Consider the following 68,569-nt stretch of genomic DNA (forward strand, 5'->3'; position numbering starts at 1 on the left):
TATGGTCCCCCAAGCCAGGAGCGACTTCTGAGCACATAGCCAGGAGTAACCCCTGAGCGTCAAATGGGTGTGGCCCCAAAAAAAATTAAAAAAAAAAAGAAATCGCCCCTGGTTTGGGGGGACCATATGGGACGCTGCTTGCAAGGCAAGCCTCTAGCACCACCTCGCTTGCAAGGCAGACACCTTACCTCTAGCACCACCTCGCTGGCCCCACCCTCAGGTATTTTTGCAGCAGTCCTGGTTTGTGGATCTTTGGAGTTGCACTGGGATTGGTTTCTTTTGCTGCCCTGATTCTAGGATCTAATAGTTTGTACTAGAACTATGCCTCTGGCTTTCTAAGGCCTCTGCCTACAGGCAGCTGACCGGACTTCTCAACCTCTATTTTTTTTAAAATAATTTTTATTTTGACCAAAAGTGAATAACAAATCTTTCACAGTAATATTTGAGGTACATAGTGACAATTGATCAGGGCTATTCCCACCACCAGGGTTTCCTCCTTCCACCCCTTTTCCCAGCATGTGCCCCATATCTCCTTTCTTTGCCCCCCTCCTCAAGTGCTAGTGCAACAGTTTCCCTCTGTGTATAGCTTGTTGTAGATGGGGTATCGATTCTGTTGTTGTTGACTTTGGGTTTGGTGTTTAAATCTGATCATTTTTTATTTCCACTCAATGTTCGTATGGCTGTTTGGTCCAGGTACCATTCATTTTTATTTTCCCCCTCAATTCATGAGGCAGAACAAGATGATTCAAGTTGTGTGTTTCTGCTCTGATAAGACAAAAAGAAAAAAAAAGAAAGATATAACCTAAAAAGCCAACAAACAACAGTCAAAAAAAAAAAAATAAAGACAGTAACTACCAAAAAAAAAAAAAAAAAAAGCAGCCTCTCTATTCTTATGAGACTGTCCCTCAGGAGAAATCTCCTTTTCTACCATTCTGTTTCTCTGGGGAATCAAAGTAGTGCAAAGGTGTAAGTGGTTTGATTCACTCTACTTTTGTATTCAATCGGAACTTTTCTTTTTTTTTTTTTTTTCTTTTGGGGTCACAACTATCTAAGCTCAGAGATCATTCCTGGTGTGGGGTTGAAGGGATCACATGGGGTGCCAGGGATCAAATTCATGTTGGCAATGTGCAAAGCAAGTAACTTTGCTACTGTACTATCTTTCTGACTCAAATCTTACCATCTCAATTATCTTTCTTGGGTATGACTTCCCAGACTAAGTTGGAAGAGGCCATATGCTTCAGCAACATTCTTTAACCTTCATTCTTTTTTTTTTTTATTTTTGGGTCACACCTGGCAGCGCTCAGGGGTTCTTCCTGGCTCTATGCTCAGAAATCACTCCTGGCAGGCCTGGGGGACCATATGGGATGCTGGGATTAGAACCACCATCCTTCTGCATGCAAGGCAAACACCATACCTCCATGCTATCTCTCTGGCCCCTTTAACCTTCACTCTTAGAGCCCTGACTGAACCCAGTGGAAGTGTAACCATCTCAAGGCCGCCATGACATGAGGAAGCCCAAGTCCCCTGGATGACCCAGGCACAGTAGAACAGGGACTGACCATCTCAGTCTGCCCTGTCCAAGTTCCTGACCATCGGGTCCCAGACACTATGAAGGCACTTTCCTGGTTCCAATTCTGCCAGGATCATGACTTAGTTCCTTCTGGGGAGAGCTAGAAGCTTCTTGCCAATTCTTGGGGTCCTGCCTCTCTGAACTCATTCAATGGTTAATAGCAATAAGACTTAGCCCAGATAACTCTCCATCTCCTCCATCATTCTGGCAGAAATAAGACCCCTCAGTCAGAACTTCCCCCACAACTATCCCTCCTCCCAGGCCACTGTCACCTCTCAGTCCAGAGCCTCCCTACCTCACCTCTCCCCAGGAAAGTACACTGGTCACTTCAGGAATGTTTCACTCTCCTCCCCTGTGTGTGTGACATGTTCAATTTCTCCTGTACACACAAGGTACAATTGGGTCAATGACCTTTTTTCTCATGCGAAGGGGAGAATGTGGTATGGCTGAACAGTTTTAAACAGATCACAGATCATATATTTTTCCAGCAGGATCCTTCAATGAGCAGCCCTGAATAAATGGGTTTTTTCCAGGGCCTCACCCAAGAAAGGCATGTGTTTTACTAGCGAACCATGTCCTCCAGCCCACAAATAACTATTTGATTTGATCACCACCATGCTATTTTCAAAGACTTGAAGCTGAGCTGGTGAGGCAAATGCCTAACAACAACCGATGAACTCGGTAAGAGCTGGCATTGCTGTACTGTTTGCTCTAGTTTGTTTTCAGGTTTTTGAGCCACACCCAGCAGTGCTTAGGGGTTACTCCTGGCCCTGCACTCAGGAATCACTCCTGGTGTGGGTGGGGGACCCATATAGGATGCTGAGGATTGAACCCAGGTCAGTCACTTGTAAGGCAAACGTTCAACCTCGTGTACTTGCTCTAGTTCAGGGGTCTCAAACTCGCAGCCCTCCGTACAACATTTTGTGGCCCTGCCCTAGAGAAATTTTTTTTGATTTGTTTTGTTTTAGTTGTTTGCCTCACCCCTCCCCCATGTTCAAGGCTTACTACAGACTATGCACTCAAGGATCACCCCGACTTTGCCTCCTACAACCCCCAGATAAATTGTGTTTGAGACCCCTGCATCTAGTTTAATAAATGGCATCTTTTTGTTTGTTTTGATTTTTTTGTTATTTGTTTGTTTTTGGGCCAGGCTCAGTGGTGTTCAGGGGATTACTCCTGGCTCTGTGCTCAGAAATTGCTCCTGGCAGGCTTTGGGGATCAGATGGATTGCCAGGAATTGAACCCAGGTTCGTCCAGGGTTGGCTGCCTACAAGGCAGCTGTGCTATCTTTCTGGCCCATTTGTTTGTTTTGAGACCACACAGTGCTGAGAGCTTACTCCTGAATCTGTTGTTCAGGGGTCACTCGTGGCAGGACTCCAGCATCTTATGTGGTGCCAGGGATTGAACCCAGACAGCCCCATGCAAGTGTCTTACCCACTATGCTCTAACTGTGTTGGACTTTTTTTTTGGTCCACACCTGGTAATGCTTTTTTTTGGTCTTGTTTTTTTTTTTTTTTTGGTCACACCCAGCAGCATTCAGGGGTACTCTTGGCCCTAGTACATTCAGAAATCACTCCTAGTAGGCTTGGGGAACCATATGGTATGCTGTGATTCGAAATACTGTCCTTCTGCATTCAAGGCAAATACCCTACCTCCATGCTCTCTCTCTGGCCCCCAGATGCGCAGGTTTTTTTGTTTTTGTTTTGTTTTGTTTTTGTTTTTTTGGGGGGCCAGACCCAGTAATGCTCAGTGGTTACTCCTGGCTATGCACTCAGAAATTGCTCCTTAAAGGTTAGGGGGACCATATAGGATGCCGGGATTTGAACCACCGTCCTTCTGCATGAAAGGCAAACGTCTTACCTCCATGCTATCTCTCCAGCCCCGACATTTTTTTATTTTAAAAAAAAGTCTCTAGGGGTTAGGCGTCTGCCTTACAAGTGCTAGCCTAGACTGAACCGCGGTTTGATCCCTCTATATGGTCCCCCCAAGCCAAGAGTGATTTCTGAGCGCATAGCCAGGAGTAACCCCTGAGTGTCAATGGGTGTGGCCCAAAAACAACAACAACAACAACAAAAGTCTCTAGGGCCGAAGAGATAGCATAGTGTTAGGGTGTTTGCCTTGCATGCGGCTGACCTGGGATGGACCCGGGTTTGATTCATGGCATCCCATATGATCCACTGAGCCAGCCAGGAGCAATTTCTGAGTGCAGAGCCAGGAGTAACCCCTGAGCGCCACCGAGTGTGGCCCCCAAACGAAAACCAAACAAACATAAAACAAAAGTCTCCCCCGTCCTTGCCTGCTTCCTTCTTTTTCTTTTTCTTTCTTTCTTTCTTCTTTCTTTCTTTCTTTCTTTCTTTCTTTCTTTCTTTCTTTCTTTCTTTCTTTCTTTCTTTCTTTCTTTCTTTCTTTCTTTCTCTTCTTTCTTTCTTTCTTTCTTTCTTTCTTCTTTCTCTCTTTCTTCTCTTTCTTTCTTTCTTTCTTTCTTTCTTTCTTTCTTTCTTTCTTTCTTTCTTTCTTTCTTTCTTTCTTTCTTTCTTTCTTTTCTTTCTTTCTTTCTTTCTTTCTTTCTTTCTTTCTTTCTTTCTTTCTTTCTTTCTTTCTTTCTTTCTTTCTTTCTTTCTTTCTTTCTTTCTTTCTTTCTTTCTTTCTTTCTTTCTTTCTTTCTTTCTTTCTTTCTTTCTTTCTTTCTTTCCTTCCTTCCTTCCTCCCTCCCTCCCTCCCTCCCTCCCTCCCTTCCTCTCTCTCTTCTTTCTTTCTTTCTTTCTTTCTTTCTTTCTTTCTTTCTTTCTTTCTTTCTTTCTTTCTTTCTTTCTTTCTTTCTTTCTTTCTTTCTTTCTTTCTTTCTTTCTTTCTTTCTATCTCTCTCTCTCTCTCTCTCTCTCTCTTTCTTTCTTTCTTTCTTTCTTTCTTTCTTTCTTTCTTTCTTTCTTTCTCCCTCTCTCTCTGTTTTGTTTGTGTGTGTGTGTGTGTGTGTGTGTGTGTGTGTGTGTTTTGGGTCACACCCAGCAGCACTTGGATTAATCCTTGCTCACCCTCCACTCAGGAATCACTCCTGGCAGTGCTCAGAGGACCAGATAGGTGCTGAGATCAAATCCGTGTCAACTTCTTGCAAGGCAAGTAAGTGCATTACCCACTGTACTATTGCTCCTGCCTCGTGCTTTCCCTCTTTCAGTCAGCAAACAGCCTCAGCCTGCTAATGGAGTGCCAAGCTAATGGGATGACCCAACCCATATGGAGTTTTTATATTTATCTCCATTCTGCTGCCATCTTGATCTGCCTTCATTCAATTACTGTATTTTCTGGCACATAAGACGACCGGGTGTAGAAGACGACCCCCTAATTTTACAGTTAACACATAGGGTTAGGCCTATATTTGCTGTATTGGACAGAACGTTCCTGTGGTGCAACTGTATGTACCACAGTGAGCCAATCACAACGAGCAAAGGTTCAAAGGTTATACTGTAATAGACTTCCTCTCTGACTCTGGTCAATCTGAGCAGACTTTTTATAGTGTAGATTCGGGTAAAGAACACTGTATAATTTGCATGCATAAAAAGCCTGTTTGGTTGGCTGAGATAGAGAGGTGGTCCGAGCAGCCTTGCAGTGACTGGTGCAGGATAGAGTTGGAAAATTTGTTTTGTGGTAATATCCAGACGATTTTTGTTTAGCGGCATATCTAAACGTTTTTTGGGATATACTTGGCGTATAGACGATCCCTGATTTTCTTTTCTTTTCTTTTTTTTTTTTTTTGTTTTTGGGTCACACCCAGCAGCACTCAGGGGTTACTCCTGGCTCCACGCTCAGAAATAGCTCCTGGCAGGTTCGGGGGACCATATGGGATGCCGGGATTTGAACCAATGACCTGAATGAAAGGCAAACGGCTTACCTCCATGTTATCTCTCTGGTTCCACGACCCCCAATTTTCTGTTGACTTTTTTTTGTTTCAAAAGTCATCTTATATGCCGGAAAATACGGTAGTTTATTCTGTGAATGGGGCACAACAGGGTAGTTCAGCAAGGCTCACTACAATAGAGAATATAGTGGTAGGGTACTTGCCTTGCATGCAGTTAGGCCAGATTCAGTCCCCAGCATCCCATTATGGTCCCCCAAGCCCCACCAGGAGTGACCTCTGAGCACAGCCAGTAGTCAGCCCTTGGCACTGTTGGCTATGGCTCAAAACCAAACCAAACCAAAAAAAGACTTTGTAGAGAAACAAGGTTCACATGTGCTCTGGCCTCACATCTGTTATCATGTAATCCTCAAACAACCCACTTAACTGATGATGAAACTGAGCCCTGTTTGGGAAATAAGATACCAGACGTCTCAAAACTAGTAAATATGCAGCCGAGTTTTAAAGCTTGAAGTCTCCAGGGTGACTCCATAGTTTTTATGCTATGATTAAATGATCATGCTATTCTGTTGAAGATAAAGTTATTTGATTAAAAATAATAATACACTGAGGGGAGGGAAGTGGAGACACTGGTGGGGGGAAGTGGAGACACTGGTGTGAGGAAGTGGACACTGGTGAAGGAATTGTGCTGGAACATTGCATCTATGAACCTTAATCATGAATGACTTTGCAATTTGTAATCATAATGACTTAATTAAAATAATAATATCTAAATACATATTCTATCTGCTTCCAGAAGGCCAAAGGCTTTCTAACAGAAGCTGTAATTTACTTTTTTTTTTTTGGTTTTTGGGCCACACCCGGTGGTGCTCAGGGGTTACTCCTGGCTGTCTGCTCAGAAATAGCTCCTGGCAGGCACGGGGGACCATATGGGACACCGGGATTCCAACCAACCACCTTAGGTCCTGGATCGGCTGCTTGCAAGGCAAACGCCACTGTGCTATCTCTCCGGGCCCAGAAGCTGTAATTTACAAAGCCATTTGTAAATTAAATTTACAAAGATGTGGGGCTGGAGAGATAGCATGGAGGTAAGGTATTTGCCTTGCATGCAGAAGGACAGTGGCTCGAATCCCGGCATCCCATATGGTCTCCCGAGCCTGCCAGGAGTAACCCCTGAGTGCTGCCAGGTGTGACCCCAAAACAAAAACAAGGGGCCGGGCGGTGGCGCTAAAGGTAAGGTGCCTGCCTTGCCTGCGCTGGCCTTGGACGGACCGAGGTTCGATCCCCCGGTGTCCCATATGGTCCCCCAAGCCAGGAGCAACTTCTGAGCACATAGCCAGGAGTAACCCCTGAGCGTTACCGGGTGTGGCCCAAAAACCAAAAAAAAAAACAAAAACAAAAACAAAAGCAAACAAAAAAAACCAAAATAAAACCAAAAACCCACAAAAATTTACAAAGATGTAAATTCAATAGAGTGTCTGGCCTACTCTGAAAGGGATGGGGGCTATCTCTCTGAGTTGGGAACCCTTCTCTCAGTGTGGAAATCCAGTGGGTTCCATGGCAATCTGTTGGGGATCCATGGAACCTCGATTGGGGTTGCTTGACACCCTATTTGGATTTAACTATACCTTATTTGGGGTTCTGTGGCATTCCAGTGGGAGTTCCATGCACCCCTGTCTCTGGTCTTGGGAACCCTTTTCTCTTGAGTTTTCAAACCCTTCTCTCTGACTTTGAGAACTCTTTTCTATAACTTTGGGAACTCTCTGACTGTGGAATTCTTTCTCTGAGTTTTAGAACACTTCTATCTAAATAAACTGGAGGGTAGGGAAATTGGAAACATTGGTGGAGAGAAGTGAACACTGGTGAAGGGATTGTTCTGGAACATTGTACATCTTAAACTCACTCATCAGGGCTGGAGCAGTGGCGAAGCAGTAGGGCATTTGCCTTTCACGTGGCTGACCCAGGATGGACCATGGTTCGACCCCCTGGCATCCCATATGTTCCCCCAAGCCAGAAGCAATTTCTGAGTGCATAGCCAGGAGGAACTCCTGAGTGTCACAGGATGTGGCCACCCCCCAAAAAAAAACTCCTCACTCATCAATGACTTTGTAATTATGGTGATTTAATTAAAATAATAATAATAATAATAATAATAAAAGTAAATATTCCATCTGCTTCCCAGAAGGTCAAAATGGTGGTACATGAAGGCTTTCTAGCAGAAGTTGGGAAGTACCTGTAAGAAATAAATTCAGGGGCCAGAGAGATAGCACAGCACTAGGATGTTTGCCTTGCATGTGTCGACCTGGGAGGGACTGGGTTCAATTCCTCACATTCTATAGAGGCCTGCCAGAGGCGATTTCTGATATGCAGAGCCAGGGGTAACCCATGAGCACTGCCGGGTGTGGCCCAAAAATCAATCAATCAATAAAAAAAGTTTTTTTTTAAATAAATAAATTGAATGGAGTATGTGAACCACTCTGAGGAAGGGCCCTCCACTAGGGACTGGGTAGGACTCTACAAATGGAACCAGGGTAAGGCTCCCCCTATTACCCTGAGGGCCAGCCTGCCTGTGAGGCTAGAGGGCAAGAACAGCTGGTCACCAGTGGACACTGGCCTGGGACGGATCCTGGCTTGCCTGGCTCCCCTGAGCAGTGATTTGAGTCTCTCCCCACCTTTGGCCTGAACTCTCTGACTTGGGGGTAGCCTGAAAGTTCCCCACCACACAGTGAACCTGTCAGATAAATGAGGGCAGCTAGGGCAGTGTTCAGTGGGCAGCTGCACTGTCTTGGTGTGTGTATAAAAGAGAAGCCACTGACTCACACCACCATCCCCCTGCCCTTGTCTCTACGGGTGCAACCTCATCCTGGACTTTAAGGGCTATAATGAAAAAAAATTAAAAAAACAATGATAGGAATAGGGACCAGGAGAGAGAACAGTGTCTGGGGCACATGCATTGCAGCAATAGGACCAGGTTCAATCCCCAACACCTCTTGATGCCCCAACATCACTGTATATAGCCCCTGAGGCCCCTGAGCACCACTGAGTGTTACCTTGGAGGCTCTTGGGGTATCCAGGGAGTTCCCTGCACCACAGGGCCTGTGCAGCACCACTTCCCCAGATGTTTGAATGAACCACCTGCCCAATTGGTAAAGACTCAACAGTGGGGGGCTGGAGTGATAGTAGGACATTTGCTTTGCACACTGCCGACCCAAATTCTATCTCTGGCATCCCATATTTTCCCAGAGCCTGCCAGGAGTAATTCTGAGTCCAGAGCCAGTAGTAATCCCTGAGAACCACTGGGTGTGGCCCCCCAAACAAACAAAAAACAATCAATAATAGGTCACCCCCCAGATCTCATGAGCATAACTTGGGAGTTCCCTACCCCCAAAATAAAACAAACCCAGTGGGCAGTGGGGTGTTGTTTTCATTATTTGATAGGAAGCTGCCAAATATACACACTGGAAGTGCAGGGTGGCAGGGAGATGAGCATAGGCGGGGTGCTCTTTGCTAGAAATGTGCTCCACCAGCTTTCTTGTGACTCTCCCCCTTGGCCAGGGGCCGCTGGCAGGGGAGAGCAGTGGGGCTATATTGGGAAGGGGATGAGATCACCCCAAGGCTGCCAGTAACTTTTTCCATCAGGGTGGCTCATAATCCTTGGCAGCAGCCTGCAGGGGGAGAGGGGGCAGACCATGCTCCTCCTTTGGGATGGGAGAAAGTGCCAGAAGCTGAAGAGTGTACAGGTGCAAGGCTTGAGCAGACATAAAACAGTAAAGTGGGTTGGGGGGGGCATCCATAAGACCCATCTTAGAACCAACAAAAACTCTGTTCCCAGAAGATCTGAGTATTCTGTCACGTGCCAGGGTCCTGGGTGGCAGAAGGTGAATTGGGGGTATACCCTCACATCACAGAGGATGACCACCCTTGGCTAGCTGAGCTGGGTCCTGTGATGTCTGAAAACAGGGCTCAGGGGTTACTTCTGGCACTGTGCTCAGAAATCGCTCATGGCAGGCTCGGGGGATCATATGGGATGCCGGGAATCAAACCACTGAATCGAATCGAATTGAATCAAATCAAATCAGCCGCATACAAGGCAAACGCCCTATGGCTTTGTTTTCTCTCTGGCCCTGGAAACCCTCTTTGCCAGTCTATCCCTCCTGCTGTTTCTGGTTAAACCAGGGAGCTCTGCTGCCAGGGCAGCTGTGAGGGAAAGTGCCTGGGCTGGGGGTGGGGGGGAACAGTATGTCCTACCTGGGCTGGATATGGGTAGCAGGTCCCACTCCTGTAAGCAGATGTGTGAGTGAGTCTGTCCACCTCTGGCCTCAGGGCCTCTTGGACTCCCTCCAACCTGTGCCACAATACCCCCCAAGCTCTCTCTAAGCCTCTGCCTCAGCCTGGCTCCCTTCCCTCTCTCCAACTGCCTTTGTCAGTCCCCACTCCTACATAGGTGGGGGCCTTCTCCCCTCAAGTCAGCGTCCACTGTGCTTACTTGCCCAAAAGCACATGATGTGCCCATGATCTGGGAATGGCTCGAGGAATTCTGGGACACATAGGGTTGACTAGGGGGCCCTAGACAAGATGGAGGGTCAGAGAAATGTGCTCTGTGCTCAGCTCTGCAATGATCCAGGGCTTTGAGCAGGGATCTTAGTGCCCAAGCCTCTTCATACCCCACAGAAAACCACAAGTAAAAACTGGGATGGGGTTGACACAGGGCAGGGGGTCCCTGACCTGAGCTTTGTTCGGACTAGGAGCTGCAAAGAGCCAGAATGAGCTGGAGTGAGCTCTCCTGGCATGGGGCTTGTGGGCCTGGGCAGAGGGGCCAGGAATGGAAATTCTCCAGCTGGGCCATTGTTCCTGGAAAATTCCCAGCAGCCCTTTCAGAAATGCACATTTGTGCCACACTCTGACTGCCTTAGGTGTGGGGCAGGGGCAGTGACAGCTCAAGGATTAGACACTTCAGGTGAGGCCTGAGGCTTCTCTGAGCCCCCAATAGGGAAGTAGAGTTCACACACCTATTGAGAAGTTCAGGGTTCTCTTAAACCTCATGCCAAGCACTCTAATTTTTGAGAAGGAAGCAGGCTCAAAGAAGCTGCATGACTTGCCCCAGGACCCAGCTGAGCCAGGATCTGAAGCAGTTTCCACCCTGATCCCCAAAAATTAAGGTGAAGGTGCTGTACCCCTCTTGACAGTGTGGGGCTGGCCCTGGGCCTTTCAATATCACTAGTGATTCTGGGCACAGATTACTAGCCAGCACCTGGGATCTATTTTTGTTCTTTGGGAAGTCTCACCTCAGACTGCAACTACTCTGGCAGTGATGGTGGAACATGTGGCCCCTGACCCCAGCTGACCCTTCTGCCCTGCTGGGAAGTGACCCAGGTAACCCAGACAGGGCAGAGGCCACCCTCCCTTTTCCCTGACCAGCCACTTCCCAGAAGCTGGCGCTCATTACCGAGGCCTCTGGCTGCCCTCCCCTTCCCCTGTTCACATAGGCTGGCGAGGAAATGGAGAGCATCTTCCTTTGCTGGCATAATCCATCACCAGAGTATAAGTGCCTGAACAACTACAAGATTTCTTTCTGGGGCCGGAGAGATAGCATGGAGGTAAGACGTTTGCCTTGCATACAGAAGGTCGGTGGTTTGAATCCCGGCATTCCATATGGTCCCCCGAGCCTGCCAGGAGCGATTTCTGAGCGTAGAACCAGGAGTAACCCCTGAGCGTGGCTGGGTGTGACCCCCCAAAAACAACAAACAAACAAACAAACAACAACAACATCAAAAAGATTTCTTTCTCAGGGCAGAAGGAGAGTATACAGGTAATATGCAGAGTCTTTGCCAGGCTGACCCAGGTTTAAGCCTTGGTACCCCAGCAGGTCCCCCAAGAACTACCGGGAGTAATTCCTAAGCAGCACAGTCAGGATTAAGCCCTGAGCACCATCAGGTGTGGCCCCAAACTTCCTCTCTCCTCCCCATCCAAAAAAAAGGTGCTTGCCTTGATTGTGTGCACAATCACAATTCTGTCCTCAGGAATACATTCAGTCCCTTGAGTGCCGCCGGGGTCACTCCAAGAGCATCCAGTCAAGATTTTAGTCAGCTGTGGTTCAGGCCTCCATGCCCTCTAAAAGGAACTAATAATTAGTTGTATTTTGGGGGTCACACATGGTAGTGCTCAGGAGTTACTCCTGGCTCTGTGCTCAGAGAGATCATTCCTGGTGGGCTTGGAAAACCATTTGGGATGCCAGGGATTGACCTTCGGTGAACTGTATGTAAAGCAAGTGTCCTACTCACTGTACTATCACTCTGGCCCCTAAACACACAAATTTTAAAAATCCCTTCTTCTGGGGCCAAAGCGATAGCATAGCGGTAGGGCATTTGCTATGTACGAGGCCAATCCAGGATGGATCCCGGTTTGATTCCCGGCACCCCATATGGTCCCCGAGCCTGCCAGGAGCGACTTCTGAGTGCAGAGCCAGGAGTAACCCCTGAGCACTGCCATGTGTGACCCCCCCCAAAAATCCCTTCTTCCTTCCAGCTAAGGAAACAAATTCATTCCCATTTCTTTAGTTACCAGTCAAGGGGTTCTGGGAACCAAATACTGGGCCATGTGGAGATGGAGCATCAAAAACATGATTTTCAGAGTCAGGGGTCCTGACATGCCCAGGGCAGTTGTGCTGCTGGCCTGTGGGTATGCCACAGACTCTCTGTAAGGCAAAATATAATCTCAGAGGTCCTGGGCCCTAGGGCCCTCTGTAGGGGTGATCCCAGGAAAGGAGCCCAGAGAGGCAGCAAGCCAGCCAACTGGTTCCATTGTGCTGAGATTGGTTGTATATGTACCTGCAGGGATGTTTTAAATTTGGAGCACACACAGCAGTGCTCAGGACTTACTCCTGGTTCTGTGCTCAGGGTTCACTTTTGGCAGGGCTCAGAGGGTCATAAGAGATGCTAGGGACTAAAACCTGGGTTAGCTGCGTGCAAGGTAAGTGCCTTGTTTGCTCCAGTCCCTGTGACCTGAATTTAGTAACCGAAGATAAATGTATAGGAAAAAAGACTGGCTAAAAATGTTGCCATAACAACAAAAACAAGAATGACTTCGTAGTAACAGTGACTGTAGAAACTGTCCCCCAACTTTTCTCTGGAAGTGCCTTTGATTGAACCCAGATTCTTACTCATGCAGGCATGAGATCTGCCCCTGAGCTACACTCCCAACTCTATTTCCATTTTTCTGTTTGTTTTATAATGCTGAGGATCCAACCCAGCTCCTCACCCATACAAGGCATGCATTGACTATTGAGTCACATCCTGGGTCTTATTTCCATTTGGTAATGTGGGGGGAGTGTGTGTGTGTGTGTGTGTGTGTGTGTGTGTGTGTGTGTGATGCAGTCCCAAGGCCATGTAAGAGCTTTAGGAAATTGCTTAAAAGATGGGTGGGTGGGGGCCGGGAAGGTGGCGCTAGAGGTAAGGTGTCTGCCTTGCAAGCGCTAGCGTAGGACGGACCGAGGTTCGATCCCCCGGCATCCCATATGGTCCCCCCAAGCCAGGGGTGATTTCTGAGTGCATAGCCAGGAGAAACCTCTGAGCATCAAACGGGTATGGCCCAAAAAACAAAAAACAAAAAAAAAAAGATGGGTGGGTAGGAGAAGGCCAGTCCCAGTGGTGTTCAGGGACTATGTGGTATAGGGCTCAAACCCAAGTCTTCCATATGCAGAGCATGTGCTCAGCCCACTGAGTTACCTCTTTGGCCCTGGATCCCTTATCTCAAATACACAGGGTCCTGATTCAATCTTCAATAACACAAGGCCCCTAGTGGTCCCTGAGTGCCACTGGGGAGAACACCCCCTCTCCAAAAAAGTCAAAAAGACGTTTCTTGGGCCGAAGAGATAGCATGGAGGTAGAGCATTTGCCTTGCATGCAGACGGATGGTGGTTCAAATCCCAGCATCCCATATGGTCCCCTGATCCTGCGAGAAGCTTTTTCTGAGCATAGAGTCAGAAGTAACTCCTTAGCGATGCTGGGTGTGACCCCAAAATGAAAACAAACAAAAACAAAAAGACTTTTTTTGTGTTATCCCAGTTCATCCTCACAATCATTTTTGTCTAGAAGGTGATGGCAGCCTGCAAGGCTGGTTCTGCCTCTGTACCTTCCTTCCCTAGAGGCACTGAAGAGTCCCCAGGCCAGGCGCACAGGCAATACTGCCTTCTCCCTGCCAGCAGCTTTGGGTGTGTGAGGCATGGCCAGCCCCCGCGGGGATACCTTCAGGGAGCCAGCCAGGCCCAGTGAGTTGACTCCAGCCCCCACTTGGCCTTACTCTTCTAGGCGTTGAGACCCGAAATAGCAGCTGCTCGAGAGCTGACAATCAAAGGGCAGCTAAAAAAAGTTCCCAGTCTGGGCTCTGTCGAACACGGCTCAGAGGGCCTATTTTTGGGGAGAGGGTGCCGACATGCCAATGGAAAATCCATGAGGTGAGTGTCTCCAAGCTGGGTGAACCACGTGCCCTCCTCTCACCGTCACACCCCTCAAATACGTGTGCAAACACATGTATGGGTGCGTGCTCCCACACAGGCACAACATGTGCATGCACACGCACACTTAACCCTGAGCCTACCTTCCCCATGGTTGGAACATGCCATGTCCAGGAAAGTGATGAAGCAACTAAAACTCAGAGAGAGCAGGTGGTTTGCCACTCATGGACAGGCTGGGAACCAGTCTGTGTTCTAGAGCCTCACAATACAGTGCTCACCCCAGGAGGTAGCCCAGACCCATGGTGTAATGAGGAAACCACCACATTTGAACCAATAGGGAACCATAAAACATTCTGGGTTTTACTGAGTAAAAATTGAGGGTGATCTAAGGGCTTGACCCTGTGCAAAGAAACCCCACTGGCACCCCAGGGTCGGTTCTAATGGGAACCTTGCCTGAATGAACAAGAAACAACTTTGCAGGGCCTTGTCCTGGGTGAGCCTAGCCCCCGCCTCTATCCCTCTGACACCCCCCACACACACTGATCTCCTGCCCAGGCCTTCAGAGGCTGCCAGCCACTGCCAAGTTTCCAGGGAATGTGTCAGATAAGGGCCTGGTACTCATGACTGCCTCCCAGCCAGCTACTATCTCGGAGCCTGCCACCACCGCCAGGTGGGTAAGAATAGCTTCGTCCCTGTGAGTGGGCACCACCCAGGGACAGCCCTGCAATGGCCTCGACTCTGATCCTCAGGGCAAGGTCAAGGCAGGGGCCCCAACTCTATGCAGGCCCTTGAGGGCCAAGCTTTGTTCTCAGGGCAGGGGTTTGAGGGAGCACTCAGCTCTGAACAGGAGCCTTGTCCTCCCTGGAGGAGACATGTCACCCAGAGCTGGGCCTTTTCTGGGCCCCTGAAGATAGGAGACATGCCCTCAGCCCTTTGGGGTGAGGACCTGGCTCCTTGCCAGGCCTGGGTGCTCCCACCCCATGAACAGGTGGAACAAGTGTGAGGGGTGAGGGTGGGGGCTTCTGGGCAGGGGTGAGGCTGAGCCCCATCTGAGCACCTATGAGTTAGGTGCCCCTGTGATATGTGCGTGGGTGGCTGTCTCACTCTGAGGGAAGAGGCTGTTGCCATAGAAACCCAGGGGAGCATCACTGTGTCACCGGAAGATGAAGGGAGATGCGTGTACAGGTCCTGCGTCAGCCTGACACTGACGGAAATCCAGACCCGAGGGTCCATCCCCACGTCAGCAGCCCCTGCAGACTGACTCACCAGGGCCTGTCCCCACCTCCCAACACCCATCGTCTCAACCCTCTGCCCCCAGCTCTTTCCTTCTCAGGCAACTCTTCCCCTGGATTCTCAATCCACCTCTCCTTGGTCCCTGATGATGGCCTCAAGGGTGTCTCAGAGGGGTGAAGGCAGGGGTCAGAGAAGGGAAGCAGGACAGGAGTGAGCTCCTGGCAGCCCCACCCTGTGGTACAGAGTCAGGAATACCAGACTTGATCACTACACACACACACACACACACACACACACACACACACAGTCCCTTTGGATCTTCCTTTGTCCCCCAGACCCCTCTGTGGAAATGTAACTTCCTTTGCAGGAACAGCAGAAGTGAGATCCCAGGAAGAACATTCATCAACACAGGTTGGAGTCCTGCACATGGGTGGGGTGAGGATGGATCCCACAGGGCCCAAGACTGCTGCATTCTGGGCCTGACCGACCTCTGGACCTCATGCTTCAAGAGCCCTAATCGCTAGGGCTGGAAAAAGTTTAAAAATATCCACGTGTTTACATTCTTCCCAAGCCTGCCTCAGTGCTGGGTCTCTTTGATCTGGCTCGGGGCCTCCACAGGGTGCTGGGAGGGGAGTGCATGAGCCCTCCCCCCCTCCCCCCAGGGCCAGACTGTGCCTCCTTCCATCACCCACCCCTGTGGAGCCCTTGCACATCACAAAACCAGAGAGCGCCCTAGAGCTGACCAGGAACCAAGGTTGAGGAGACTGTGCAGGCCCAGCTCAGGCCCATCTGTCCTCTTCTTCCCTGTGCCTGGACCTTCCGGGGCTGCTCTGGAGGCACAACTCCTGAGGGCCCGTGTGGCTATCAGCCTTGGTGGGAAACCACACCCCACTTCAGGGCCAGTCTCGTTTATTAAACTCTGCTCCATGCTTGATACTGCCCAACCACCATCCTCCCAATAACAGCCCCTTTCACCAGCAAGTAAACTGAGGCCCTGAGAGGTGAAGCTACTTTCTTAGTAACCCCCAGTGAGGACAAGGCAGAGACAGAATCCCCAGACCTTCTCTCCACACCAAGCCACCAATACCCCATACCACACCCTGCTTCAGTGGCATCCTCGCCATGAGCTCTCAAAGACCCACTGTCAGTCCCTGAAATCAGAGTTAGCTATGTTTTTCTCCTGATGCCCTGAGGGAAGCCACCCTAACCAGACCCTTAGCAGAATGGTCCAGAGAATGTTGCAGAGGCGTTTATACCCCAGCAGCTCAGGGAAACTGAGCTCAGGGTCTTGAGCCTTGTGGACCTGTACTGGTTCCAACACAAACACAGAGTCATTTGTGATCAGGGGCTCAAGGAAGAAGCCCTCAAACTAGGACTGATGCCTCTGTTGCCCTGGCATCCTGTCACCCCACCTGGCAGCTAACCAGCTCATCTAGTCATATATCCTGCTATTCATCCCTTCCACCAATCTCCCATTGATCCACTCAGACATCCACTTATCTGCCATCAATCCTCTCATCCACTCACTCATCCATTCAATCACCTACCCATTGACCCACCTGCCTGTCCATATCCATCCATCCATTAATTCACCCACTCATTAATTCACACATTAACATGCCTACCTTTTGACCCAACTACCCACCCATCCATCCATCTACCTATCTACCCATTCATCCACATCCACCTACCCACACATCTACCTATTCATTCACACCCACCTACTTATTGACCCACCTATCCATCCATCCATTTCACTGTCCACTCCCATATCCAACCAGAATACAACAGGTGATTGCAAACTTTGGGCTCAGAAATTGTGGCTCACAGGGTGAATGAACTGGGGAAACTTGTTCCACATCTTTGCAACTCATTTTCCTGCTTTAAGAAAGTTCAGGCCTTTCTGCAGGATCTACTGAGAGCAGAGACCAGCTGGAGGACACTTGGAGAGGAACCTTGATTCTATGTATGTCCTTGTATTTTGGCTCCCAAACTCCTTCTGCAGCCCTTAAGTGCCCTGACCTTTCCAGTTCTCTTCTGGGGAATCGGAGCCAATGTTCCTGCCCTAACAGGTTGTGCGATGAATTGCTGCCTTCAACTGCTTTGACCCTGAAGGGTCTGATGGATGCAAGTTGAACAAAGGATCCTGAGAGAGCTGGGAGCATGGGAGCTGGCAGACCCTTTAGTGCATATCTGTGTGTGAGTGAGTGAATGTGTATGTGGGTAGGGTGGGAAGGGGTCCTGAGTCAAGTCTCAGAGTTCATCCTGGGCTGAAGATTCTGGCTGAATCTCCTAGGCTCCCCAACTCCAGTAGGATGCCCACCCGTCTCTCCTGACAGGGTTTGGCCCCCATCCCACAGAATCTGCCAGTAATGGAGAGATTATATTATCTCCTAAAAATAGGGCCCAGTCCCATCAAGTTTGTTTTTCTTTTTTCATGTGATTTACCATCATTAGCTCAGGGCACTTAACACAGAAAATCCTACCCAGGCTCCCCAGAAACTCCAAGAGTGCAGGTTTGGGCCTAAAGATGTGTCTGAGGTTTTCCAGGATCTGGACCTGTGGTCAGGGCCCCATAGGACCCCAGAAATAGGACCAGAGAAAGGAATTACCCTGGGCTGGAGACTGCTCAGGTGAGTTTCAGAAGTTCTTGACCTTTCCTGGGAGGTCTTTCTGCATGATCTTTTCTTCTCTGACTTTGCAAATCACTTGCAAAGTCAAGTGTGCTTGAGTATCAACTATAAGTGGCAGGGAGTCCACTCTGGGCTGAGGAACATCTCCTGAGCTACACATCTCAGTAGAAGCCTCAAGGGGCTGGAGAGATAGCACAGCGGTAGGGCGTTTGCCTTAGTTGCTGAAGGATGGTGGTTCGAATCCCAGCATCCCCTATGGTCCCCTGTGCCTGCCAGGAGCGATTTCTAAGCGCAGAGCCAGGAGTAACTCCTGAGTGATGCTGGTGTGACCCCCCCCAAAAAAATAATAATAAAAAATTAGAAGCCTCAAGGGATCCCTGGGAGCTCCCACTCTAGATAGAGGTCCCCACAGCAAAACTGTGAGTCTGGAGAGATAGTATAGTAGGTAGGGTGTTTGCCTTGCATGTGACCAATCTGGATTTGATCTTGGCATTCCATATGCTTCCCCAATTACTTCCAGGAATGATTCCTGAACACAGAGCCAGGAGTAAGTCCTGATCATCACTAGGTGTGGCCCCAAAACAAAACAAGAACCCCCCATAAAAATGACAGCCAGGGTAACACAGATATGACACATGTTCTTAACTGTCCCCTGGAGCCAGTCTGGCCTGCACCTGGGGGTCTTTGTGTGTCGAGGACTCACTTACCTCACTCTAGACTCACCCTCCTATCAAGAGTCATGGTGTCCCCTCTCTCCACAAGGAACTTCAAGCTAGTTCCCTGGACCCACAGACACTTTAGTTACAGAAAGCAGACACACATGTACAGTCCCAGGCTTTATTATCCAACTGACAAATGCCATTTGGATGCACCTCCCGGGCACCCAGAAAGTCAGTGTTTGGGCTCTGAAGACACCTCGGTATCATGTGGTCACCAGCCCAGGGCAGGTGACAGGGTCTGTACTCTAACCCCCAAGGATTCGGGGTGCAGTACTCTCTTCCACAAAGGCAAGTGGAAATGTAGGCCATGCTCTAGGCCTAGGTCCTGATGCACTCACACCGCTGTCTTCAGGGGCATGCTATCCACAGGCTGGTCGAGGTCCTTCCGTGTCAGGCTCAAATGGGTGAAGATGAAGAGGAGCAAGAAGCCTGGGGTCCAAGAGACCTGCCCTCAGAGGAGCCTCGGGGTGCTCTGTCCCCATATCCCTGCTGCTGGTCTCAGTGACTAAGGAAGCAGCCAGGCTGAGACAACAGAGCTGAGCCAAGATGGGTCTGCTGTGATCTTGGTGCCCAAATATGCCTGAGGGCTGGATCTACTTGTTTAATCCCCTGCCACTCCTCTGAGACTACCTACAGAGCACTCCAACCTCCAAAGCTCCTCTTATCAAATTTAGTTTGGCATAGGATGTTGTTTCTTTTCTGTTAATTTAATTATATCCAAAAAAATTTAATTCTGGTGCCACAACTAGTAGTGCTCAGAGGGTGCTCTCAGCCCTGTGCTCAGGGGTTGTTCTTGACAGTGCTCCGAGGACCATGTGGTGCTGGGACTTGAACTCAGTCCTCTAGCATGCCTTGGCCCATGGAGCCCTCTCTTCATCCCTGCAGAACAGTCTGATGGGGGGTTATGGGAGAACCAGAAAATGGTTGAAGAAAGGTACTCTGGACTGTCACACTAGAAAAGCAAAAGAAATCAGCCCGGAAGGAATGTAAGGAAGGGCTGGAAAGTTACAGGATGGACAGGGAGGCTTGGACTGAAGGAATTGAAGTTGGAGAAACAGATGGTTCAAAGGGTTGAGCATAGGATTTGCATGCAGGAGTCCTGGGTTCCATTTCTGGCACCACAGGGTTCCCCAAGCATAAATCACCCCATGTACAGAGTTGGTAGTAGTCCTTGGGACCACTGAGTGTGGCCCCAAAACAAATAAGAGAATTCTCCTGGAAAGACCCTGGCTCTGCCATCCTCTGATTGGTGAGCCTTGGACCAATCATGTAAAGTCCCTGAGCCTCAGTAGTATCCCCTGGAAGGAGGAGAGAGATCAAGTCCACCTCAGAGGCCATGAGCAACATTAGTACTTGACAAATCCTAAATTTAATGGAGTCTTGGCAGAGAGCCCAGCTCCCAGTCCAAATGAAATCATTGACAGAGAGTGCTTCATCAGTATGGCCCAGTGCACAGCAGGTAAGGTGCTTGCCTTGCAAATACCCAACCCAGGTTCAATCCCTGGCATCCCATATGTTCTTCCAAGCACCACTAAGAGTGATTCCTGAGTTAGAGCCAGGAGTGACTCCTGAGCATTGCCAGGGGTAACCAAAAACAAATACAAAACCAGAAGTGCAACTCCAAACAGCGATTCCCTTTCCCACCCAGCAACCCAGCCCCATTACCTATCACTGCCAGGGTGCCCACGAGGGTCCCCACCGCCGACAGCTTCGTGGGCATGCCTTTCATGCGGCCCACCTTGAGCATGCACTGCCTATCCACATTGCAGCGACACACGATCACTGAGGTGGGGGGGGACAGGAGAGGAAGGAAGGTAAGAGACTAGCTAGCCCTGCAGAATGTGTTCATGTGTCCAGATAAGGCTACTGCTGTTGCATGTCTACACAACGTGTGTTGCTTGCCTACATACCGCATGTTTCATCCCTACACACTGAGTTGCACACTTACCTGTCTCCATGCCAGTGTGCTGCTTGTCTGCATTTTGCTTGCATGTTGTTGTGGGTGCTGGGTACTGTGTCCTGCAGACCTGGCCCCACCCTCTGTACCCTTAGGACTGACAGGTCACATACCCAGGAGAACCTGAACCCATTGCTCACCTCGGACCTGGAGCTGCCACTTGCGCCCACCATGGTGGACAACCACAGGGATCATGTGTTCTCCAGGCTCCACCCAGTGCAGGGCCAGGGTGAGGTACGCATGGGAATCTGTGAGGACCAGAGTCATGAACCTAACAGGCCTCTGGGACTGTTGCCTAAATGCCACACCACACAGTCAGTGCCTGGGCATGTTTCTCTCTCTCTCTTTTTTTTTTGCCCCCACCCTCTTGGGCATCTCTTTTTATTTATTTATTTCTGCTTTTTGGGCCACACCCAGTGGTGCTCAGGGTTTACTCCTGGCTCTGTGCTCAGAACTCACTCCTGGCAGGCTCGGGGACCATATCAGATGCTGGGAAGCAAATCTGGGTTTGTCCCAGGTCAGCTATATGCAAAGCAAACATCCTGCCGCTGTGCTATCGCTCCGGTCCCTGGAGCATTCCTTTGAGATGCGCCCCCCCCCATCTGGGCCCCCATATACCATTAAGTGCCTGGAGACGCCAGTCCCGCTGCACCGTGGGGTCGGGCCCCAGGGCAAAACTGTAGGGGCCATTCACACTGGCCGCACTGGGATCCCCGCTAGGTCCGCTGACGATGACACCATGGTCCTGGCGCGGGGTGCATAGGTGCCGTGAGGGTACAAGGGGAGGTGTCAGGGAGGACCCCTTCAAGAAGTGAATCACCAGGATGGCAGAGGTGTTCAGGGAGGGCTCATCTGTGGAGACAAGGGGAGCTGGCCTAGGATCTTGGGAAGCAGGAGGTGAGTCCAGGATACCTGGGCCTCACCCATTCTTCCATATGCACATCTTCTTCACTGCACCTCTCTTCCCACTAACCTTCATCAGTCAATCTTACCCTGTAGGTCCTGTCCCTTCTCCACTGCACCCCTTCTCTCCAATCTCTCCTCACCTCACACCAGCTCTTCTTCATGTCATGGTTCTCCCTGTCCACTGGCCCCACAGCCAAAGGCCTTTCTTGGTCTTTCTGAAAGTCAAGCTGTTCCTACAGACTCCCAAGATCTCCTCCAACACTGGAGTAGAGTCTCAGAATGGGACACCCCCTGTTGGGCTCCCCAACATTCTGAGCACTTCATTCTCCCATAAACGATGCATCAGGAGACTATAGTCCAGGCCTCACTATCCTGTCCACACCTTCTAGACATGTCACACCTTTGACCCCTCACCCCATTAGTGTTCACAGCTGGCTTCTGGGCTGGGGTGGGCAATGTTGGCAAGTGGCAAGCTAGGAGGGTGGCTGGGAAGGGAAGTGAGGCCAGGCTTGAATCCATCAGGTAGAGCCATCTTCAGAGAGGTCTCTGACCTTGACCTGCATGTATACATGTCCTTCCATCCTGCCCAAAGCTCAGGGGAGCCACACAGAGACCACACACACACACACACACACACACACACACACACACACACACACACACACACTGCTGAGGCCCATCTCCTTTCTGGGATCTCTACTCTCTTCTCTCTCTCTCTCTCTCCTCTCTCTCTCCTCTCTCTCTCTCTCTCCTCTCTCTCTCTCTCTCCTCTCTCCTCTCTCTCTCTCTTCTCTCTCTCTCTCTCTCTCTCTCTCTCTCTCTTCTCTCTCCTCTCTCTCTCTCACCCATCTCCTTTCTGGGATCTCTCCACCACTGGACCTACCTGCATCCCAGGCAGCCACCAGCACTGTGTAGGTGTTCCCAGGCCAGGCGTCCTGCAGGGACCGGGCCACACGCACCTTCCCGGATGCCTCCTCAATGGACAACCAACCCTTGGAGTCGTTCACCAGCGAAAATCTGAAGTAGGATTGGGGGCACTAGTGGGGAGTCTTGGAGCACATAAGGGGTACTTCCCTGCATCACACACAGATGTGGAGGTGGGGCCAAAGTGATAGCACAGGAGTAGGGCTTTTGCCTTGCACACCGATGACCCAGGACTAATCCGGGTTTGATCCCTGGCATCCCATATGGTCCCCTAGTCCTGCCAAGAGCAATTTCTGCCAGGTGTGGCCCCAAAACCAAAAACCAAAACAAAACAAAAAAAAAGAAAATGCAGAGGTGACCAACTCCACACCAAGAATACGGCACCCTACAAAGGGGCCAGATAGAGCCAGAGCCTGGAAAAAACTGGTTTATTTTTCTTTTGTTTTTGTTTTGGGGGAATACTCAGCAATGCTTATCGATTACTCCTGATTCTGCATTCAGTAATCACTCCTGGTAGGCTTGGGGGACCATATGGGATCCTGGGGATTGAACCCAAATTGGCTGCGTGCAAGGCAAGAACCTTACCCTCTGTGCTATCTCTCAAATCCCTGAAAGAGCCTTATTTGTGCTGTCATCTGATTGGAGCGTGGGGGCTCAGTAGAGAATAGGTTAAGCTATCTTGGGGTGCAAGCACCCTTCTCCATGCCTAGTTCAATGTAGTCAGCACTGATCCCCCTGGTCACAACCTTGGCTGAACCTCACCTTGAGGTCTCTTTCAGATTTAGGTAATGGGGTCTCCTTTGAGGTCCCAAGGTCCTTGTGGGGTACAGGGAGGGAAGCCCATGGAAGGGCCTGGACTCGGAGCTCACCTGACAGAATTGCTTGTGGGCTCAGAAGGCTCGATGGTCAGCAGGAGGGAGCCAGCTGGGGTGCTCACAGGGATGCTTGCCTTGTAGCCCAGTGGGTTCAGCTTGGGGGCTGGCACCACCCTCTCCACCAGCACAGTCACTGTGGCAGTGGCTTGGGGGCCCGGATCTGGCCCCACCAGCTCAGCCACATTCCGTACCACCACCACCACTTCATGCCTCGGGGCTGCCTCATAGCTGAGTTTCTAGAATCAGTGGGTACCGGGTCATGGTGTGGCCATGGTATGGCACCAACGTGGTATATGGGCCCCATCCCCATCTGCAGCACCTCACCTTGAGGAGCTGGAGTTGTACATGAGTAGATTCTGGCTCCCAAACCAGGCCAAAGAGACCCTCAGCATCCCCAGCCGTGATGGCAAAGGTCATGAGACGAAAGGCAGGTTCCAGGTCGGCATCGGTGGCTGTGAGCATAGCCACCAATGTGCCAGGCTCTGCGTCCTCACGGAGGCTCACGGTCTGGATCTGGAGAGATGGGATGGTGGTGAAATCTGCCTCAGTGCTCCCCTGAGTCCCCCCTTCTGCTTACCTGTGCAGTAGTGAACTCGGGGGCGTGATCATTGATATCCAGCACGGTGACTGCAACCTCACAGGTACTGCTGAGGCCTATGGAGGAAGTGACACATGGCAGAGGTAAAGGTTTCTGCAGGCCAGGTACCCAGGTGGCCACCGTCAGGGCACTTACCACCCTCAGCTCCTCCCAGGTCAGCAGCCACTACCCGAAGCAGGAAGTTCTGCCCTGCCTGGAGGGGGACGGACCCCAAGATCACGGTGCCCGAGGTGGAGTCCAGCTCAAAGACTGGTTCCTCCACTCCCTCTTCAGCCTCAGAGCTCAGCAGATGGTACACAACATGAGAATTGGGAGAGCCAGGGGCATCTGCATCTTCTGCCAACAGCCTGGTCACCTGAGTGCCTGCAAGACAACCCCATCCAGAGGCCTGAGCTTACCTGCTCCACTCCTCCTCACATATGTGGGATTGTGCCTGAACTCACACGTGTGTGTGTGTGTGTGTACATGTGTGTGCAGGTCTGTGTCTGAGCTCATATGTGTGTGCAACATGACATTCAAGCACTTACGTGTGAGTGCATGCCTGTGAAGCAGAGTCTGAGCTTGTGTGTGTGAGCTTGGGCCTACATGTGTGTGCTGAGGTGTGCTTGAACTCATCCATGCATACATGTGTCCATGAATATCAGGGCAAGGGGATGGATATGCAGGGGAGTCGAAGCTTAATTCCATGCCAGAGAAGAGCAGGGTAGACAGTTCATCAGGGGTGACTTCTCTCCCCCAGCCCAACCTAGGCCCAGCCCACCTGGGGGGCTGAGTTCAGTGATGGTGATGGGAGACCCCAGCGGGGGGCAGATGGGCGCATTGTCGTTCTCATCCATCACTACCACAGGCAGCGCCAGAGGGTTCACATAGTCCTCGTGGTGGGAATTCTGGGCCCGCACCTGGAGCAGGTACTACAGTAGGCAGAAGGGGTTTCAGCTGAAGGCCAAGGGCAGTTCTGCCTGGCTGGGTCTGCACTCTAGTTCTTCTGGGAGCTCTTCCACTGCCTCAGCATCTGTGGGGATGTGGCACCCCCACAAGCCACCAAGACAATGATCAGGAACCCCTCAGCCTGCCCCACCCTGACATCCCCCCTCACCTCACCTCAGCCTGGGCTTCTCGGTCCAGCTCCTGGGTTACGTAAAGCTTGCCCTCTGCATCCACATCAAAGGGGCCCGGGGGTTGGCTGTCCAGGCTGTAGTAGACATTGTCACCACTCCAGTGTACCTGTGAGGGACACCAGGTGAAGGCACCATCAGCTTAGGGTGGGAACGGCCATGTCACCTCTGGTGGGGGGGCCTGGCCCTGGCATGAACCTGGCAAGTGCCTGTCCTCCTGAGGTCTAGGGTTGGAAGGATTCTTGTTAGACACCAACATGGCAGCTTGCTCTGACCCCAGGCCTAATCCAGAGCACTTGTATCCTCTCAGGAGATCTGACCCTGTCTCCCAGATCTCCCAGGCAGACCTGGCCTGGGGCATTGCTTGAGCAAGCCCGAGACATTCCTTCCCCAGGGTGACAATCCCTGTGGCAGCTGAGACAGGCTTGGGTCCATGAGGGCAGCACCCAGAGGAGGGGCAGGATCCAGGGCCTGGGAGCTGGAGTGCCCCCATTCTGTCTGGGAGCAAATGGGGCACTGGAAGGGATGGGCAGAGCTCCAGTGGAACATATGTCCCCCCCACCAAATCTGCACTGATCAGGCCCAGAACTGCACAGAACTGTGCCAGGCACTCACCTGGGCAATAAGATGCGGGTAGAGAACTTGGAGATTCTCTGGCACTCGAAGAGGCTCAAGAGGCACCCAGGTGCTTGCAATGACAGAGACAACCACAGTGGCTGTGGCCTGGTAGCCTGAGGCCTGGTCGCCCATGTCTTTGACCTGGACCAACAGCTGGTAGGGCCCTCCTAGAGCCTGAGCAAAGTGGGTGCTCCCTAGAAGAGGCAGAGTCGGGGCTGAGATGTGGATCAGAGCATCCTAGTGGATGAGTTTCCAATCACAAAGCCATGCCTACAGCAGGCCAGATTGGAGAGGGCTAGTTTCTTGGCCAATAGCTAAAAAACACTTCCAGCATCTTTGTGGTGACCAACCTTAACTTTCTTGTGACCTCCCTTCCGTGTGTCCCCACACAAGGAGAGGATGAGATGGGTGTGTGGATAGTTGGAAAAATTAATGATTGGTCTGGTGGATGGGTACAAGTTGGGGGGGGTAGATAGAGATGAGATGTGTAGATAGGTTACCTGGAATGGATGTTGGATTGAATTTCACTGGATATAAAAGAGTGTCTGACTGCCCAGTCCAGCCCTGACTCTTTATCTCTTACCTCCTGGGTTATGTCTCTTGCCATCAGCACTGCCTGTGTCTTCTAGAAGGGTTCAGGGCTAAACAACCTCCCTCCCTCCATGACCGCCCATACTGGCCTTCAGGCATGGGGCCAGAGCTCTATCAAAATACTTCAGATGGTCCCACAAAGAGCCCCGCATAGAATGTTCTTTCCTACTCCTCCACCTTTGGCTGACTCCCCCCACCCATCACCCCAGGCTTGGGCTCACCCTTGGGGCTGAGGGCAAGAGCCCCCTGCTGAGAGTCCAGCTGGAACATGTTTGGGAATGGCTGGGAGGGCACCTGGGTCAGGATATGGAAACGAAGATCCGAGTTGGGTGTGCCAGGTTCATCCCCATCAGAGGCCTCCAGGAAGAGGAAGGCGATGCCTGATGTGTATTGGAGAGTGAACCATTTGTTAAGTGTGTTTGGGGGCATCATTATGCCTCCCTTCACCCCTCTGTCTCTAACATCCTATCAGGATTCTCCTGTCATGGCTTTTTAGCCCCACTTCGCAGAAGGACTGAGGCCAAAAGTGACCAGAAGTTGCCTGGGCTCGCTCATAGGATTGGGAGAGGGCAGGATGGGACAGATGGATGGGGCCAGTTTGCCCTCTAGTTGCCCTGTCTCTGGACCAGCTCTCAGCAGTACACACAGCAGTGCCCACCTGTCTGCTTCGACACTCACCAGCTCGGGTGCCCTGGCTCAGGCGAACTCTGTAGACTTCCTGGGAGAAATGGGGCACCTGGTCGTTCTCATCCTTCACACGCACACGAACAGGCTGTGGACCCCACAGGAGATGGCCCTGCTGGGACTCCAGGGTGACCTGTGGGAAGAGCATTGAGTGATCGGTCCCATTTTTGGCCCCTTCCCCCCAGCCCTGCCATACCTGCAGCTGGTATTCTGCCTGCTCCTCACGGTCCAGGGCCGCAGTCACCAGCAGGAAGCCTGACTCTGGGTCCACAGCAAAGGGGCCCTGAACAGCCGTGCCTGCACTTCCTGACAGCACAATGTGGTCCTCGGCTCTCTCTTGGGGCAGAGGGATCTGGGGAAACAGACAGAGGAAAAGGGAGGGAGCTACCTCTAGGGATGCCCCCTTCATCTAGGCACCCTGAAATTCAGAGAGGATGAACCAGTGTTCTTTCCTTCTACATAAGGCTCCCCAGGATTACTACCTACACACCCACCCCAAATCTAAAATGTGAAACTCCACGCATGTTACTGTCTTTAATTTAAAGCTCTACTTGCCTCTGGTAGCAAAACTGCATTAACCCTTCCCGTTATCTACCACATATTCATGAGAGTAGCATTAATAAGTGACTTGAGCAAGAAAGAGCAAGAGTGCCCATGGAGGTGGAAGCAAGGCCTGGGAGGAACAGGAGGGGTTGAGGAGAACTTACCTTGGTCAGGTACAAAGGGAAGTTTCCGCCATAGTTTTCTGGGACTTCCACATACAGCTCTGCTGACAGGGACTGAGGAAAGGCCTGTGGAGGTTCTCACCTTGTCACTTGGTCCCAACTTTCTACCGAGGACTCCAGCTCTGGTCAATGACTTCAGCTGCAGTACTCTGGCCATACCTTAGCCCATTCACTTCTGACCTTTGACCCACAATGGCCTCCAGCCCTCCTCCTCAGGCAACCATCCTGGTGGGCTCCTCTGGTGGTGATAGGGTTACAGATTGGGCAATAAGGACCAGAATCTGAGGAGAGGGGCAGGTATACTCACGTGGGGTAGACAAAGGCACAGCAGCCACAGCCAGGCAGACACCATGATCCAGATGGGCCTGAGGGACATGGCGGTGAGGCCTTGGCCCAGATCACTATCCTCCACTTCCTACAAAATAGCCTTCTTCAGACCTGAAGCCTAATAATATCTTTCTTTAGACTAAATCGCTCTCCATCTCTGTCTCTGTCTCTATCTCTATCTCTCTCCCCTTCAGCTACCGACTATAGCTTCCCTAGCTTACCACATTTCCCCTCCTTCTCCAGCATGACTCCTGTTCCCTGGTTATGGGGACCAGGCAGCCAGGCCTCCGGCCTCCTCCTCCTCCTCCTCCTCCTCCTCCTCTGTGACCCTGAGCCCACCCCAGTTCCCTGACACAGCCATTCCAGGCTCCTCTTCTCCCTTCATAGCCAATGAAGCCTCATAAAAGGAGCAGCATCTGCACAGATGCACATAATACACAGCGACATCTGGCTCCTCAGCCAGGCCCTCCACGGCCACTCTGCTCTGTTCTCCCTCAGAGCTCCATGAGTCTCACCCCTTATCCCCGGACCTTTGACCCCACCCTACCTCCCCAGCTTAGAGACTCCCAAGGGGTGGGTCATTTCTCTGTAGGCCCCAGATCCCTCCAGGTAAAACTGCAAAAGCTGCTCTGACTCTGACAGTCCCTGTCAGGCCTAGAGGGCGTGGCCAAGGTCATAGAGCCTTGCCTACAGAAGTCCAAATCCATGATCTCTGGGATTCTGCAGTCCTAACTCTTGGCCCCCTCAATCCCACCTTAGGCCCTTTCCAGTTCTCAGCATGAGCCACACACACAGATCCCTGACAAACCCTCCAATAGGGCCCCTCAGAACCTCCCTGATGATTGTCCTTCCCCGCACCCCTCAGTGCTGCTCACCCGCCAGTGGCCGTGCCAAGGCTGGAGCGCACCCGCCCGCGCAGGGAGGCGCTAGCTCAGGCCACGCGTGCTCAGAAAGGAATCAGCTCTGGGCCCACAGTAGCAGGCCTGGCCCCGCCCAGCCCCCCAAGTTACTCATTGACTTTGGAAAGCTAGGGTGCTCAGCATCCGTGACTGCCAGTCCCAGGATGGGGGAGATATCGTGGGACCGTCATGCCCTGCACCCCTCCTACATAGCCCACTGGGAACTTCTTGGCCCTTGAGGCTTGAATATGACCTTCAGTGCTCACCATCCTTCTACTTCACCTGCAGGTCTGCTCGACCCTTTCCTCCACAGCTGCCCCCATCTGCTATTTGAGCCCTGCTCAGCTTGTGGTCCCTGGCCTCTCTTTAGGAAACACCCCCCCAGGCCAGTGCTGGCTCCATAAAACTAAGGACCCTGGGCTAACATCAACCCTAGGTTGTTCGACTGTTTCTGGTCATGTCCCACTGTGTAGCACCAAGACAACAGGTTGTCCATGAAGACACACACAACATCAAATGTACAGCTGGGCTCCAGCAAGTCCAGCAAGTCCAGCAGTTGGGCTCTGGGGAGAGAGAGAGAGCTTCTTAGGTCCCTTGAGGCCCCCACAGTGCTCCTGTCTACCCTCTGCATACTCACAAGTTAGGGGACAAGGGCCTGGGGGCTCCCCCAGGAAGAGAGGACAAGACTGAGCCAGCCCAGGTGACCTTGATGGAGGGCAAGGCTGCCCGGCTCAGTGAGGCAGCCAAGTGCAGCCAGCGGGAGCTCCTGGGGCCTCAGAATCTGAGGAGAAGGAAAAGAGGGTGGCATGGAGCCAGCACTACCTTGTTCTCACCTATCCGTCCCATGGTCTTGGCTGGGGCCTTCCCTCTGAATGTCTCCCTCAGCCTGGAATGTTCTGAGAAACTGCCTGGCCTTGCTCAGAGACAAGCAGCCCTGAGCCAGTCCCCACTCAGCTACTGCTCCAGATGAAGCCCGGGCTTCAGTGCCCCACCTGCCGCTGCCAACTGCAACGGGGGCATTCCAGAAACAGTGCAGGTGAAGAGTGACTGGAAGGCACCCCCACTTTCATGGGCTGTGTGGTGAGAGCCAGGAATACCTCCAGCTATAGAATCATCCACTATCATCCACCAGTTAACCCCTACAACAAAACAAGGTCAATTATTTCAGGCAGGAAGGGCAGTGCCAGGAACAAAGACCACAACAGCCTGCATTGAGCCACCAATTGTGTGAGAAAACACTATGTACTCCCACATCCTGCCAACAGGCTCAGCGTGAGGTGGGAGCCAAGGGGTTTCCAGGATCTGTGACCTTCATTCACCCTAAATAATCAGCGGCCTCCTTCCCCAGGCAGAGGGAGCTCAAACCCATCCCCCCCCACCCATCTTCATCAGTTCCAGTACCTCAAGAGATACCAGACAGAGACAAGACAAGGTGTTGGGCTAGGGCCCTTGGGGGACCTCTGGAGCCACTTTAGTGGGTGATGTACATTAACAGGCCCCAGTTGAATATTGGGGGTGGCTCCTAGTGTTCGGTCCCAGCACCTAGTTGGTTCTCGCAGGGTCACAACATTCAGAGAATCGAGGAACCACGCAAGTATAGTGTAGTTAGCCCCACCTCTCTACTCCTCTCCCTTCCTGTTCCTTAGCCCCCAGATGGGAGGAATCAGAGACCACGACCTGTACCTATCAGGAAATAGTCTTTATTACAAAAATCCACATGTAAACATGATGCTGCTGCACTGAACAATCTTCTCCCAGGGCACACACAACCCAGGCAGAAAGACAAGGATGAAAGGAGGGTGTCTGTTCCCCCATCCACGCATGCCAGGGGGTGTGTTCCAGCTTGCAGCTTGGTGCACTCGTGGACCTCCACAAGTGCCTCCAATGGCCACCAGATGCCAGCTCCTTGGGCAGCACTGTCTGTCCATGACCATGAAATGAAAGGTGCCCAGAGTTTTGAGCCTGTCCACGGCACCTGGAATGGGTGGCTGGGCCAGCCCACCCATCTGCCAGTCTGTCTGCACCTCACATTGAACACTGGGGAGCAGGGCCCTAGAGCACAGAGAGGTCGTGGCAGGACTTGGACTTGGCCCGAAAGGCCATTTTGCGGCTGTTACGGGCTACAATGCGACCCAGGAAGCGCTTGGCCTTCTTGCCCAGGCTCTCTCGTCGCCGGGAGCCTGCTTGTCGGCGTGCGTTGGCCTCTTTGCTGTCCCTGCGCAAGCGAATCTGGCGCACAACACCTTCAAACAGCGCCTGGACGTTGTGGTGCAGCGCGGCTGACGTCTCGATGAATTTACAGTCGAACACCACTGCGCAGGCCCGGCCCTCTGAGATGGGGCAAAAGGCAGAGCCATGAGTGGAGAGGAAGTGGCTGAAGAGCCCATAAACTGGGTGTGCTCAAACCATTTCCCTGCCTATCGCAGCTCCTACTCAGGTCTCTGAGAAAGGGAAGGGGGCCTGGGTCCTCCTTAGAAATACAACCCCAAGTCCTGGGCATTAGGGGGCCCCCACCAGGGAGCCTGCCTAACATAAGGACCTCACTAAGGAGATGCACTTATCGGAACAATTCGTTTTGTTTTTTGAGCCCCATCCAGCTGTGCTCAGGGGCTTGAGTATCCTGGAGATACTCAAGGAACCATATGTTGTACCAGGAATCAAACCCAGGTTGTTGACATGCAAAGCGAGAGTCCTACCCCAATATTATGGCTCCAGCCCCGAAAGGGACAGAATTTGTTCCACACACGGTGTGATTTTCTATCGAATCATGATTTGATTCTATATTCCAGTGAGTAGCCCCAGGGGAGGTTTCTGCCATGCAGTTCACTGTTAGGTTTCTTTGGGGGACTCGTTCTGGGGATAGAGACTAGAGACACAAACTGTCTCCAAGAGGGACCCAGGTCTGGAGAGCAGTTCTGACCTTCCCAGAAGAGTCGTAACAAGCTCCTTTGTGCCTTATCAGGTCAGAGCTGTAGGGAACTGGAGAGGAAAGCCTTGTCCTGAGTATCTCCTTTTTAGACTCAGCAGCCCAGGATCAAGGCCCCCACCCCCCAGGATCACAGATCTTTGGGAGCCCTGATGGGGGGAAGCTGCTTCCACACACACCTCACCCCAGGTTCCCCAATTGAGCATTTTGAAGCACAGAAGATCCCCAGAGCCCACAGCCCGACAAGAATCTCCCTCCCTTCAGGACCTGATGACTACTCACCATCCAGGGACACCTCCCGGGAGCGCACCAGGTCACTCTTGTTGCCCACAAGGATTATGGGCACATCGTCTGCCTGCCGAGCTCGCCGCAGCTGGATCCGCAACTCCGAGGCCTTCTCGAAACTGCCCTTGTCCGTCACGGAATATACGATGACGTATGCATCGCCCATGGCCATGCAGTGACCTGGGAGCCAGTGACCGCCATCCTAAGGAGCACAGGGCCACACAGCTAAACCCAACTGTTCTTGTATCGGACCAGCTGGCAACACCCCCAGCCAGCAGCCCTGATCCCCAGCAGCTCCCAATCCCCACCAGGAACCCAGATCACAGTGCAGCGTACCTGATCCCAAATGTCATACACCATGAGCGATGTCTCTTCACCATCCACCAGCACAGAGCGATCATACGTGTGCCCTGGAAGGGGGATCAGAGTCACCTAGATCAGAGTCACCCTAGTGCCTGATTTCCTGTTGTGACCCCATGTTTCATCTCTCCTCCAGTTCCAATGCCCCACCAACTAATTTTTCCAAAGGGGCAACAGAAATGACAGGGTGGGGGAAAGAATGGTAGGTGGAAAGCATGCTGGAACCACCCCTAGGACTCCTGGAAAGCCTTGGCACCCCTTTCTCCATGCTCGAAGTTTACCTGCTATCCTCTAGCCAGAGGCAGAAAACCTAAGTTAGAGGTCCCAGGGGCCTCCCTTTCCTAGAAACTCCCTTTGGCTCTGTTTCTGCCTTTCAGCAAAGCTTCTATAGAGACTGCTATCCCTAAGAAACAAGTAGAGAGATGTACCCCACTCCGCCACTACCCCTAATTTGGGCATTTCTTCTATCACAAGCTGAGATCCTCGTCCCATACCCCTCTGCTCTGATCTAGGCAGGTGATATCCGTTACTATGAAATCCTGGTCCCCTCCCCGGGGTGGGGGGTGGCCTTCTAGTGCCAGGGCCCAGGGTGTGTGTGTGTGTGTGTGTGTGTGTGTGTGTGTGTGTGTGTCTGTCTGTCTGTCTGTCTGTCTGTGTCCCCTGGGTCACTCACCTGCAGCCTCCGCTTCAGGCCCGTCCTCGACGCCCCCGAAGATGCGCGCCAGGGCGCTCTTGCCCACACCGGGCGCTCCCAGCAGCAGCACCTTGTAAACGCTCTCGTCGCTGTCCCCGGAGCTGAGCGAGTCGGAGGAGCCTTCGGGCCAGTCCAGCGCGGACCGCGGCACCCGGGTGGCCGCTCCCGCCGCAGCCAGAGCGCCGGGGGCCAGCGCCGCCTGCAGGTCGCGCTCGTCCACGGGCATGCTGCGCCGGTGCAGCGCGGGCGCCGGACCCCAAGGCGTGCTGCCCCGACGGCGCTCGCGCTCCCGTCCGCCGCGGCTCCCACCGGCCGCGCCGCCGCCGCTGTTCAGGGTCATGCTGTCCCGCACCGTCTAGAGAACCGGGAGCACGCGGGCAGGGTCAGCGCGGAGATGATGCTGAAAGCATCGCGGGTCCCCAGTTCTGTCCCTCCGGTGCAAATCTTCCATCTCCCGCACCCCCGTGGTGCAGACGGGGCGTCCACCCTCCCGCCCCCCAGGACTCTCTTCTAGGACACTCACCTCTCGGACACGCACAAGGCACTCACGACGATGAGGTTCTGGGCTGCTTCTCGGCCACTCCACGCTCGCTGCCCGCTGCTGCTGCTGCTTGCCTCCGCTGACCGCGCTGGGTCCGCGCTCCGCAGCCGCCTATTTAAGCCTCTAGCCCGCCCCCGCCTGCCTGCCGCCCCCACTCTCTCTCTCTCTCTCTCGCCCCCGTCCTGCTGCGGGGGCTGACGTGTGGGTGCCCCCCTTCCCAGCCAGGGGAATCCCCCACCCTCCTGAGAGGCCCTCTGTCCACCCAGACCACGCCCCACCCGCCAGGCGCGCCCCTAGAGAGAGAGTGAGGGAGGGAGAGGGAGGGGAGCATGTAGGGGTTTGGGGAAAAGGGAGGGGTGCTGGCCGGCTGGGGACCCACTTTCCTCTAGGGAAGAATTAGATCTGGCCCTTTTACAAAGTGAATTCTCACTACCATCCCCTAGAAAACCACTTCTGCCTGCCCCTGTCTGAGCTTAAGAGTCCCAAGTCTGGTTTGGGGTGTGGACACCCTAGTGCTTTGCACTCACCTCCCTGAGCCCTAGGAGACCCCCCAAATAGGTGTTGGGGAGTGGGAGCTATAGAAAAGGAGGCCCTCCAGCAGGGGGCTGCTCCTGGAGAGCCCCAGAGAGGTGCTGTTTGTTGGGGGTGACACAGGAAGGCCCTCTGGCAGGAGCCTGTTGAGGACGGTTCATGACAGTCCTGGGTTGGAATATGGGGCTCAGAGAAGGGGTTGGATTCAGTCCCCACCTCACCCCCAACACCTTCCCGCAACTGCCAGCAACGGGGCTAAAAATACCGGGCCTGGGCAATGGGCCTGGGCACTAGGCTACTGGGCTGGAGCGGTCCCAGATTTGGGGAAGTCCAGGCAGACAGGTGCAGAGGACAGATGGAGTGGATAGTCCAGGGGAAGTGGGGAACTGGAACCAGATCAGGTCTAATGGATCTGTGGTTCTGATCCGGCTAGAATGGAGTGCGTGCAGGCGTGCATGCATGTGGTGTGTGTGTGTGTGTGTGTGTGTGTGTGTGTGTGTGTGTGTGTGAGAGAGAGAGAGAGAGAGAGAGAGAGAGAGAGAGAGACAGACAGACAGACAGACAGACAGACAGACAGACAGACAGACAGACAGAGAACACAGGGAGAGGGAGAAAGAGAATGAACACAGGAAGAGGGAGAGAGACAGAGATAGAGACAGAGACAGAGAGAGTTGGGAGTGTCCTGAAGTAGAGGTCCAGGCACAGAGATCAATGGAACAGGGAAGCCAGTTTCTAGTTATGGTTCTGCCTCCCTCCCAGTCCCAGAGTACTTAGCCCTGGGCATGAATTAGGCATGTTCCCCTCTTGTCCATCTCTGGGGTATATGCTAATTGGGTACAAACAGGCAGGAGGTACTTTGTGAGAGGGCCTTGTTCTGAAACTCTGACGTTGGATGGTGACGAATAGTGCTGGAGGTGGGTAGCACCCATTCAGAACTCAGGTGACATCATGGCTGGGTGGATCCTGATGGGTTGTTATGAGTTGTCATGGAGACTTGGGTCAGGTTCTCTGGCTGCTGCATCAGTTTCCTTGGCAACATCTGAAGGGGCCTTGGAGTCAGGAGGCATTGGCTTAATGAATATTGGAGGGTACATGCAAGTACCTTTTGTTCTTGAAGGCCCCCAAGTAGGTGGGGGCTGAACTGAAAGGTGCCCTCTTCCTGTGTAAAAGAGCTCCTGGCTCTTTGCTATGGCCCCAGGGGGTCTTAGAGACCTGATCAAGCCCATGTTGCCTTTACCTTCCTGGACATGGTCACAAAAACAAGTACCAGTCAGGAGTCCTGGCCAGACTGCTGTGGCCCCTTCTTCCCTCTTCACATATGACCACACCATCTGAGCCAGGGGTGTCCAGCACCAGGAGCCATGCAAAGAATTAGAACTGGGTTTCCCCTTTGGTAATCTGAGCTCTTGACTTCAGCAGTGTTTCCTCATCGCCAAGGGAACTGCATCCACATTGGGCCACTCAGGCCTCAGGCATCCCCTAACAGGCCAGAGACACTCAGCACACACTTAGATATGGCTAGGGCACTGAGCATCCAGACCAGGACATGACCTTGAGATCCCACCCCCCAACCCCCTACCTTCTGTTCTTTCCAGTTCCCTGGGCTGAGTTTGGCCACTTGGAAGGAACAAACTGAAACTGGACCCCTAGGACAGTCTGACCTTCCAAATCCACTTCTGTTCCTTGCTAGCTATTTCCCTTCTGTGCCTCAGTTTCCTCCTGAGTAGAACAGGAATACTGCCTTCATAGGGATTGCTAGCAGAGTGAAATACCACAAACTGGTAACTTGGCAGGCTTGTGGTAAGAGTGGCCAGAACAGATTATCCACCTGAGCTCTCTTGCTTTTCTGCTTCTGCTCCAGTCTTTTCACAGTGGGGGGAATCCCTAGGAGAGAAACAGATGTAGAGACCTGTCCTTTCTCCCCTTTCCGATTCCTCACCTTTCCTTGGGTATCAAATATTGCAGAGGGAACATGCCTGGGTTTCTGTATAATCTGCTCACCTCAAGCAACAGTCCCTGGGTGCCAGGACTCAGGTTATTCTTTCTTTCCACTGGCTCAGACTAAGTACCTACTATGCCCCAGACCCTGCTGCCTCAGGCATAAGGAAAAGCAAAAATTGATAGCAGGTACCTCATGATGTTGCTTCTAATATCTGGGTCAATCTTGCTTAGCTGTGATTTGCTCCCACATTGTGGACAGACCTGAGAGATTACAGGACAGAAACAGGAGAACCAGATTCAACTAAAGGAGGGCTTCACTTCATCAGGATCTGTACTACTTTATCCTCAAAGTTAGAGAGTTCCAGAAAGTTCTTTGGGTACCAGCCTGGAGGTTCCAGAAAGTTCTCTGGGCACTAGCCCAGCAATTCCCAGAGAGTGTTGCAGCAGGGAGCTGAGACCCAGACAGGATGAGTCAAGACCGACAAGGGACTCTCCTATACACAGGTCTGTTGCTCGCTGTGGCCTGACTGCCAGGAGAGCCAGCTGGATGAATCAGTGACAGCTGCTTCCTCATGACCCCTCAACTTGCCATTGAAGATAGACACCATGGGCAGCTCAGGCAGCTCAGGACTGTCAGTGCAGAGGGCACACGGTGGAACCTACAGCAGAATACAGACGGGGCTTGGGAAGGCTCCCTGGTGGGTCACCCTGTCTCTATGCAGCACCATTCAACTTTATCTGTAGACACTGCCTGAAAGATGGCAAAAATGGGCCTAGAGCCATGACACTTCCACAGAGCAGTCCCCAAGGAACAATGGACCATAACCCCACTGCAGCATAGCCCTCTGGGCTTGGCAGCTACATGTAGAATCTTGCAATGGGCCCAAAGATATTCTCTCCGGAAGTTGAGGAATTGCTACTAGCTGATAGTATCTGCCAAACAGCAGAGATTTCCCCCTGGACTCTTGGGGGGTGATTTAGATTCCTCTTCTGCACAACAGGAATAATGAATAGCAATGGCCATACAGAGCTGGATACATCTATCAGTCCTTGTTCCCACGTACCCTCTCAGGACTGGTCAATGTTGTCAGCTGGCCCTTGAAAACAGATTTGTCAAGTTTTTCAGCTCCCTGTAGAGGCCTCTGCAGCTCTGCCTGTTATCAAATCTGAGTTTCAGATAAGGAGGGCAAACAAGGTTTAATATCCCTGTTTATCTCAGTGAAAGAAACCAAAGTAGGAGATTGTGGTTATCTACCTCCTAAATGGCTAATTCAAGGCAGAAGGTCCATGGCCTGATCTAATGTGCTCGGGACACAGTGTCAGGGCGAATCATCCAGAAGCTCAGTATTTTGTCACTTGGAGTGACAAACTCCTCTGGGAGTTGCTGATAGAAATGGTGCCTCAGGTGCACAGAAACCTGCAACTCCCCTGAGCAGGAGCCCAGACTGAACCTCCCCAACAGCAGGACAAGCTGCCACCATACACCAACTGGTAGGAGACAAACAGCTCTTCTGGGCAAGGTTCATTGCCCCCAATTCAAATCTGAAGCCAAACAATGTCTGCTTTGTAGACCTTCCAAGAGACAGTCCAAGAGGTAAGGCAATTGCCTTGCATAGAGTTCACCCTGGTTCAATTCCCAGAACCATATAAGAGCACCTTCAAAAGTGATCCATGAGCACAGTGCCAGTAAGTCCTGGAAGCTTCCAGATATACCTCCCACCCCTATAAAACAAAAACAAAAAACTTCAGCTTCTCACCCCACCCCACCCCACCCCACCCCCACCAAGAACCACTTCAGCCTTACACAGATTGTGCATTTTCCCAGGATTTCCCAAAAAGTGCCTGGATTGAAAATACAGCCCAAAGGGCTGTGTATGTATGTTCAGGAGGCCCAGGTTCAATCCCTGGCACCACAAGTTTCCCAAGCACCACCAGAAAGAACTCCGAGTAGTCAGGATTAGCTGTGGTCCAAAATCAGCAGGTGTCCAGGGGTTGTGAACGTAGCTCAGTAGTAAAGCATATGCTCCTCATAGGTGTGATTTCTGGATACTTATTTTCAATCCCCAACAAAATGCTTGTCTGTTTGTTTGTTTTTTGGGCCACACCTGGTAATACTCAGGGGTTTCTCTTGGTTATGCACTCAGAAATCGCCCCAGGCTTGGGGACCATATGGAATGCCAAGGATCAAATTGCGGTCTGTCCTAGGTTAGCTGCCTGCAAGGCAAATGCCTTACTACTTGTGCCACTGCTCTGCCCCGCTTTTTAATTTTTTTAAATAAAAAAAGACCCCATAATGGTTCAATGGCTTAAGTGCTTAAACAGACCAAAGTCATGATTTCAAACTCTGGTGTCATTTCGTAAGCGAAACCAACTAGGAAACTTGAGGGTCACTGTTGTGACCCTCAGTAAGAAGGCCCCAGAAGATGACTCAGTGGTTAGTAATCATTCAGGGCAAGCATGAGGCCATGAACTTAATCCTGGATGTGGTGCATGTACTGAAGCAATCCTAACGATCCTGTCTGAGGTCCCTCAGAGAGGGAAGAAAAAGTCAATGTCAAAGACAAAAAGTAGGAGTGGGATGCAGATGGTTTCAGACTAGTGGTCTTCAATGTCTCGTCATGAACCTGTGTCAGTCCAAAGGTGAAGGCTAAAAACAACTGATCTATTGTGGTTATAAGGGTCAGTTGCAGGCATAAGATGGTTGAAGAATGCTATTCTAGACAAAGCTAAAAAGATGAAGTCAGTATCAACAAATGAAGTTGAATGGTGCTATATAGACAGGGTGACCCACCAGATGAAATCCATTGATCTTGATTGGAGCCTTATTACAAAAACAACTATGGGGGCACAACCATTAAGGCATTTCCTTGCAAGTGGGAGACCTGGCTTCAATTTCCAATATCCTATATGGTACCCCAAGCACCACCAGGAATGACCCCTGAGCACAGAGCCAGGAGTAACCCCTGAGCACCACCGGGTATGACCCCAAAACCAAAAAACAACTGTGAATGCCATTTGGAGGAATTTTGTTTTTTGGGGGCCACACTCTGCAGTACTAAGGAGTGTCTACTGGCTCTGTACTTAGAAATCACTCCTGGCAGGGGACCATATGGGATGCTGGGAATTGAACCTGGGTCCATCCAGGTTGGCTGCATGCAAGGCAAATGCTCTATCACTGAGCTATTGCTCCAGCCCCAGGAGAAGTTCTTAAAATGGAGACTGAAGAGAGTATTGGGATTAAGGCATTTGCTTTATAAGATCAACCCCATTTGACCCATGGCCAGCACATACAGATCCTATAGCCCCACCAGAAGTGCTTCCTAACAGTCAGGTGTAAGCCCTGAGCACCACCAGATGTGTACCAACACTTTCCCCCAATTCCAAAAAGTGTTTTAAATGAACTCAGCAACCCAATTTGTATAGGCACAAACTATATACTGCCTCCCCTTAAACTGAATGACCCCACCCAAATAAAAGATTCCATAAAACACTGGGAAATGAATATAAATTAAGGGTTTATTACAAAATAAAAAGTGTTATTTTTTTCAATGTCAGTGATTCAAAAAAGTCAGAACATGTGTCCTGGATGGCGCTGAGGACAAAGGCAAGCTCAGGAACGAGAAGACAGACACTGGTTGACAACCTCTAGCAGATGGGTATTCTCCAGAGCAGCTGCCACCCGCTCCTTATCTGCAAGTTGCTTGTTCACTGTATGAAAAGAAAGGAGGAGAGAAGGGAATGAAAGCCTGGTTTGCCAGACTGCTAGCGCGCCTCACCTTTCAGCCACACATACATACATACCTCTTTCCCAACATTCAATCAGGATGCCTCAATAACCTGAACCCACATCTCTTCACCTTTCTTGGAGACAACCCAAGGTATCTTCATGTCTGTTTTATCTATTATAATGCTTGGGGCAGCCTGAGTCTGTTATGTTTAGAAGAGGAGAGGGATAGGATAAACGAGATGGAGAGATGTCTCCAAAGCTCTCACAGACTTTTCCAAAAAGTCTAGTACCAAAAAAGCTGGAGGGGGAAGAACAGGATTGGCATGGGAGAAAACTAAAAGAGGCTAAGTAGGGCTTTCATACAATACATGAACCTTATCTGGAGCCTGAATGCAGGACTATGAATGGCTTTTGGAGGGGAGAAAGAAGGGGACTCATACATGGACGGGAAAGAACCTAGAAAACACAGGAAACTTGTGATGATCAGTTTCCTTCTAGGCTGCTGCCTCCCTGAGGACTCACCCACCCAGGAGAAGCCTCAGCACTAGGTCACACTTACCTGCATGCTCTGAGGCATGGGTCCCTGGAGTAATGTGAACATCCATCTGGAGGAGACAAGCAGAATCGAGCACTTCGCATCTGCTCCACTATTCTCCATCTCTAGCAAAACCTTCTTAACTAGGTCTCAGACTCTGGTCCTTCCATTACCCAAACCCAAACCCCCATCCCTTTAGCCAATCAATGTTTACCCAGAGGACTACCTATGTCCCCTCCCTGCAACAAACCTCCCTAATGCCTTTCCTATCCTGCTCCTCACTACTGGTCTGCGCTTCCCAGCTCAGGCCTTTACTCTTGCTGTCCCATCTAAGCAGAAGTCCACCTCCCACTTTTGCTGTCTGGAATCCTTCAACCCTCACTGTACTGAACCCTATTCCAACTAGCTCTCTATGTTGCCTCCAGGAGCAGCCACTCATACTTGACTTAAACTTGCCCCAAGCGTAAGAGGGATGCAATCCCAACGTACCTTAAAGCGCTGGGGAAGGGATCTCAGAAGCTTGACTTTGATGGACAGGCCAATCAGAGTGGCCATGCTGCAGTGTGGGATGGTGGGGGTGAATGCCACGGCCACGGTACTCTCTGGGTCACTCACCTGGTTGCAGGGTGAAATGATAAAGAGTCAGGGTTTTCCCAGCTCAGTGCGACCCTGGTTTGTTTGTTTTGTTTTGTTTTGTTTTACAATTTGCTGCTCCAGACAAGTCAGTCCACTGACCGCTTATGACCCCAGTACCCTTATCTATAAAATGGGCACAAAACGGGCCCGGAGAGATAGCACAGCGGCGTTTGCCTTGCAAGCAGCCGATCCAGGACCAAACGTGGTTGGTTCGAATCCCGGTGTCCCATATGGTCCCCCGTGCCTGTCAGGAGCTATTTCTGAGCGGACAGCCAGGAGTAACCCCTGAGTACCGCCGAGTGGGTGTGGCCCAAAAACAAACAAACAAAAAAAAAATGGGCACAATACTCCACTTCCAAAGATCCCGGGGACTTAATTGGGCGCTGGGGGATCATGCACCCCTTAGGGCACAGTGAGGCCTTTTTCTGATTCTAGACTCACCTGAACTCGGACTTGCTCGACGACGTTCAGTTCTTCCAGCGTCAGCGGGTGTTCAGGGTCGTTGATGGAGCGGATCAGATGTGGCCGAGTGAAGGAAAAGGGATCCGATCCGCGCCATCGCCCCGCTGACAACCCTCCAGTCGGGGCCGCCCGGCCTCGAGAGTGACAGTTCCGCCGCCCGCGAGGCCAGCGCTTCATTCCATTCCCCGCCCGGCCCTGCGGTCCCGCCCGCGCCCGCCCGGCAGCGGCGGATATCGAAAATCTCCCGCGCGTCGATGCTGTCCGGAACCTGCTCGTCCTCCTCGCCCGCCGTCACCGGTCGCTCCCCAGAGCGCTCGTAGATCAAGGGGTTGGCGTTCTCTAGGAGGCCGCCGCCCCCCATCCCGCCGCCGCCGCCACCACCCACCATGGCTGGCCGCTGCGGGCGGGCACTTCCGCTTCTCGCAGGGCACGCCGGGAAACCGGAAGGGGCGTGGCGTGGCGACGGCGGCGTGCGAGGGACAAATTTTGCAAATTCCGCTGGCAGGTGCTCCCTGTGAGAGCTGCGGGAAGCACGGGGGCTCTGAGTTCTTGCAAGCCCGGCCCGGGAGACCAGGCTAGTTTCTGGGACACTGAGCTAGTTCCCGAGCTAGTTCCTGGGGTACTGGTCCGAGATTGAGCCTGGCTCTGCAGCCTCCTGCTTTGCTCCTGCAGTGGATGCTCGATACCAATATTTACTTACTTACTTATTTATTTATTTATTTATTTATTTATTTATTTATTTATTTATTTTGGTTTTTGGGTCACACCCGGCAGTGCTCAGGGGTTACCCCTGGCTCCATGCTCAGAAATCGCTCCTGGAAGGTTCCGGGGACCATATGGGATGCCCGGATTCGAACCACAGTTCTTCTGCATGCAAGGCAAACACCTTACCTCCATGCTATCTCTCCGGCCCCTCGATACCAATATTAGGTCTCTTCTGGCACGATTCACTGCCAGTCGAACTGGCAGAGCTGTGCCCTGGGTGGACCCTGGAGTGCCAGTTGAACTTCCCAGGGCCGAGCTGTGCTCTGAGGTGGACCCTGGAGTGCCTGCCGGATCCGAAATGTGCAGACCAGTAGGCTATCTATCCTTCAAAATGTTGGTCAAATGGATAAAAGATCACTACCGTTTGCAGTTCCTTTTAGATAAATGGAACTATCCTGAGCCACCATGTGGCCAATAGATCAGGCTTTGTCTTTGAGCGCCTTGATCTGTGGGATTCTGCTTCTCCTCAACTCAGGCCAGGGTGAGACTCTTGGGCTAAGATGGGTGACTGACCCAGAGAGATAGCACAGCGGCATTTGCCTTGCAAGCAGCCGATCCAGGACCAAAGGTGGTTGGTTCGAATCCTCGTGTCCCATATGGTCCCCCGTGCCTGCCAGGAGCTATTTCTGAGCAGACAGCCAGGAGTAACCCCTGAGCAACGCTGGGTGTGGCCCAAAAACAAACAAACAAAAAAAAAAAGATGGGTGACAGAGAAGAGGGATATATTGGTCAGAGACTGTAATACCTGAGCTGGGGATGGGACATAAGGGTGGGAGCAGGTAAAGGGCTCCAGGAGCCCAAGAGAATTAAAATGATCAGAGCACATACTTTACACACGGAATACCCAGGTTGGTTTCTTGTTACAGTCAGGAGTGGCTCCCCCATACCCTCAATCACCTAACAGTCCAAGCATTACTGGGTATGAATCCAAAATCAATAAATGTAAGAAATGCTACCGCCGTTTGTGCATTTTTCCAAGGGACGTGACAAGAGGGTTCTCGGACACCCCATTCCTGGGACTAGGCTGGTAAGGAGTCTAGAAGGCAGAGCCAAGAAACAGTCCTGGAGGGGCAGACACTTCCAGGGTAAAGGATCCTCATTTCCCTGCCTGTCGAGTTCAGGCTGGTCCCTTCACCCTGAACCAATGTTGTCCTGTCTCATATTCAGGAACTCTAGTAGTGCCTCTCCTCTAAGAAATTTTCTGAGGTTCCCCACTCATGCTTCTTTCCAAATGCATGAAGTGCCTGGGACTTTCCAGTGACTGCAGGAGAGAGAGAATTTCCACTTTTGAAGGAAGCCCCAAGGTGCCTGGGCAGAGTGGACTTGAGTCTAATGTGTCTCTAATCTGTGGGATGAGACTCTGATAAATCCACTGTTCATTGCCCAACCCTCCTCTTGTCCCGCCTACTCTGCCCAGTTCAAACTCTAGATTAGGGCTAGGCACTGTCAGATCCAGCTTCCTGGTGCCAAGCAGCGTGGCCACCCTCCTATCCTGAGCCACCATGTGGTCAATTGATCAGGCTTTGTCTTTGAGCACCTTGATCTGTGGGATCCTGCTTCTCCTCAACTCAGGCCAGGGTGAGACTCTTGGGCTAAGATGGGTGACAGAGAAGAGGGATATACTGGTCAGAGGCTGTAATACCTGAGCTGGGGATGGGACATAAGGGTGGGAGCAGGTAAAGAACTCATGTTTCTACACCCTGGAATTTGGACTAACTTGCCGGGTAACCACCTCTCCTTGAAGGATTGTCTGAGGCCATCCATAGATTCAGGAGTGCTCAAGTGGTAAAATTGAGGACTTTTACCTTGTTATAAAACAAGATTCAGCTGAGAAATTTGAAACTCCAACTGTTCGGTGTAACTCTTTGAAGAACTCAGAGGGCTGTAGAAAATGTCAGGAGAGATAGTAGAGTGGGAGGGCACTTGCCATGCACATGGATAACCCAGTTTTTATTCCCAACACCCCTTATGACTTCAGCCCAGAAATGAGGGCATTTTTGGCCAGGTCCCCTTTCCTTTAAGGTAGGGGTAGAAGGGCCTAACCAGCAGATTACCTGACCTGGAAATTCCAGATTGATTGGTCTGGAAGAGGCTCATTCACACTGGGAATTAAACTGAAATCACATTGGGTATTAGGTTTTGGTTTGGTGATTCCAGGTTTGCACAAGTGACTCCTATTATTCCTTTCCTTAAGTTCCTTCCTAGGGTTTGTGGTGGAGCTGGTGGGGCAACAATAATAATCATCATTGATATTGGTCCTGAGTATTATGTCCAGAGCCAGAGGGGTACTAAAGCAATCTCTGAGCCCTGCCCTCCCTGCCCTGTACCAAGAAATCCCAGACAAGTGTATTAACCCTCTCCAAATGCAGCTCTAAAAGCTAAACCCTGAAGCCCAGCAAGAATCTATTGATCTCTCCTCACTCCACGTACCCAGCCCAGGAAGGGTACATCTTGGCCTCCAGTGCAAAGGTGATGGACCTTTGTGGTCTTCAGGATTTAATCAGCAATTTTTTTTAATTTTTATTTTTAATTATGAGAACAAGGGTGCAAAGAAAGAGGACAAGGTAAAGTTACAGTGGAAGGACAATCACCCATAACATAATTCTCAGAAGTCCCCTTGCTGATATCTTTTTTTTTTTTTTTTTTTTGTGGTTTTTGGGTCACACCCGGCAGTGCTCAGGGGTTTATTCCTGGCTCCATGCTCAGAAATTGCTCCTGGCAGGCACGGGGGACCATATGGGACGCCGGGATTCGAACCGATGACCTTCTGCATGAAAGGCAAACGCCTTACCTCCATGCTATCTCTCCGGCCCCCCCTTGCTGATATCTTAACTTTGAAATTTCAGCCAAAGAACATTAAGATAAATAAGACAGAATCCATGTACAATTACTTTGTCCCTCAAGTCCCCAGATTGTAACACATTATAATATTTCTTAACAGTACACATGGCAATCTAAAGCCATAAAACTTACGTAACTCCTTAAACATTACAGGCATAGTATTTTCTTACATTTCCATATCCATGCATATTAGCTTAAGTTAACCTCAAATTTTAAGTGAGTTCTTTTTAAGGATTAGAGTCAAAGGAGCACAGTAAAAATGGTGTTAGAGTGGCAATTGTTGTTTGCATAGGCCCACCAAAATATGAGGGACATGGAAAGAAATAACTTTGGCCTAAGTACAAAGAGACCAGACCCCTGAAGTTTCCTGGCACAAGACCAAGTCTAGGCTCCAGGCAAGCTAGATCGTCCAATCCAAGACATTGTCTGTAGTGCCAACACACTTTTATTTTTCACACAGTCTCTGTTGTTGGTATCATGTTTCTGTATTAAAGATCCTGGAATCTGCATATCTTACATTGAAGTCAGGATGTGGAGCATCCTCTCCTTTCACCTCACAATCAAAGGGCAATGCAGGGAGCCCTGTCCTGTAAGCAGGTCATTGTTGTTGTTAAGTCTTCTCAGTGTTAAGGGAAGTCTCTTTTGAGCAGGTCGAAGTCTGAGCAGTGTAGGTCTTCCTTGGTTAATCAGCAATTTTTAAACCATGTGGGCACCTTGCCTAGGACATCAGGAACACTTATTTGTTTATTTTCGTTGGTTTTTTTCTGGGGGGGGGTCATACCCAGTGGTGCTCAGAGGTTACTCCTGGCTTTACACTCTGGAATCACTCTTGGAGGTGCTCAGAGGGACCATATGAAATACTGGGGATTGAGCTGAAGTCAGCAACGTGCAAGGCAAATGGTCTACCCACTATGCTATGGCTCCAGTCCTGAGGCATCTTGAACTCTTGCACCCTCTCTCCTAAGTGTGGCCATGTCTCCCATTACTCACTTCCCAGTGGCCTGGACACCCATCCCTTCCCCTTGGTCCAAACCTGCCCCAACACTGTACCACCACCATTGCCTTGGAAGGTTACAAGATTCTCGATCTGCTCAGCCTCCTGAGCTCGCCTCTGAAAGCTGTTTTGGACTGAACCCAGCTTCAGAAAGGGAGAACTGAGCAGCCTTCAGTGTGTGTGTGTGTGTGTGTGTGTGTGTGTGTGTGTGTGTGTGTGTGTGTGTGTGTGTGTGTGTGTGTGTGTGAACCCAGCTTCAGAAAGGGAGAACTGAGCAGCCTTCAGAGTGTGTGTGTGTGTGTGTGTGTGTGTGTGTGTGTGTGTGTGTGAACCCAGCTTCAGAAAGGGAGAACTGAGCAGCCTTCAGAGTGTGTGTGTGTGTGTGTGTGTGTGTGTGTGTGTGTGTGTGTGTGTGCCAGTTCCTGAGCACTCAGCTCTAGCTCCTCCCAAGGACCAGATGGGCAGGCACTCTAGGCATGAAAGGAGGTGCTGAGGCTTGGTTTGTCACCTCTGTGGTCACAGACTCCCTTCTTCCTTTGTTTCTTCCTTCCCTTCATCTGCTGGTCAGCTTCCTAACACAAAGGGACCCTAACATTGTTCCTGGCTAGAGTTACCTCCCCCAGAAGGTAGGGTCTTAGGCCATGCTGGTTCTGCTCCAGGCTGCTTTCTTAGACTGTGAGCTTTGTGGAACTAATGCCAGGTCTCAGAGGTCACTAACCTCCCAGCTGACCTGAGAGCTAGGGTTTGGTTTGGCTCCAAGAGGCTGATTTTTTCTTTCTATTAATTTCCTTTTCTTCCACCTTAATGTTTCTTTTGTTTATTTAGTTTTTTGTTTTTGTTTTTGTTTTGTTTTGTTTTGTTTTTGGGCCACACCCGGTGGTGCTCAGGGGTTACTCCTGGCTATCTGCTCAGAAATAGCTCCTGGCAGGCACGGGGGACCATATGGGACACTGGGATTTGAACCAGCCACCTTAGGTCCTGCATCGGCTGCTTGCAAGGCAAACACCACTGTGCTATCTCTCCAGCCCCTTGTTTATTTAGTTTTTATTTTGGCAGTTCTTATTTCAGCTTTACCAGATTCTGCCAAGGCAGAACCTGAACCCCACAGGAGGGCTTGTTAAGGAGGCTGCAGTTAATGAAGATTAGCCCAGCAGGGAAACTCAAACCCTGAGCCTAACTCAACCCTGTGGCACAGAGAGGCAGGGCTGCCCAAGGCCACCCATTCCTAAGGGCAGCCTGTTCCTGTCAGTGGAGAGAAGAGTATAAATAATCCCACATGCCTGTGATCAGCCTCCAACAGTCACCACGACCTGGGCCACCTGCTTTTATCTAAATAACTGTCTGCCTTCTCCCAGGACTTGAAGTTAATACCAGCCACTGGCTCATCTCCAGATTTTCAGTATGTCCTGATCCCATCATGTCTCACTGATGGCCTCCAATGTTCTTTTTTCATATTCCTTTTTGGGGCCATCTCTTTATAACCTACTTTTTTGTTATTAGTTTGCTTTTAGAACCACATCTAGCAGTGTTCAGGGCTTACTACTGGCTCTGTGCTCAGGATCACTCCTGGTAGTACTTAGGGAACCATATGGGACCCTGGGAATCAAACCCAGGTTGGCTATGTGCCAGGCAATCACCCTACCCACTACATTATAGCTCTGGATCCTAACCTACCTTTTTTTAAAAAAACAAACTTTTTTGCTTTACCTTGGATTTATGTTACTGTAAGTATAGCGTCACCCCCCAATATGAATATGAACCTTATCATACCTACCACCAAAAGTCTAGTCTCATCCTGTTCACATGACTGAGAACATGGTTCGAAGGACTTATCACAAAAGAGTAAAGCACAGTTTGTTCTTTTTCACGTAGGAGCCCTGGGGCTGATGTACTTGGGAACCCTGCCCCTTCCCATATGCACCTAGGGGAAAGTGTCCTCTGAGCACTGATGTGGCCCAAACCAAAGTAACCTTTTACCCATTCCACACTCTCTCTCTCTCTCTCTCTCTCTCTCTCTCTCTCTCTCTCTCTCTCTCTCTCTCTCTCTCTCTCTCTCTCTCTCTCTCTCTCCTTTCCCTCTGCTGGCGACCATGTTTCATAGTATCATAGAAATTCTATTTACAGGATATATGTGTGTGTGTGTATGTGTGTGTGTGTTATGCTAGGTATTAAGCCCAGGGTCTTGCCTATGTAATATATCCTCTACCAATGAGCAATATCCCTGGCCCACAGTTCTGCTATTGCCACCTTCACTGGCCCTAAAAAGGACATTCTTGCCTTATCAGGCTCATGTGTTTGATGCTCCTATGCCCAGGCTATGCCCATGCTTATACCCAGTTTGTTTATTTCATTTGTTTATTTATTTTTATTTGATTTGGGGGTCATACCTGGCAGTGCTCTGGAGTTATTCCAGTTCTGTGCTCTGGTGATTCCCAACAGTGCTCGGGTAATGATGCTGGATAGTGAACCCAGAATTCTTGCAGAACTCTGAAGCTGTAAAACATCTCCTTGGACCCCCCCTCCCAACAGTGCTTCATGAAAGCTCAGGATTCAAATAAAGCCCATGCTTTGAGAAAGACACGTGCATTTTTTTTTTCCATTTGGGTGGAGAAATCTCCCAATGGAGCTCAACCCTTCCTGACAATTCCCTGCAAGCACATCACTGTCCTGTCTCTCCGCCCTGTGTTTCTTGAGAACAGGTTTGAGATGAAGGGTATGTCACATACCACTGACCCACAATCCAGGTGGTTCAATATTGTCTCAAAGCTCGCCAAATCAGTTCCACTTTCCCCAGCCTCTGTACATTGACTGCTCTGTTTCTGGATATACCAGTTCCAGAACTTTTCATGTAAATTGGATCATTCCAGCATGTGGTCCTGTTGACTGGTTTATTTAACTTATATTTTAAGGTTTTGTTGTCTGGGGCCACACCTGGGAGTGCTCCGGGGCTACTACCAGCTCAGTATTTGGGTGTTGCTCCTAATGGTTCTGAGGGACTGTGGCGCTGAGGATCAAATCCAACTCCTGCATGCATAGCATGTGCTCTGCCCTTTGAGTGAGCTACTCCTCCAAAACATTGTAAAAGCATTGTAAAAGGTCTATCCATGTGCTAGTACTTCTTTCCATTGCTAAATAATAAATTTATTTTATGATATGTTCTGCCAAAGCAAGCACTGATTCACATTCCTTTATTTATATTGGACACATTTTATTGACTTACTTATCAGCTGGTAGGCACTTGTTTGCTCTGTGTTCACTTAAGAACATCTATAAATTATCCTATTTGTGTATATAGTTTTGTTTGTTTTGGGTCTAAACTCAGTGGTGCTTAGGGATTACTGTGCTCATGGATCACTTCTGGTGGGAACATATGGGATACTGGGATAGAATTCAGGTCAACTCCACTGTACTGTTTCTTGGCCACTTGCCCTGGATTTTCACTTTTCTCCAGAAGGATCTTTCCTCTAGCATTTCTGTTCATCCCTAGAAAGAGCATTTAAAAAAAAAAAAAAGACCTGGTCTGTGCCAGCCCACAGTCCTGCTACAGACTCATGGACCCTGGAAGGAACATTTGCCACATGGAATTCCTTTGTCTGAAACTTGGGAGACTCAGTGGGTGGAATGACGGAGGCTTTGCCCACCCATGGAGGGTTGAGGCATGGGTATCAGGTCCTCATGAGAGGCAGGAGATACATTCAAATATTTGGGGTGAGCTGAGGCTGGGAGGCACGGGCACTCTCACTGCTTCAGGAGGGATAAGCCCTAATGAGCTCTTCTCTATCCATAGGCCAGGACTCTGCCAGCCCCATCCGGACCACACACCTGGGACAGGTGCAGGGAAGATATGTTCATGTGAAGGGCACCAATGTGGGTGTCAACACCTTCCTGGGCCTTCCCTTTGCCAAGCCGCCCCTTGGGTCACTGCGGTTTGCACCCCCTGAGCCCCCTGAAGCATGGAATGGTGTAAGGGATGGGACCTCATTCTCAGCCATGTAAGTAGAGGCCCAGGGAACTCCAGACCCTGGGGTGGTGGGTACTATGAGCTCTGGAACAACCCCAACTGTCATTTCATCTTGAACACCAACAGCAGGTCCAATTCCACCCTGAGTCTGGTGGAGCCCACATGTGCTTTACAAATGAGTACATGGAGTATCAGTGGGATTAGATTCAGACCCCAAAGATCCCCCACCCTTAAACATACTGACTCCTTAAGAGGAAGCTCCTCAAGGGTTCTCCATCCTGGGTGGGGGGAAGTGCCCAGAATCCAGCTGCATACGCTGCAAGTCCATGGGGAGTGGGGACCCCAGGTCCAAATGACAGAGCCAAGGACCCTGACCAAGGGGCCTGTGTGCAGTGTTCAGGGCCTAGAGCCCGGAAGTAATGACTCCCTGAGAATCTGAGCATAGGGCACCTCTGCCCCCAAGAAATGAGCTTCATTTATTCCAGCAGCTTATGTCCCTGGCCTAACTGGGTACCAGGACACAGTGTCAGAACATACAAACATCAGTATTCTCACAAAGATCCCCACACCCCAAAGGTAAGATTTCCCTCAAGTATGGGGCAGAGAGATAGTACAGTGAGTAGGATATTTGCCTTTTATGTGGCTGACCCAGGTTCAATCTCTGGAACCCAATATGGTCCTCCAAGCACCACCAGGAGTGATCCCTGAACACTGAGCTAGGATTAAGGCCTGAACATTGGGTGTAAACCAAAAACACAAAGAAAAAATAAAGATTACTCTCAGGCCCTCCTCATCTTGAGGCTCTCTGGAACATTTTTTTTTCCAACTTCCCCAGAGTCTGGTGGGGAGAGATTCTAGGGATGGCTCTGTGTAATGGGGTGCTGAAGAGAGAAGTTTTGGGAGGGTGAAGAATCCCAGGCCTGACTGCTGGCCATGGCCAACAGCTGTCTACAGAACACGGCTGAAGTGAATGGAATAATCTACATGCTGCTGAATCTGACCCTGTCCCCAGCCAACATGTCTGAAGACTGCTTGTACCTCAATGTCTATGCTCCTGCCCATGCCCGTGAAGACGCCAATCTGCCAGTGAGTCCAGGTCGCAGTGGCAGGGGCATGCAAGGACAGTTCTGTCAGGACAAGATGAGCTGCAGTGTGGACTTTGTGGGCCCAAAGTGGAAGGGCTGGAAACCCAAGTTGTTCCCAGAGGCTAGAAATAGGCCCTCAGATGAAACTCCTCCAATTCAGGCCCAGGAAACTATATCCATGGGTCATTGCTTGGGCCCATAAGAATGGCGATTCCTCAGGGATAAAGTGTCACCTCTGGAAGGTATTGGAAGAAGCAGCACCAGGCTTTGGTACCCAGGGCAGGCACCAACATAGGTGTGTGTGTGGCGGGTGTGTGTGTGTGTGTGTGTGTGTGTGTGTGTGTGTGTGTGTGTGTGTGTGCGCGCGCGCGCGCACGCTGATTTTTCTGCTAGAACTCATGTCAGCCCATCCCTAACAACACCCTCTGTTTTGCCAATATTCTGTATGATGAAACAAAGAGCTGTTCTTTGTGCTGGAGGGACAGTGTGTCTGCCTCGGTTTCCTCCAGGTAATGGTGTGGATCCATGGTGGGGGCCTGGTGATGGGCACGGCCTCTGTATACGATGGCTCTGCGCTGGCGGCCTTTGAGGATGTAGTGGTGGTGACAGTCCAGTATCGCCTGGGCATTCTGGGCTTCTTCAGGTGAGCCAGCAGGCAGGGGGAAGGGGACAGGATCAATCGACCTAGGTTACAGACTTCCTGTAACCCCCTTTCCTGTTACCTACCTCTCAGCACTGGAGACAGACATGCCACTGGAAACTGGGGCTTCTTGGACCAAGTGGCTGCGCTGCGCTGGGTCCAGCAGAATATTGCCAGCTTTGGGGGTGACCCAGACCGCGTCACCATTTTTGGCTCATCTGCGGGTGCCGTCAGTGTGTCCACACACGTGATTTCCCCATTGTCCCAAGGACTCTTCCACAGGGCCATCATGGAAAGTGGGGTGGTCCAGTTGCCTTTCCTCATCACCAACATGTCTGAAGTGTTCAGGGTAAGTGTCCTTGCCCAAGGTGGTCCTGCCCCCATCCCCATGCGCACACACACACACACACACACACACAAAACCTCCTGCCTTTTGCATCCTCCACCACAATCTCTTAAACCTCCAAGGCATCAGCCAGATATGTAGCACAGAGAGTAAGGTACTTGCCTTGCATGCAACTAACCTGAGTTTGATCCCGAACATCTCATGGACCCCTGAGTACATCCAGAAGTAATTCCTGAGCATAGAGCCAGAAGTAGCACCTTAGAACCCACAGCTATGGCCCAAAACCAAAAAAAATAAAAACCTACATGACTCCAGGGTGATGAGATCTCCTTGCCAAGAGCCTAAAGACCTGCAGCTGATGGAGACTATGGAGGGGTTCAGGGGTGAGAAACTCAGACTCTGCCTTCATAGAGACCCACTAGGCTCTGTGGTCTAAAAAAAACTGTCCCCGTCTCTGTAAGGACTGGCTGAATAGTTGAAATCTCCTAAACACTGGGGAGTCAGCCCCTCTGGTTGAGACCCCTAAACATTGGGGAATCAGATCCGCAGGAACCCAGGGGCAGACCAAGACCCAGCAGAAGCCTTGGGCAAACTCTCCTTTGCCATAGCTCAAAGCTAATCCAGCCCCTGACATCTCTGCAGAAGGTGGTCGAGCGTTCTGGATGCGGCCAGGGGGACTCTGAGGCCCTGCTGCAGTGCCTTCGAGGCAAGAACAAGGAGGAGATGCTGGCCATTAACGAGGTCAGATGGAGCCTGAAAGGTGGGGGCACATAACCCTGGGTTCAGGGCTCAGTCTCTGGGCCTAGGGAGCCCCTCCTTCCTCCTCCGGGGGAAGCTGAGAGTGGGTCACACTGCTAGGTGTGCTGCCTCCTGGGAAGGGTGTGAGGGGCTGGGCATGAGCCAAGAAAGGGTGGCTTGACCCTGAGTGCCCCTCAGCCCTTTCAGATCATCTCTGGTGTGGTGGACAGCATCTTCCTGCCCAGGCACCCACAGGATCTGCTGATGGCAGCCGATTTCCGGCCTGTCCCCAGCATCATTGGCGTCAACAATGATGAATATGGCTGGCTCATCTCCAAGGTGAGGCCCCTCAGCTCAGCACCCCAGATTGGAGGCCATTTGTGACTTCCAGATTTATAGTACCAAACTCTTCCCCACCCTAACTCGAGACAACCCTCACCCCTGCAGAGCATGAATATTTTTAACGTACAAGCAAAGGCAATGGACAGAGAGACCATGAGGTGGATTTTGCAAGAAACCACTGCCAAGTTGGTGAGGCTCTGGGACCTTCCCCAATGGGCAGGGTGAGCCTCTCTGCCTGGCAGGGTCCCCCTAGCAAAGGCTGTGGGGTATGGGAGGGGATCCTTTGGCATGATCCATCCCAGAACCCACTTGCCCCACTGCTCCCCTTCCCTGCTGCTGCCCAAATTGACTCTCCCCATCTAGTTTCTGATGCCTCCTGAGATCAGTGACCTATTGATGGAGGAATACATGGGGGACAGCGAGGACCCCCAAACCCTCCAAGCCCAGTTCCGGGAGATGATGGCAGACTTCATCTTTGTCATCCCTGCGCTCCAAGTGGCAAATTTCCAGAGTGAGTACTTGAGTAGTTATGACCCAATTGGCAGAGGGACAGCTTAGGGCTATTGGTGCCAGTTCTACAGATCTAGGTCTTTCCCAGTCTATTGATCCATGGATGCCAGGGACTGGTTGTTCCATTGGGTTACTTAGTCCTCAGAACTTGTCTAAGAAATATTTACTGAGTCAGTGACCTCCATCCACCTTTGCCCAAGACCACATAGTCAGGCCATTCCAAGGCTGTGAGGGGTCCCTTAATCCCTGGTTTCAGCCAATCTTCCTTGACCCAATACCTAAATTTCTTTTTTTTTGGTTTTTGGGTCACACCCAGCAGTGCTCAGGGGTTACTCCTGGCTGTCTGCTCAGAAATAGCTCCTGGCAGGCATGGGGGACCATGTGGGATGCCGGGATTCAAACCAACCACCTTAGGTTCTGGATCGTCTGCTTGCAAGGCAAACACCGCTGTGCTATCTCTCCAGGCCCCCAATACCTAAATTTCAAGCAACTTTTCACCTCTTTGCTGGTGTGTAGGCAGGAAGGCTACAGGAGAGGGGCTGCCACATCACAGTCTATCTCCACTTCCCCTATCCCAGGTCCCCTCGCTCCAGTTTATTTCTATGAGTTTCAGCACCGGTCCAGGTTCCTCAAGGACAAAATGCCACCATACGTCAAGGCAGACCATGGCAATGAAGTTATCTTTGTCTTTGGGATCTTTGCCTGGATCAACCACGGTGAGTCTTCCTAAGCAGGGGCCCTCATTTCTAGGCAGGTTTTTAAACATGGTTGAATGCCCTCTGGGTGCAGATGAGGACCCTGGAACACAGACAGAAGATAGCTTAGGTGTCTGGGATTGTCCACCTAGAAAGGTTGAGCCAAACGTGCATCCTTATATTGGACAGGAAGGTACCTCTGCACCCTTGTCGCTCCCATGCCCCCAATAACTTGCTGGTCCAAAGGGGGACTGTGTTATGGGATGTTCCAAGGTGGACATGTTCCAAGACAGCATATGTGCTTCTCAAATGCTTTAACAGTCTGAAGGAAAAATTGGGTGTAAGGAGAGACAGATAGGACAAAGGTTCATGCACTTGCCTTGCACACAGCTAAACTTGGCTCAATCTGTAACATTGTATATGGTCCCCTGAGCATCACCAGGAGTAATCCTGGTGATTACCAGTAATAATCACCACAGAACCAGTAATAGCCCCTGAGCATTATGGCTTTGGCCAAATACCATCTTACTCTACTCCCTGCCACCAAAGAAGGAAGAATGGAACGCTGGGATAGAAATGAGCCTAGTATTGGGTCAGTAGTGGGTGAGAGGGCCAGGAAGTCAGTACCAGCCAGCCTAGGTAGGGCCCAGAAAGAATTACATTGTGAAGAGAATGTGGAATGAGGCTTGAATAGGAGGAGGCTTGCCCTATGGGGCAGGTGCTGAGGGTCCCCTGTCCTCTTGCTCTATGTAGCTGAACTCACGGAGGAGGAGGTGCTGCTGAGCAGGACCATGATGAAGTACTGGGCCAACTTTGCTAGAAATGGGTGAGATATCACAGCTGAGTCCCCCAGGACTCCCTCCATCAGTGGTGATCTGGGAATGCCTCCAGCTCTGAGACCCAGATGGACAGAAGGATTGAACCCTGGGCTGATCGCCTGGTGACCAGCATGCAGGGTCTCTGCAGTAGCCAGGTCTCCCTCACACAGGGGGACAAAATAGCCCCTGCTGATCAAGACATCCCTGCAGAAGGGGATTTCTGCATCTGGAAATCTGTACCCCAGGCCCCTGGCTCCCCATGTCTCCCTGGTTAGGTTAACTGCTTTGCCCAAGTCCATTTGGGGAGCTCAGGTATGGGTTGCCTCCAGCTCAGAATGATCCTCACATGGCTGTCCTGGCACTTGTCTGCAGGCACCCCAACAGTGAAGAACTGCTCCCCTGGCCCAAGGTGGACCATGAGAAGCAGTACCTGCAACTGAACCTGCAGCCAGAAGTGGGCCAGGCTCTGAAAGCATCACGGTACCATTTCTGGACAGAGACTGTACCACAGAAGATCCAAAAGCTTGAACAAAACAAGGACAGTCGCATGGAGCTGTAGTGCTCCATGTCTGGGCAGGCCACAGGGAGCCTGAGAGCAGGGTATGGGGGGCTTCCCATGTGTCCCATTGCTTCATGAGGTCCTTCTCTGAAGCCGAGACTGGAAAAACTTCAGTGCATGTGACCCTTTCTCAGCACCCTATTGGGCCCTTCCTCAGGTCTGCCATCAGCCCACATCTCACTGTCCTCACTCACCCTGGGTCTTCCCTGTCTTGAAGGAAAGTGCTTTAGGGAATGTTATCTGTGCCTGACTCTTGGCAAACCCCCCATGCATTCATATCTATAAGTGCCTTAATAAAAAGCTTTGACCACTGGCAACATTCAAGTTATGACCTACTGTCTGGAGATTTTAAATATCATTTATCATTGGTAGTTTTCTGAGAGGAGGAGAGTTCAGATCACACCCAGCATTTGCAGGGGCTCTGTGATCTGGTGGTGCTCAGGTGCAGGATTAACCGAATGTCATTCTCACTCAGTATACACCTTGTTACTCATTGGTTGGAAACATCTTTGACTTTAGTACCTTGGATTGGTGTTTAAACCATTTCATCTCCACCTCCATGTGTGGTCTTATTTTTCCAAATAAATACCCAGGGTCTCAGGAAAACACTCTGGTATTTCCAGACTTCCTCCACAGAGCTGTCTGCTTCTTAGGAATGGAAGGCTCATGTGTTGGAATTCCTGAACTCATTTCACCCTCCTTAGTGTATGTATGTGGATTATTTCCTACAGTGATGTTTGCTTCCAGACCTGCATCTCTCCAGTGTCCTGACTTTGGAATTTGAGGCCAGGTTTAACACTCAGGAAGCCATACATGGTACCAGGGATCAAATGAGATTGGCAGTACACAAGGCAAGGGTCTGACCCACTGTACTATCTCTCTGGACCCATCCACTGACTTATCAGTGTCTTTTAGAAGGGATTGACCTTTTGGTGAGAAGCAGACAGGGCTTAGCCCTGGGTCTGGGAACCTGGATCTGTGTGAAGTGATCAGGACAAGCCATCTCTTTTCTGTCACCTGCCTCCTGGAGTTTCCTTTAATCCTCAGAGGTTCTGTGTACTCAGTAGAACTGAAACTCCACCACATCCATGAAGTCGTGAACTTTGGGGGCCTCCTGAATGTGGGCATTAGGACAGATCCAGGCCTTTCTAGAATGAACTCTTGATTCTAGATCCCAAAGGCTTTGGCAACCAAAGAGATCCTTTCTCACTTTTGGGGACACCTTCCCATCTCCCTCTAGTTCCCCTCTCTGCTGTGTAGACCCCTAACTCACTCTGGGTGTTCACATGATTCATTTTCCTACTTGCCTCTTGGTTCTCCCCAAACTTTTCCTGACCCTCCCTGCTCTATTTTTCCTTCCCCTTTCCCTAAAGAAATCTCTCTTCCATGGGTCACAGAGAGAGCACAGTGGTAGGTCATTTGCCTTGCATGCGGCCAACCCAGGACAGACCTGGATTCAATTTCAGCATCCCACACGGTCCCCAGGGCCTACCAGGAGTCATTTCTGAGTGCAGAGCCAGGAGTAACCCCTGAGCGCTGCCAATCCCATTCACAATAGCTCCACAGAAATTCAAATATTAGGCCAGAGAAATAGCGTAAAGGTAGGGCATTTGCCTTGCATGCAGAAGGATGGTGGTTCGAATCCCGGCATCCCATACAGTCCCCCAAGCTTGCCAGCAGTGATTTCTGAGTGTAGAGCCAGGAGTAATTCCTGAGTGTTGCTGGGTGTGATCCAAAAACCAAAAAAGAAGAAGAAGAAGAAGAAGAAGAAGAAGAAAGAAAGAAAGAAAGAAAGAAAGAAAGAAAGAAAGAAAGAAAGAAAGAAAGAAAGAAAGAAAGAAAGAAAGAAAGAAAGAAAGAAAGAAAGAAAGAAAGAAGAAAGAAAGAAAGAAAGAAAGAAAGAAAGAAAGAAAGAAAGAAAGAAAGAAAGAAAGAAAGAAAGAAAGAAAGAAAGAAAAGAAAGAAAGAAAGGAAAGAAAGAAAGAAAGGAAAGAAAGAAAGAAAGAAAGAAAGAAAGAAAGAAAGAAAGAAAGAAAGAAAGAAAGAAAGAAAGAAAGAAGAAAGAAAGAAAGAAAGAAAGAAAGAAAGAAAGAAAGAAAGAAAGAAAGAAAGAAAGAAAGAAAGAAAGAAAGAAAGAAAGAAAGAAAGAAAGAAAGAAAGAAAGAAAGAAAGAAAGAAAGAAAGAAAGAAAGAAAGAAAGAAAGAAAGAAAGAAAGAAAGAAAGAAAGAAAGAAAGAAAGAAAGAAAGAAAGAAAGAAAGAAAGAAAGAAAGAAAGAAAGAAAGAAAGAAAGAAAGAAAGAAAGAAAGAAAGAAAGAAAGAAAGAAGAGGGCCCGGAGAGATAGCACAGCGGCGTTTGCCTTGCAAGCAGCCGATCCAGGACCAAAGGTGGTTGGTTCGAATCCCGGTGTCCCATATGGTCCCCCGTGCCTGCCAGGAGCTATTTCTGAGCAGACAGCTAGGAGTAACCCCTGAGCACCGCCGGGTGTGGCCCAAAAACCAAAAAAAAAAAAAAAAGAAAGAAAGAAGAAAGAAAGAAAGAAGGAAGGAAGGAAGGAAGGAAGGAAGGAAGGAAGGAAGGAAGGAAGGAAGGAAGGAAGGAAGGAAGGAAGGAAGGGAAAATAAAGGAAAGAAATCAAATACCTGGAAGTCAATTTAAGAAGTGAAGGAACGGGGCCGGGAAGGTGGCGCTAGAGGTAAGGTGTCTGCCTTGCAAGCGCTAGCGTAGGATGGACTTCAGTTCGATCCCCCGGTGTCCCATATGGTCCCCCAAGCCAGGGGAGATTTCTTTTTTTTTTTTTTTTTTTTTTTTTTTTTTTTTTTTGGTTTTTGGGCCACACCCTGTGACGCTCAGGGGTTACTCCTGGCTATGCGCTCAGAAGTTGCTCCTGGCTTCTTGGGGGACCATATGGGACGCCGGGGGATCGAACCGCGGTCCGTCCTAGGCTAGCGCAGGCAAGGCAGGCACCTTACCTCCAGCGCCACCGCCCGGCCCCAGGGGAGATTTCTGAGCGCATAGCCAGGAGTAACCTCTGAGTGTCAAACGGGTGTGGCCCAAAAACCAAAAAAAAAAAAAAGAAGTGAAGGACCAGGGGCCGGAGAGATAGCACAGCAGCAAGGTGTTTGTCTTGCATGCAGAAGAATGGTGGTTCGAATCCTGGCATCCCATATGGTCCCTCGAGCCTACTGGGGGTGATTTCTGAGCATAGAACCAGGAGGTAGCCCCTGAGTGCTGCTGGGTGTGACCCCTCCCCCCCAAAAAAAGAAGTGAAGAACCTATACAAAGAAAACTATAAAACATTGCTTCAAGAAATGCTAATAAAGTTGGAGAAATAATTTGAAGACTGTGGAATAAACTATGAACTCTGTTAATGGTAGTTGAGATTTTATTTTTTTAAACTATAGTATAGCAGTACATTGTGCACTATATCGCTAAAGTTCTATTCTTTCTTGTAAAAAAAAAACAAATATGTATTGTGAAACACCTGGAAAAAAGCCTTTTTTTTTTTTTTTTTTGGTTTTTGGGCCACACCCTGTGACGCTCAGGGGTTACTCCTGGCTATGCGCTCAGAAGTTGCTCCTGGCTTCTTGGGGGACCATATGGGACGCCGGGGGATCGAACCGAGGTCCGTCCTAGGCTAGCGCAGGCAAGGCAGGCACCTTACCTCCAGCGCCACCGCCCGGCCCCAAAAAAGCCATTCTTAAGAAAAGTGAACTACATGCCTGTTTTATTAATTTGTTTTTCATAGGATTATTTTCATATGTTTTGCCAAATACTTCCTAAGCTGAGGTTTTTTTTCTTTTTCCTTTCTTTTCTTTTGGAGGGGAGCACACTCGGTAATGCTTTTGGCTATGCACTCAGAAATCGCCCTGGCTTTGGGGACCATATGGGACTTTAGGGGACCGAACCGTGGTCCGTCCTAGGCTAGCGTGCACAAGGCGGACGGACGCCTTACACCCTGCACCACCGCTCCGGCCCATTTTTTTCTTTTCTTTTTAAGAGAATCAGTAAGAAAGATAGTACTTGTCTCTCTCAGCTCTCAGAACGATTTTTTTTTTTTTTTTAGTTTTTGGGTCACACCCGACATTGCTCAGGGGTTACTCCTGGCTGTCTGCTCAGAAATAGCTCCTGGCAGGCACGGGGGACCATATGGGACACCGGGATTCGAACCAACCACCTTTGGTCCTGGATCAGCTGCTTGCCAGGCAAACACCGCTGTGCTATCTCTCCGGGCCCTCAGCTCTCAGAACTATTAAGTGTATTTTTTTTTCTAGCTGCTTGTACCATTTTATGGTTTTTGCTTTCTTGTTTGTTTGTTTTGTTTTGTTTTGGGGCCACGCCCATTTGATACTCAGGGGTTACTCCTGGCTAAGCACTCAGCTATTGCCCCTGGGTTGGGGGGGGACCATATGGGACGCCGGGGGATCAAACCGCGGTCCTTCCTTGGCTAGCACTTGCAAGGCAGACACCTTACCTCTAGCGCCACCTCGCCAGCCCCCATTTTATGATTTTTATTGTAGAATTATGCTTTGGATTGTGAAGCTTCCTTGATAACACTACAAATGCAATCAAAACTTCTTCGTCTTAGAAATTGTAATGTAAATTTGGTTGAACTAGAGAATTTGTGCCTGGGCTGACTAATGCCTAGGTAAATCATGTTAAATGTAGGAGGTGGGTTTTTACACTTTCAGAGAGTTGGTGAGATTGAACTTGCCTTTACATAACTTTTTAACTCAAGCAATGGGCAGCAGATGCACCTCCCAGTTTTAAAGAAGGGAGGGGGGGAGCCTGATCCAGTAGAACCTTTTCCAGTCTATCCTGCTCCAGTGTTGCTCTGGGAGCCGTTGTCCATCAGCCAAGTTTGAGAAGAGAGGTTTTCTTTTCTTTCTTTCTTTCTTTCTTTCTTTCTTTCTTTCTTTCTTTCTTTCTTTCTTTCTTTCTTTCTTTCTTTCTTTCTTTCTTTCTTTCTTTCTTTCTTTCTTTCTTTCTTTCTTTCTTTCTTTCTTTCTTTCTTTCTTTCTTTCTTTCTTTCTTTCTTTCTTTCTTTCTTTCTTTCTTTCTTTCTTTCTTTCTTTCTTTCTTCCTTTCTTCCTTCCTTCCTTCCTTCCTTCCTTCCTTCCTTCCTTCCTTCCTTCCTTCCTTCCTTCCTTCCTTCTTTCTTTCTTTCTTTCTTTCTTTCTTTCTCTTTCTTCTTTCTTTCTTTCTTTCTTTCTTCCTTCCTTCCTTCCTTCCTTCCTTCCTTCCTTCCTTTCTTTCTTTCTTTCTTTCTTTCTTTCTTTCTTTCTTTCTTTCTTTCTTTCTTTCTTTCTTTCTTTCTTCCTTCCTTCCTTCCTTCCTTCCTTTCTTTCTTTCTTCCTTTCTTCCTTTCTTTCTTTCTTTCTTCCTTTCTTCCTTTCTTTCTTTCTTTCTTTCTTTCTTTCTTTCTTTCTTTCTTTCTTTCTTTCTTTCTTTCTTTCTTTCTTTCTTTCTTTCTTTCTTTCTTTCTTTCTTTCTTTCCTTCTTCCTTCCTTTCTTCCTCCTTCCTTCCTTTCTTTCTCCTTCCCTCCCTCCTTCCCTCCCTCCCTTCCTCCCTCCCTCCCTCCCTCCCTCCCTCCCTCCCTCCCTCCCTCCCTCCCTCCCTCCCTTCCTTCCTTCCTTCCTTCCTTCCTTCCTTCCTTCCTTCCTTCCTTCCTTCCTTCCTTCTTTTCTTTCTCCACATCCAGTGCGACTGCACTCAGAAATCTCTCCTGGCAGGCTCAGAGGACCATATAGGATGCCAGGAATCGAACCCAGATCTGTCCCAGGTCTACAAATGCCTACCCTTGTGCTATCGCTTGGCCCCTGGGGGAAAGGGTTTCATTTCATGGTAACTGATAGTTGAGTAATAACTGGTTATTGTGAGAATTTAGATATGCCAGCATTGTTTGAAGTGAAATATGGGAATGAGTAAGCAGTCCTAAGTATTAGTTGTCTTTGGGAAATGTTTTGGAAAGTTAAAATTCCAAGGGACCAACACTATCACCAGTCCCCACCACAGTCAAGGCCCCTTAATTATGAACACAAAGTTGGAGTTGTTTCCAATACATTGTTTGAGTTGTTTCCACTGGAGCATTTATCCCTTTCAGAAAGGGGTATATGAGCACTGAGATGTTGGGCCATGCATGGATTCCAGTTTGCTGGCTTTAGTAGCAACTGTTGATTGGTTTGTATTTGTTGTTGTTGTTGTTGTTGTTGTTTGGGGACACACCCAGTGACACTCAGGGGCTACTCCTGGCTCTGTGCTCAGAAATCGCTTCTGGCTTGGGGGACAATATGGGGGATGGAGCCACAGTCCATCCTAGGTCAGCCAAGTGCAAGGCAAATGCCTTACCGCTGTGCCACCACTCCAGACCCAGCAGCCATTGATTAAGCTAAATGAATAAGTGGATAAAAATGACTTGTTTTTAATGGTAGATTTTCTGTTTAAAAATGGTGCAGGTTATGGGCTGCACCATTGTACAGAGGAATCTTCAGTTTTCCTTACTGGCTAGACTGTAACATTGAAATGGGTCAAAGATGGGGCCAGAGCGGTGGCTCTAGCAGTAAGGCATCTGCCTTGCCCGTGCTAACCTAGGACAGACCTCGGTTCTATCCCTGGCATCCCATATGGTCTCCCAAGCCAGGAGCAAGTTCTGAGTGCATAGCCAGGAGTAACCCCTGAGCATCACCAGATGTGGCCCAAAAACCAAAAACTGGAAAAATAAATGAGTCACAGAATACAAGGTGCTGCCTTTACTCCATCACAAGTTCTTAGTCTGTCAGATTTTATGCTTTGTATCTATTCCTGTATCGAAACTACAGCTTGGAATCTGCACTCTCAAAGCTCTTAGTTCCATGGGATGCATTTCCCAACTTCTGGAGACATTGCTGGCGGCGCTGCCAGTAATCTTCACCTGGGCAGGTTGAACAACATTTCTTCCCCCAAATACAGGATCAGAAAGAAATACTGTGCTGATCATGCTGATAATTAATTAGTTAAAAAAGCATTGCTTCAAGAAATAAAGAAGACACAAGGAAATGGAGATATATACCCTGTTCATGGATTGGGAGGATTAACATCATTAAAATGGCAATACTTCCTTAAGCATTATACAGATTTAATGTAATCCCTCTAAGGATACACATGACATTCATCAAAGAAGTGGATCAAACACTCCTGAAATTCATTTGGAACAGTAAATGCCCAAGAATAGCTAAACCTTTAGAGGAAAAAAGATGGGAGGCATCACTTTATCCAACTTTAAATTGTTCTACAAAACAATAATAATTAAAACAGCACAGTACTGGAATAAAGACAGACCCTCAGATCAATGGAATAGAATTGGGTATTAGAGAATGATCTCCTAAGTACAATCAATTAATCTTTAACAAAGGGGCAAGAAATGCAAAATGGAGCAAGGAAAGCCTCTTCAACAAGTGGTGCTGGACCAACTGGTCATTCATATGCAAAAAGGCAAACTCAGACTTCTATCTAATGCCATGCACAAAGGTCAAATAAAATGGATTATAGGCATTAATATCAAACATAAAAATATAAAGAAGAAACTATATAGAAGAAAATGCAGAAAAAAACACTCCAAGACATTGAGACTAAAGGCATCTTCAAGGAGAAAACAATACTGTCCAAAAAAGTGGAAGCTGAGATAAACAAATAGGATTACATCAAACTGAAAAGCTTCTGCACTTCAAAGGAAACATTGACTAGGCTAAAAAAGTGTCATCCGTGAAATGGGAGAAATTATTCACCCAATACCCATCAGATAAGGGACTAATATCTACGATATACAAGGTACTAACAGAATTTAGCAAGAAAAAAATTTTTGATGGGGAGAAGAAAAAAACAGACATTTCCTCAAAGAAGAAATACAGATGTCCAAAAGGCAGGTGAAAAAATGCTCCAGGTCACTAAAAATCAGGTAGATGCAAATCAAAACAACAATGAGATACCATCTCCTGCCATAGAAGGACACACATCTCAATGAGAAAGAACAACCACTGCTGGCGTGAATGTGGGGAGAAAGGAACTCTCATTCACTGCTGGGAGGAAATGCCGTCTAGTCCAGCCTTCTGGAAAACAATATGAATATTTCTTTAAAATCTGGACATTGGGGCTGGAGAGATAGCACAGCGGTAAGGCGTTTGCTTTGCATGGAGAAGGACGGTGGTTCGAATCCTGGCATCCCATATGATCCCCCGAGCCTGCCAGGGGCGATTTCTGAGCGTGGAGCCAGGAGTAACCCCTGAGCGCTGCTGGGTGTGACCCAAAAACAAACAAACAAACAAAAGAAAAACGGAAAAAAAAAACAAACCCTGGACATTATGTTCCCAAATGATTCAGCAGTACTATTCCTAGGGATATATCCTAAGACCTCTGCAATGCCTGCTGCACTCCTATGTTCATAGAAGCACTATTTACAACAACCAAAATCTGGAAATAACCAGATGCCCAACAACAAATGAGTGGCTAAAGAAACGGTGGTAGGGGCCGGAGAGATAGCATGGAGGTAAGGCGTTTGCCTTTCATGCAGAAGGTCATTGGTTCAAATCCCGGCATCCCATATGGTCCCCCGAGCCTGCCAGGAGCAATTTCTGAGCATGGAGCTAGAAGTAACCCCTGAGTGCAGCCAGATGTGACCCAAAAACCAATAAGTAAATAAATAAATAAATAAAATAATTGCCTTTATATGAATGAATATGGAGTCTATTATGCTGAGTAAAATAAGTCAAAGGGAGAGAGAATAGCACAGAATAACATAAAATAGCCTCACTCTGTGGGATTAAGAAAACAAAAGATAGTATGGTAATAATACCCAGATACAATAGAGGTGAGGGTCGAAAGGACCAGCCCACGATGTAAAGCTTATCACAAAGAGTGGTAAGTACAGTTAGAGAAATAACTACACTAACAACTACCATGTCAATGATAGAGAAATACAGTGTGTGTCTCTAAGCCAGGCAAGGGATGGGGGAGGAGGGAAATGAGGACATTGTTTGCGAGAAAGTTGCACTGGTGAAGGGGGGTTGCATTTTATGGCTGAAACCCAACTACGAACATGTTTGTAATTAGTATGGTGCTTAGCTAAAGAAATTATTATTGAAGAAAAACAAAACAAAGCCAAGTCTGAAGAGATGCTTGCATTACCCACTCTGGCCACCAGAGGGAAGAAAAGGCCATCCATAATCCTGAACCCACTTGGGAGGCTGTCAGAGCACGTTGTGAGTAATGTTTCCCCTGGTTCCAACCTCAGGTTCTGGGGTCCCCTGGCTTTGTATGGTCCAACCTTGAGATATCAAACTTGTTTCCTTACTTCAGGGCCCCTTCCATCATTCTCCACACCAGCATTGCAGAGCCTGTGAAGACCCTGGATCCCCCAGGGACTGGCCCAGCTCAGGCCCATCAATTCATCATACCTGTAGTCCCTTCACAAGCGGATCACTTGCACTGTCAGGGGATCTGTAGAGTGAGGAGCAAGCATGGTAGGGACTGTTATCTTATCTACCACAAAAGGATCGTTCACTACTTCCCAAAGGTGACTCATGTGGTATATGGTCCATGATAATGTGTTTCTGTGTTATTTAGTTTTCATCAGGGCTGATTATCATTTGTTGTTTGCTGAGTGTTTCTGTATATTGAAACAAATCATTCCGTTTCTTCCTGAGCATAATTCTTTATGTGTCAATATGTTGGTTAGTTCCTGTGAGGGGAGATTTCATGTGTTACTTTGACTAGGTCCTATTTGGTCAAATATTCTGATATTTCTGGGAACATTTACACCAAAGTCCACAGACTCAGAGAAAAGCTCTCCATCCTTTGTGTGTTGGGGGAGGGAAATGGGTAGATGGGATCTTCATAATTAGCAAAATATCTAAGTAGGAAAAATATTGAGCTGTCCTGAATATGAAAACACAGAGTAATTTCTTTTTCCTGGAAGGAGATGCTACACAGATCTTTTTGGGAATCTCTGCTTGATGAGAATCTCATCTAGAAACGGCAGAAACAAACTTGTCTGCTGTGCAAGATGTAAACCAGAAACTCCATGAGTCTCGGCCTCCATTGCTAGCACACAGTGAAGACTAATGTAAACAGAGATCTGGGCCCAGAAAAGGCTTCCAGGATGGGAGCATCTGCAGTGATGCAGGAGTTGTGGCATGTGATCAGAAGAGACCAGGAGTGATCTCTGAGCAGCACTGGGCTGGGAATAGCATCTGACCACTACCATCTGTGACCTCCCTCTAAAAACATAAACCATTTTAATGCTCAGAAACATGTACACACCTGTTTTTAGCACCTCGTTTCCAAGAGTCAAAAAGTAGAAGGAGAGGCTGGAACGATAGCATAGTGGTAGGACATTTGCCTTGCACGCGGCTGACTCAGGATGGACTGCGGTTCAATCCCTGTCATCCCATAAGGTCTCCCAAGCCAGGAGCAATTTCTAAGCGCATAGCCAGGAGTAAACCCTGAGCATCATCAAGTGTGCCCTCATTTACCCAAAAAAGGTAGAAGGAACCCAATGCCCAAAATTAATAAAGGAATTGGGGTATAGTCATGCAGAGAAAAATGATTAGTGTTTTTTGTTTGTTTGTTTGGGTTTTATTTGGGGGGGGGGGTTTGGATCACACCTGGCAGCACTCAGGGATTACTCCTGGCTCTATGCTCAGAAATAGCTCCTGGCAGGCTCAGGGAACCATATGGGATGCCGGGATTTGAATCATTGACCTTCTGCATGCAAGGTAAATGCTGCTTTACCTCGATGCTATCTCTCTGGCCCCAAACATTTTTTGGGGTCACTCCCAGCAGCGCTCAGAGGTTACTCCTGGCTTTGTGCTCAGAAATCACCCCTGGCAGGCTCAGGGGACCATATGGGATGCTGGGATTTGAAACACCGACCTTCTGCATGCAAGGTAAACGCCTTACCTTCATGCTATCTCTCCAGCCCCAGGGTTTTAATTTTATTTTTTTTTAATTTTTATTTTTAATTATGAGAACAAGGATTCAAAGAAAGAGGACAAGGTAAAGTTACAGTGGAAGGACAATCACCCATAACATAATTCTCAGAAGTCCCCTTGCTGATATCTTAACTTTGAAATTTCAGCCAAAGAACATTAAGACAGAATCCATGTACAATTACTTTGTCCCTCAAGTCCCCAGATTGTAACACATTATAATATTTCTTAACAGCACACAAGGCAATCCAAAGCCATAAAACTTATGTAACTCCTTAAACATTACAGGCATAGTATTTTCTTACATTTCCATATACATGCATATTAGCTTAAGTTAACCTCAAATTTTAAGTGAGTTCTTTTTAAGGATTAGAGTCAAAGGAGCACAGTAAAAATGGTGTTAGAGTGGCAATTGTTGTTTGCATAGACCCACCAAAATATGAGGGACATGGAAAGAAATAACCTTGGCCTAAATACAAAGAGACCAGACCCCTGAAGTTTCCTGGCACAAGACCAACTCTAGTCTCTAGGCAAGCTAGATCGTCCAATCCAAGACATTGTCTGTAGTGCCAACACACTTTTATTTTTCACACAGTCTCTGTTGTTGGTATCATGTTTCTGTATTAAAGATCCTGGAATCTGCATATCCTACATTGAAGTCAGGATGTGGAGCGTCCTCTCCTTTCACCTCACAATCAAAGGGCAATGCAGGGAGCCCTGTCCTGTAAACAGGTCGTTGTTGTTGTTAAGTTTTCTCAGTTTTATGGGAAGTCTCTTTTGAGCAGGTCGATGTCTGAGCAGTGTAGGGTTTTCCGTGGTAGAGGACTGCTTCCAGGTGATGTTATAGACCAGCCTGGATGTTTTGTGGATGGCTTCCCTGGTTCAGGGGAGAATGGAAAATGCCCTTTCTTCTGAGGTCTGTGCCAGGTCGTTATGTCAATGTTCAGGGTGTAAGGTCCCTTTGCAGTACAAGATTTGTGTGTTCCAATCTCTATTAGATAGGATCTTATTTGTATGTATAGTATTTTCCCATTTTAATGTGCCTATGCAAACAAGAAGCAATGCCACGTGGTGTTATTGTCGCATATGGGGGCCATAAGAAGAATTCCAATTATTCCCATGATATGGTTCAATCATAAGCATTAAACTGGGGGACTCTTTCACCAAAATTCCTCGTTAAACAGCTCAAAAAAAGAAGATATAAAGTGGTTAGAATCGTCACTGTATAAGACAACATTTAGTAAGAATTATAGCTGTCAGAGAAGAAACACAAAATATTCTAAAGAAATACGTGTCCATTATATGTATCTTGAAACAGTTTGGGGTTGTCATACACAATGCACAGTTTTGGACTGTGATTAGGATTGTACACTACTAAAGTTAAAAAGAGTAATGTAGGTTAGTGACGTTTGGGAGGGGGTTAGAGAGTTAAGGAGTAAAAAAGAGCTTCGTAGGGGTGTGGGAAAGGGCAGAATGCAAAATGAACATTCTGTATATGCAAAACATAACAAAAGAAAAAGAAATACTCTTAATACATGAAGTACGCGCGCGCACGAGGGCACACGCCTCGCGCGGTTCTGTAGTTTTTGGATGCCTAGGGAGGAATTTCTCACCCCCTCCCCCCAGGGCCCAATTAACCAGGCGTGGCCCTGAAGACCCGCCTGGTGTGGGGGGAATCTTGTTCGCCTGGACTAAGTGGTCAGCCCAGGGGTCCTATGGCTAGCTATCCTGCCCAGAGCCCCCAACATACCAGTCAAACACTCCAGAAATCCTGGCATGCTGAGTGCTCTGAGCCCAGCCGTGCCTCTGTAGTTTTTGGATGCCAAGGGAGGAATTTCTTACCCCCTCCCCCCAGGGCCCGATTAACCAGGCGTGGCCCTGAAGACCCGCCTGGTGTGGGGGGAATCTTGTTCGCCTGGACTAAGTGTAATTTTATTTTTTCAAATTGAAGTACCTCTGTATTCATTAGAACATTTGATAAGTTTCTGGGACCAGATAT

At 49.6% G+C, this 68,569-nt stretch overlaps 4 protein-coding genes across 8 annotated transcripts; 1 reads left to right on the forward strand and 3 right to left on the reverse strand.

The window, feature by feature from the left end:
- Positions 1-18,791: 18,791 nt before the first annotated feature.
- Positions 18,792-27,802, reverse strand: CDH16 (cadherin 16). 4 transcript variants are annotated; one of them, XM_049786364.1, is made up of 17 exons: positions 27,758-27,802; positions 27,433-27,516; positions 26,922-27,077; positions 26,720-26,858; positions 26,263-26,421; positions 25,448-25,644; positions 24,819-24,941; positions 24,478-24,628; positions 23,853-24,080; positions 23,697-23,773; positions 23,444-23,632; positions 23,114-23,355; positions 22,208-22,337; positions 21,033-21,159; positions 20,555-20,662; positions 20,123-20,239; positions 18,792-18,886 (listed from the first exon to the last, which is right to left on the reverse strand). In XM_049786364.1, the coding sequence occupies exons 1-17, from the start codon at positions 27,800-27,802 to the stop codon at positions 18,792-18,794; spliced, it is 2,367 nt and encodes a 788-aa protein (XP_049642321.1). The 4 variants fall into 4 exon arrangements, with proteins under 4 accessions (XP_049642321.1, XP_049642320.1, XP_049642319.1 ...); XM_049786363.1 differs by having other exon boundaries at positions 21,033-21,216; XM_049786362.1 differs by having other exon boundaries at positions 21,033-21,266; positions 22,204-22,337.
- A 2,558-nt stretch (positions 27,803-30,360) lies between these two features.
- RRAD (RRAD, Ras related glycolysis inhibitor and calcium channel regulator) lies at positions 30,361-33,299 on the reverse strand. Its single transcript, XM_049786440.1, has 4 exons — positions 32,921-33,299; positions 32,224-32,297; positions 31,885-32,089; positions 30,361-31,006 (listed from the first exon to the last, which is right to left on the reverse strand). Exons 1-4 carry the CDS (start codon positions 33,279-33,281, stop codon positions 30,729-30,731), a joined length of 918 nt encoding a protein of 305 aa, XP_049642397.1. The 5' UTR covers positions 33,282-33,299; the 3' UTR covers positions 30,361-30,728.
- Positions 33,300-39,452: 6,153 nt separating this feature from the next.
- On the reverse strand, positions 39,453-41,725 carry CIAO2B (cytosolic iron-sulfur assembly component 2B). Its single transcript, XM_049786498.1, has 5 exons — positions 41,549-41,725; positions 41,294-41,373; positions 40,706-40,831; positions 40,241-40,286; positions 39,453-39,662 (listed from the first exon to the last, which is right to left on the reverse strand). Exons 1-5 carry the CDS (start codon positions 41,700-41,702, stop codon positions 39,565-39,567), a joined length of 504 nt encoding a protein of 167 aa, XP_049642455.1. The 5' UTR covers positions 41,703-41,725; the 3' UTR covers positions 39,453-39,564.
- Positions 41,726-42,475: 750 nt separating this feature from the next.
- LOC126027378 (cocaine esterase-like) lies at positions 42,476-55,937 on the forward strand. 2 transcript variants are annotated; one of them, XM_049786394.1, is made up of 12 exons: positions 42,476-42,560; positions 49,702-49,906; positions 50,820-50,961; positions 51,470-51,603; positions 51,694-51,949; positions 52,589-52,687; positions 52,883-53,023; positions 53,132-53,215; positions 53,390-53,537; positions 54,115-54,252; positions 54,985-55,057; positions 55,422-55,937. In XM_049786394.1, exons 1-12 carry the CDS (start codon positions 42,485-42,487, stop codon positions 55,606-55,608), a joined length of 1,683 nt encoding a protein of 560 aa, XP_049642351.1. In that variant the 5' UTR covers positions 42,476-42,484; the 3' UTR covers positions 55,609-55,937. The 2 variants fall into 2 exon arrangements, with proteins under 2 accessions (XP_049642351.1, XP_049642350.1); XM_049786393.1 differs by lacking the exon at positions 42,476-42,560 and adding an exon at positions 43,517-43,657.
- The last annotated feature ends 12,632 nt before the right edge of the window (positions 55,938-68,569 follow it).

This window comes from Suncus etruscus, chromosome 14 (assembly GCF_024139225.1).
Source record: "Suncus etruscus isolate mSunEtr1 chromosome 14, mSunEtr1.pri.cur, whole genome shotgun sequence".
NCBI lineage: Eukaryota > Metazoa > Chordata > Mammalia > Eulipotyphla > Soricidae > Suncus > Suncus etruscus.

What these genes read in the sequence shown, in the direction of transcription:
- LOC126027378 (XM_049786394.1), top strand. Translation starts at nt 42,485, where the DNA reads ATGTGGCCAATAGATCAGGCTTTGTCTTTGAGCGCCTTGATCTGTGGG. An exon ending in GTGAAGACGCCAATCTGCCA is followed by an intron (nt 50,962 to 51,469) that starts GTGAGTCCAGGT and finishes GGTTTCCTCCAG; the next exon opens with GTAATGGTGTGGATCCATGG. An exon ending in AAGAAACCACTGCCAAGTTG is followed by an intron (nt 53,216 to 53,389) that starts GTGAGGCTCTGG and finishes CTCCCCATCTAG; the next exon opens with TTTCTGATGCCTCCTGAGAT.
- CIAO2B (XM_049786498.1), bottom strand. Translation starts at nt 41,702, where the DNA reads ATGGTGGGTGGTGGCGGCGGCGGCGGGATGGGGGGCGGCGGCCTCCTA. An exon ending in CCCTTCCCCAGCGCTTTAAG is followed by an intron (nt 40,287 to 40,705) that starts GTACGTTGGGAT and finishes TGTCTCCTCCAG; the next exon opens with ATGGATGTTCACATTACTCC. An exon ending in CCATGCCTCAGAGCATGCAG is followed by an intron (nt 39,663 to 40,240) that starts GTAAGTGTGACC and finishes CTTTTCATACAG; the next exon opens with TGAACAAGCAACTTGCAGAT.
- CDH16 (XM_049786362.1), bottom strand. Translation starts at nt 27,802, where the DNA reads ATGGTGTCTGCCTGGCTGTGGCTGCTGTGCCTTTGTCTACCCCAC. An exon ending in TGTGCCTTTGTCTACCCCAC is followed by an intron (nt 27,517 to 27,757) that starts GTGAGTATACCT and finishes GAACCTCCACAG; the next exon opens with GCCTTTCCTCAGTCCCTGTC. An exon ending in CACTGAACTCAGCCCCCCAG is followed by an intron (nt 24,081 to 24,477) that starts GTGGGCTGGGCC and finishes GTTGTCTTGCAG; the next exon opens with GCACTCAGGTGACCAGGCTG.
- RRAD (XM_049786440.1), bottom strand. Translation starts at nt 33,281, where the DNA reads ATGACCCTGAACAGCGGCGGCGGCGCGGCCGGTGGGAGCCGCGGCGGA. An exon ending in TGTATGACATTTGGGATCAG is followed by an intron (nt 32,090 to 32,223) that starts GTACGCTGCACT and finishes TGTGCTCCTTAG; the next exon opens with GATGGCGGTCACTGGCTCCC. An exon ending in CCGGGAGGTGTCCCTGGATG is followed by an intron (nt 31,007 to 31,884) that starts GTGAGTAGTCAT and finishes GCCCCATCTCAG; the next exon opens with AGGGCCGGGCCTGCGCAGTG.